The sequence below is a fragment of the Hirundo rustica genome, chromosome 3 (assembly GCF_015227805.2).
Source record: "Hirundo rustica isolate bHirRus1 chromosome 3, bHirRus1.pri.v3, whole genome shotgun sequence".
NCBI lineage: Eukaryota > Metazoa > Chordata > Aves > Passeriformes > Hirundinidae > Hirundo > Hirundo rustica.
Window position 1 is genome coordinate 3,523,234 of NC_053452.1, and position 72,089 is coordinate 3,595,322.

At 40.5% G+C, this 72,089-nt stretch overlaps 1 protein-coding gene and 1 long non-coding RNA gene across 4 annotated transcripts; one reads left to right on the forward strand and one right to left on the reverse strand.

The window, feature by feature from the left end:
* Positions 1-8,828: 8,828 nt before the first annotated feature.
* Positions 8,829-29,639, reverse strand: LOC120750639 (uncharacterized). Its single transcript, XR_005700083.1, has 4 exons — positions 29,394-29,639; positions 11,154-11,318; positions 10,299-10,445; positions 8,829-9,337 (listed from the first exon to the last, which is right to left on the reverse strand). It is a non-coding gene; the product is annotated as an uncharacterized LOC120750639 (long non-coding RNA).
* A 33,138-nt stretch (positions 29,640-62,777) lies between these two features.
* ETAA1 (ETAA1 activator of ATR kinase) lies at positions 62,778-71,963 on the forward strand. 3 transcript variants are annotated; one of them, XM_040060140.2, is made up of 7 exons: positions 62,778-62,961; positions 64,475-64,612; positions 64,866-64,942; positions 66,464-66,582; positions 66,876-68,688; positions 68,908-69,019; positions 70,774-71,963. In XM_040060140.2, exons 1-7 carry the CDS (start codon positions 62,778-62,780, stop codon positions 70,887-70,889), a joined length of 2,559 nt encoding a protein of 852 aa, XP_039916074.1. In that variant the 3' UTR covers positions 70,890-71,963. The 3 variants fall into 3 exon arrangements, with proteins under 3 accessions (XP_039916074.1, XP_039916072.1, XP_039916073.1); XM_040060138.2 differs by having other exon boundaries at positions 66,876-69,019; XM_040060139.2 differs by lacking the exon at positions 62,778-62,961 and adding an exon at positions 63,089-63,336 and having other exon boundaries at positions 66,876-69,019.
* The last annotated feature ends 126 nt before the right edge of the window (positions 71,964-72,089 follow it).

A 72,089-nucleotide genomic window follows, 5' to 3' on the forward strand; every position in this document is an offset into this window, starting at 1 on the left:
GAGCACACATTATAAACAACCTGGGAACTCAGAGGCTAAAGGCAGGGATTCTCTGAAGTCCTGTAAGAGGGACGGTTATGGAAGAGGGAGAGGAAAGAGCACGTCTATTCCTAGTAGGTCACTACAGTTTGAAATTCTGTTTTGCTTTACAGACTTCTATATAGATTGTATCACAATAACTTACTAAATCCTACAAATTAGTTAAGAGATGCATAAATTATTCTGAGTTTCCAGTGTGGTAGCCTTTAACAAATCAAGTTCTCCAAGGCTGTCACGTCAGTGGTCTGGTTTGCTAAGTCTTAATGAATGCAGCACTGTTTTCCAAATGCCTTCAAAGAGCACAATTTACCTATCTTCTTCCTGTGGATACTGTGCATTGCCTCAAGAAACAGAATTTCACAGGGAGGAAGTGCCAGGTGCCACGTCAGCAAAACCACAAAAGGAAAATGAGGATAGAGGGAATTAAAAAAAAAAAAAAAAAAAAGGTAATCATATTGAGACAAAAAGGGAAGACAGTAAAGTACCAGGACAAAAGCAGGATGAATAATTGATGAGCTGGTGGTTTACAGGAGAGTTTCATTAATATTATCCTGCAGGTTCATTAAGCACTGTCCCAGTCTTGTCTTCAAAGGTTCCTCCTGAGTTTTGATTAGGTGCTGCAAGTCTTTTGCTTAGACATCAGAACTTCTGGACTTTGGTGGTGACAACAATTTCCTCAGATTCAGTCCATTCAGCCAAGCACCTTTTGGAACTGCTTTTTATTCCCCTCCCACTAATCACAGGTCCCTAACCATGACAGCAAGTCTTAGTAAATAATATATCAAGATAAATGATAATTGTTCTGTTTTAAGTGTCTCCTAATGAGCATCATAAATTAAAAATTAATATTGCAAAGACTGTATGAATAGCATCAATGCCATAAACGGAGCAGCAGGGATCAAGAATGTAAATGAAAGGGAAATGCGCCCTTATCCACCCCCTATATGAAAAAACTCTGGAGCCAGAAGACTGTTAGGCATTACAAAACTAATAAATGGCTTTAATGAAGTTCTGTAACAGGCAATTCCTTCTTAACCTTCCCTTCACCTTCCAATATTTGGCTCTTCTGGATTGTGACATTTCTTTTTGTTGTCCTTTTTTTTTTTTTTTTTTTTTCCCTTTAAACCATCTCTCAAGAATTGTTTGCTTCTTGTTGGGTGCAAGAATAATCTCAAATTAAAGCATACTGCTACAGCAAAACCCAGAGAATAGGCTGGTTAACAGATTGCTGATCCTGATGATCATGCAGAAAGACTAAGGCGATTTGGTAGAAGCCATTCTGTTGTGTGACGTTGCTATTACCATTGTGCCTTCTATTCAGAGAGTGCATTCAAGTGGTGTCTTTTTCTGGGTGACTGAATAAGGTAAGCTCAGCTCTACACCCTTGTACCTCCAAGTTTCAGGCAGAAAGAAAGGAATTTTTTACCCTTCCTTCCTCCAGAGTCTCAGTTTATTCAATTTAGATGTAGCAGAAGTATTTGCACAAGCAGTGTTTGCCTCCTTTTCTAATGGCTGGACTAATCTGTAGCTGAATCCCACCACCATCAGTTCTGTAAATACTGAAACTGATCCTTTTGAAGCAAATGTCTTTGAATACTGTATTTGTGTCATCATGGCCCTAATTGTTCCTAGACAGTAAATCAGGTCAGACTTTGAAAAACAAAAAACACACTAAGTCAGTAAGCTATGAATGACACAAGGTACAAGTTCGTAAAGGAATCTGACACTAGAGAGGATTAGAACACTTTTATAATTGATTTTTTTTTTAAGACATCTGGCAAGTCTTCTAGTCCTTGTCCATAACCAACAACCAGGCGTGCACAGAAAATAAGACGGAATCGTTCAGCACAGATTGAACCACTAAAAATGTCATTTCACCACCCATTCTATAATTTCAGTCCTCTCTCCTTTATTCTTGCTGGCCTTTTTTTGTCCCCTCATTTAGCAGCTCTGAGGTAACACAAAGCAACCCCCAGTGTGTTAACCTGCTCCCCTAAATTATACCAGACATGGGAATGGTGAGTTTAAAGAAAGAGAACATAAGTTATACATTACGAAGTAGAACAATGACTGAGAAGAGGCTAATTTTCTGTCTCCATCACTTTTAAGCCTAAAGCAGTGAAGGTGCTCGTCACTACTCTGTAATTAAGGCTGAAGTCTGCATTTCAAAAAGGTTCAACTTCTTCCCACGATGCACCCTGTACACAGAATACGCCCTTTAAAGCACAGAATTGCTTTGGAGAATTCATAAATATTTCACTTCAGGCTCACTTTTATGACAAAATGAAGAAGCCCTTGCTATTGTATTGCTCCTGTTGAAATAAGTACCAAAATATCTCAGATTTGAAATGCTGCAGCAAAATCTCAGCATAACAGAAATATTTTTTTTCCTAGAGCAAATGATTCTCCTGCTTTCTCTTGGACACCATCAGACAAGACTGAGACTCCTCTTACACAAGACTTCAATGATATCAGAGATAAATAAACTACTTCTTTACTGCTAAAAGTTGTTTTTTTCTTAAGTCTTGTGAGACATTTATGCTCCCCTAGCATTAGGACCTCCATGGTGGAAGTCTTCACTTCTTCCATCACTACACCTCAACACCTCAGAATTCCCTGCCTGGGTTTGTTGCCATGGCAGAAGCACAAGCAAAGCAATTAAAAGCAGAGAGTCATTACAAGTTGGACACTAATGTATCTTTGAAATCCAATTTCACCTCCTTTGGGACAACAAACAGTAAAATCCATTAACCATAACTGTATGGTTATCTCAGGGCACCACGAGAGGGAAGAATTAGTGCTATTCCAAATTTCAGGAAGCCTGGATTTATTCTAAACGTGATTTTATGTCTAAGATGCTTGGATTGATAATTTTCATCTTTACTTAAAACATTACTTTAATGTCACCAACCTTTAGATTACTAAAACAGCCCAACCACAGTGAGTTTTGTTTTAATCAGCTGGTGATATCACTGCAACTACACTTCATTTATTTGTGCCAAATCTACACCCACTGAGGATCTAGACACGTCTGATTGCTCCCTTGACTTTTAAGTTCATGCAGACTGGGAGCATTACACCCAAGCGCAATTCCTCTTCTCCCACCAACAATTGGTTTTGCGCTGGCACCCCCAGGTTTGATCCGTGCTGGAGACACCTGCTCTCAGGGCAGTGAACTGGGACCAGCGTTTCATAAAGGGCCACCGAGCAGCTGTCACAGGATAGCAGCTCCCAGGCAGTACTGACCTGTGACAAATCTGAGCTCCTGACCCAGAGGTGAAGGGCTCTCTATCCAATTACCAATCTCCCGAGTGAAACACTGCTGTTTTGCCTTGAAAACACGGATAAATATACACAAAAGAATAAACAAGAATTAAGTAACGCGAAAGTTGCATCGCTGTTAATATTTCGCTCTGCACCAAATCTTGGAAATCAGATAAAATCGTTGCCACCAGCAGACTTTCTGGACTCTGAGCCCATGTAAAAAGCCTATTAAGAGAGACAGACTGAAGCAATATTCCCCCCTTCTTTCCCCTTACATCCCTAATAGAAAACAAGAACATCCACACAAGCTTTCCATAAAGCAAGAAAAGAAAGTGGTCGATTTCATCTTCTCCCCTATGAATTCATCTATGTAAATAACATCTTTTCTGCAAATGGCTAACTTGTAAGCATAAAAATACTCTTATTCTGTGAAGTAAATAATTTCCTCTGCCTGCAAATTCAGGGAAGAAAAGGCCACTTCACAATTGAGAGCCTGATAAAATGAGCTATAATGCTACTCAGTTAGGGCTCAGGGAAGAACACACTTTTCTTTGGTTCCATGTCACTCACATTATTCTTGACAGTGTCAGTAAGCAGCAGCAGAAGGGCACAATCTTCCTTTATTTTTAGCAATACTAAAGCTGCAAGAGGATTCTTCTATTCTTCTCTTCCAAATGCATGTAATAAGACATCTACCTTATGCAGCAATAATAGAAAAAGCTGCCTTAATGATTTCATCTCAATAATTTACCGCAATTACCCCATAATTATATCAATGCCTCTTTTTAATTGTAATAATACAAGCTTTAACTAAGGCACCTTTTAACAAAGGTAAGGAAAAAAGTTATTTGAAACGAGTCACTGAAAGTTCACTTTCTCTTTCAGGCTTCAAATCATGCCTCGTGCAACCCTCTGGGTCCAGGTAGCTGTGGACTGCAAAGCTCCAGGCTGAGTGGCAGCTTGCCATCCATCTGCCCATCTTGCCAGCATCTTTCCTCTGTCCCACCCAAGAGAACAGGAGTTTGGTGGAAAACATGCTGACGGGAGAGCAAACGAACAAAAACGCTGCGCAAGTCCTAATTTCAAGCAGCGGCTTTGCACTTTTTTTTTTTTCTTTCCTGAAACCCCAAACAAAACACAGTCTTTTGCCACCACCTCCAACAATTTCTACCACAGGCTGCCCCTGCTTGTAACAATGGGTGCGTGACACTGGCCAAATGGAATAATTTTTGTGCACCTGGCGGAGGTTTTCCAGAGCTGTTGCACTACAGCCCATGAATGCTCTCACCTTCCCATGCACGGAGAGCCCTGAAGGCAGCACGGAGAAGGAGGAGAGCCCCAGGGGTTAGCACAAGGTTGGGAGCTCTGTTCCAAGCCTGAATCTGTCCTTGCCTTGCTGTGAGGCTGCAGGCAAGGCGTTTTTCAGCTTCCTCTTTACTGAGAAAGCATAAGGGCACGAGTACCCTTCTCAAGCCACATTTTTGAATTATACGTTTATAAAAGCTGAATAATGCTATCCCATGGGGGGAAAAAAAAGAAAAAAAGAAAAAATAAATTAAAAAAAAGGTACTCTCACACTGGAGAACTTCCTTGTGGCAGCTCTTACATAACAGAAGAAAAAGGGACAGAAAAACTCTCTTCTATGACTTTTGTGCACCCCAATGTGCTCTGCATTCGTCTCATCAACATGCAGGCAGACAAAAGGAGCAATAATGCTCTGAAGTCTCAAGAGAGGGATTTTTTTTTTTTTTTCTTACCAACCTTGAGGATGAGTAGCAGACTCTCTTAATATTTGTATACCTTAACTTGGAAAATATCACAAGCTTGTGCATTAAAAGCTTTTGAGACAGATACTGAAAGACTTTTGTCTGTAGACAAAACTAGATTCTCTGCTATTGCCAATTTTAAAATTTTGATAATAGAATTTAGCCTTGTGGTATCTCATTCCTCCCAGAGGGATGGTAATCTTGCTTTGAAGAAATTTATCTTCCTTTAATTCCTTTATCTCCCTTCCTCCTAAATCTTGACAATTTATCAATTCCCAAAAATCAAGCATCCTATCCTTTATCTCCAGCCTGTAAAGACTGTGGCTTGGATTTTTCCTAGCTAAAGAAAGGTGGGATGCCATGTAAGCAACACTTATTGACTATATAAAGAGGAGGAGATAGTAGAAAACTAGTCTTGACAGGACTCCTAACTTCTAAGCACCTAAAGCTTCATATGCAGTATTCAGACCTTTTCCTACACACTATAAGTCCATGCCAGCAGCCAAAAAAGTGAGTTTTAGAAAGCCCAATTCACCAAAAATCAATGTGAGCTGGATCAGTCCCTCAAAAGCCAGAGGATTTGGTTTATTTTTAAGGAAATACATTGGTGACAATCAATAGGGTAGGAATGATGAGGAAGGAGCAGGAAGGGAGTGTCTTTCAGCCTACCTACTCTATAAATCGAGCATCTTTTCCCCCCAGATAAATATACAAATGAATGGCCATCTTAAAACCGATTTGAGTCAGTCCAGACAGAATATTTTTTAAGAAAGTTGTTAGTGAATGGAAACAGGTGGCTATAATTTGAGTTAAGCTGCAACCTTAACCGTAGTGTTTGCTATCATGAACACTATAACAACAGATGCAGAGTTGCACCTTGGGATGAATTCATTATGGCCTGAGAAACATAATCATGCCATTCAGACCATATTTTGTCCATATGCTCATGTGGTTTACACCCCTGGTTTATTGGCATTGTACTTGGTTATATAGCAGGAGACTCCCAGGATCATAATTTGCACTTACTGTTACAGTTCAGGAAAATCCCTTTGCAGCATGGGTTTCCCATTAAGGCACAGTCTCCCTTTCAGAGCAGGGAAGGAAGTCCTGGGTCACAGTCTTTGTGAACGTTGCCAAAACTTAACATCACTTTGGAAGTACAAGAGGTGTCGCACACCTCAAAGAAACAGAAGAGAAAAACTCCTGAAGAGTACAGGGACTACTGTTCAGGACATTTTTACAGTTATAAAAATGTAGATTATACTGCTATCTTATCCTGTAATTTATGGGATGAATATTGTAATTCATTGAATATCATGACTTATCTTTTATTCATATAGTTACTATTTCATTACCAGAGAGGGAGGTTTGTCAAAGGTTAATTATTTTAAATAGCTCAGGCAAATTTATTTTGATTTGTACAATTTTTTGAATAATCAAAGGACTATATATTCATACTGCCTTACGAGGATTCATTTAAAAAAAAAAAATTCCTTGATGATAAAGTCAGATTAAACAAATGCTTTTGGACGGACCAAACCCAGATCCTTCCAACTCCAAACATAAAAAGCTAATAAAAATTAGCAATGTTTTTTCTCCCCTTTCAGTTTTACTGTAAAAAAAAAAAAATCCTTAGCAGTCTTACACTGCTGAATTATCCTTCCCTCCAGCAATCTATTTACAAGTAAAGAGCATTTTGCCACAATCTCAAGACCTCTGTCTCCAGGGAAAGGACTATTCATTTTAATTGCTTCCAAAGCACCTATCACAACAGACTCTTGATCTATGCTTCAGCCATGATAAAAAATAAGTAGGACCATAATACTGAAGCACTGATTGCTCAGAAGTTGCCTACTGCTCTGTACTTCTTGGCTCCTAGAGATGCTCCTTTGTAGTCAACTCAGGCAGCCATTCAGCTTCCTGCACCTAAGGTAAAAGTAGAGATTTTCCAAAAGAGATTTTTGAAAATGATCAGCAGATCCACTCGGACAGGAAGTGCTCTGAACGCACAGAGCTAAATCCCAACATTGTGCTGCAGAAATATCTGCCTTTCTGCTGGCCCACAAGAGAAGCCTGATGGCAGCTGGAAAAATATGTCCAGTACGAGGCTGTGACATGGACTAATATCGTCAGGCTGACATTACACCCTTAAAGTCTTTTAAACACAAAACTTATCTTTTCTCCTTTTAAGATAAACGTCACTTTGCCTATTTCTGTGTCTGTTTCCCTATAAGCAAAGTGGGGAAATTGATACTTAACCTGTAGGAGGGCTGGAAGTTTAAATCCATGCACAATCAAATGCTGTGAAAGCCTTAACAGAAAGTGCAAAGCAGGTGTTCAGCACTTAGTGAAAAAATAATTACTATTGTACTGAGCTTCTGATGAGCCTACTGGAGTTTAACAGCAGGGAGGAGGTTCTCAAGGTTTGAGGAATCTTCATCCTGAGCATTTTCTGCACTTTATGTCGGTACCTACCTAGTAAACGGCAAATGCTGATGTTGGAACATAAATGCTCCTTGGGCGGGTGCAGTGTCATAGCAAGGGAGGCACAGCTGCTGCGTCAGCACACCTGCGTCTTGCAAGTCCAAACTAAACTTCAGGCCAGGAGAAAAGGATGAAGTTCAGTATGGATCAGACTTCTGGAGAGGGCTTCACTTCCAGCTGCTGTGATAACCAGGAGACAACAGCGAGTAGCCCGTATGGGTACATGCTGGAATTCTGCAGACTGAGAATTTGGGGTTTTAGCATGTAGCAATACATGTGAGTCAGGATGGAGGATTTGGGGTTTTGTCTAAGTCCTTCCTCTTCGCCTTCTTCATGGGTTTAGGTGGCTTTCTGTAACAGGTTGATGGAGTCCGCATTGCGGACTTCAACTAGTTAGTTATTGGGTTTAAAATAAAAATAATTTAGGTGGCATTTCCTAATTGGATGCATTGTCCTTTAAAAGACCTGGTAGAGATAGAGAGGTACTCCATTTTACCTCATTTCTCTAACTTGCTACTTAGAGCTCACAGCTCATAAGTCTGTAAATAAATAGGAAATAACAAACATCCCAGTCCAAACTCAAAACCTACATTTCCCGTGTATTAATCCCAACCTTGGCAAGGAAGTAAAGAAGCCAGAACCTTAACAGCTACAGACAGATTCAGGCCCTGTGCTGCTGCAGGGTGCTGCTGGCTGAGAAGCCAGCAAAGCACTGAGGCACTCCTGCCAGCCAATCCATCCTCCTGCCATGCCAGGCTGTACCTGGGCATGGAGAGGGGTGGTTTGGGGCAACCAGGAAGAAAACAGACCCTGCCACCCACCCTGCCTTTAACACAGCTGCTCTGCACCCCCAGAGATCTTTACCTCCCCCATCTGCGAGGCTCCCGCGAGGGAAGCACAGAAGTCTTGGCCACACAGCACCGTCAGGACTTCAAAGACGGCTTGCACTGGCTCCTTCCCAACTGGCCACCACCTCTCCCATGACAGGCAAGGCTGCATTCAAATTCTGCCCTCAGACTGTGTTTTGCCTTGTGGGCCCTCTGCCAGCACCTGCTGTGACTTTAGCCAGGGAAGACAGCAGTCTAAAAACAATAATCTACCTTGAGTTACCTTGAAAATAAAGCAACGTCCTATTGTTCTGCAGTCCCCCAACCCTTCGTGTTTTCATAAACTCTTGGACAATATTGGGGGTGGGGGGAGAAACAAAAAACTCTGGGGAAACAGCTGATTAGATTCTGGCAAGGAGGACCAAACATCTGCTTCAAACAAAAGACATCTGCATATTTCACATTTATTTTTCATAATTTACAGAAGCAACCTGCCAAAATTTAGCAAGGGAGAATAAACTAGCACATAATTAGCTGAAGTTTGCTTGCTTTAGAAGTTATTAGCATGAAGCCCAGTAGCTCACCTGGGAGGACATCAAGGAATGTAGATAACTACAGTTTGATTTTGCAAATTCAATTTTCGATCTGCTGTGCCAGGCCAAAAACCGACGTTGCCGTGCCAATTAAGGCAAGCCAGCAAATGTCCTGATGTCCCCATGTCATACAGCTGTCTCAAAGGCATTGATAACACTGTTTATTAAATAAGGATCGATTAGACAGATGTTTTTTGCTCCAGTTTGCAGGGTACAGAAGGCTGCAGGTCGAAGAGCAGAACAACACCAGGGTTTTTCTGTAAAATCGGGAGGTGCGCTGTGTACTGCGTGTATGGATGGTAAAACAAGTTCTGGGGAAGTAGGCATGTGAATTTTTCAAGGCAGCCAATGAGTCTTCTTTAAACTATAGAAAAAATAAAAAAAAACCCCAGGAATATATATGCCCTCAGTGAGCTACACTTCCTCAATTGAATTTTGCCATTTATTGGGTCATTCGATAGTTAATACATTTCCAATTTTAACAGAGTTAAGAGGAATAGCATGGAATCCTGAGGTTTTGAAATTCTGCCTTGAAATCAATAGGTGCTTCGCTAAGTATACTTACTAACTTAGTATTTGGCCTGTAAGGGCAATAAACAGAAACAGGCAGAACTTCAGAGTGAAAATCCTGCTTTTGCTACAAATGGGAGTGAAAAACTCCTGTTAGCTCTGACACAGGCAGGGTTATACTCCAGAGTTGAAACAGGAATAAAAGAAATAGGAAAAGGCTCTCTTGCAAACCCCAAATTAAACCCAGGTTCACAAAGCATCTGCAAATCTTCTGGACAAACCAAATGGAGGTTTGCCCTTCTTTCTCCAAGGAAGGATTTATTATTTCAGACAGAAACCATGTGAAACTCACTCACTTGGACTGAACTCTGCTCCACATTTCAGATTTATTTGAACCTGAATCTCAGGGCAAAACTCGGGGAGTGAAGATTTAACTGCCAAAAAAATTCTGTCAACCCCGAAGGAGCACAAATTGCCAGATACAGTACAGCTCTAAAAGAATTTCAAGCCCCTTAATGCAAGCTTTATGGCTTGCACCTTTTTCATTGCAAGATGAATCCAAGAGCCACTTTCAACACCGTGAACTTTGTAGGAGAGAGGGGGGAATATATGAGAGCGTGAACTCACACCAGTCAAATCCGGGAGGGTTCAGATCCAAGATTTTGCATCTGAATGCTGAAGGATTCGGGCAAGAATGGTCACAGAAAGATTGGAGTAGGAAGATCTTTGTACCACGTTGAAAAATTCTCACCTAAGTGCACTCTGAATTGTGCCCATACCCATCTTAAGACACTTTTTCCCCCATGAGGACTTACAATACCATCATGTCCTTTACAGGTGAGGAAAACTGAGGCTTGTAGTAGCAACATGAACATCCCAGACACAAAATCATCTCTTGGCAGAGGCAAGCACAGGCCAGAGATCCCACTGTAGTGCCAACAGCGACTGCAACATTATTTTGCCTTTCAAAATATGAATATAAAAATAAACAAACCAAGAATGTGACAAAGTAACTAAGTGACTAAAAGCCTGTGGTAGCACACACTTAGAGCAGAATACTCCTAATTAGAGACACATAAAGTAAATATTCACTCATTTTAAACAGGTTTTATTTGAAGAAATTCCTAATCTTGTTTGTCTGAGAGATTTGAGGTCAGCGCTGTTGTTCTGGGTTTATTAAAATAGGATTACTACAAAACTGAACAGCTTCTTCCAAAGCTACTCTATTTAATCGTACAATTTGAAGTAAAAGTATAATTCCAAAAATATAATTCCAAAATAGGATTACTACAAAACTGAACTGCTTCTTGTAAAGCTATTCTATTTAATCGTACATTTTGAAGTAAAAATATAATTCGAAAGAGTTAGAAGCAGCTCACTAAGGATATCAAACTGGTACATGAAATCTTAAGACTTTTCATTTTGCAGTGAAAACACTGGAATATTGATCTTCCAGCCAGTCTGTTATCAAGCTGGTGTTTACATATTTCAAATTCCCAAAAAGTTTCACTTTTTATCCAGACTTAGCCATTCTGAACAAGTCCCATCTAACTTGAAATGGCAACCAAACCATGGGTGCCATGGCACTTTGATAGAAAGGATCTCTTCCTTCAAACTTGATTTATATACTTACTGTATTTAAAATGTTCTTAGCCACTTCATTTACTCACATTTAAACACTTCCAGTTTGGTCAACACAGCTGACCCATTTCCACTGCCTTGCTTGGAACAGCCACAAGACGAGCTCCTGTTGCTTGCTCAAACTGCTAACCCTGCCTTGCTGCCAGTTCCTTACAGCCACGGCATCTCTGACAGAATCATAACCTGCAGAAACACTGAAAGTCAGAAATAATGTTTGTTTTCACTGCTCTGGACATAGTGCAAGAGAAGCCAGAAACAGATAAGGACAGCAGCAAGCAGACAATATTAAGCAGTGATAAATACTCATTTTCATAGAATGGATCTGCTGCAATACCAATTGTGCCTGCAGTAACTTGCAAATAGTGAAACTGTGTTCCTGTGTGGGTCCTTTTCTTAGCATGATGTTGGATCTCGCACATGTGATTTTGTTCTCCCACTTTGTTGTTACTCATTTTGTTAATTCCTTTTAATTTAATAATAAATTAAAAGGATTAAATGTCTAATGTTATTTAATGTTTAATTCCCATGCATTAATTTATCATACGTATATATATATTTATAATGGTTTAATTAAACATGTATTAATGTAGTTTAACGATCAAAATTCTCCTGTGGATTAAGTAGAAAAAGAGGCATTGAACATAAATTTGTACAGTAAATAAACAAAACACAGACAGCCTTGTAAAGCAGAAAGAAAAACAAAGTCTTCATGGCCAATCTGTTTCATGAATGTTACAAATGGGGAACATTTGCTATTTTAAAAACATTAATCATATACTCTCTCCATTTATTTACTTATCTATGTTCTTCATGTAAATCTTTCTTGAAAACGCATAAACTCTTCAGAATTACAAACAAAAAGTAAAGTCACATCTGGTGTTTCACCTGTCCACACTGTAATTACTAACTCTGCTGAAAGCCAAAGAATTAAATGTTTTCATTTCTTTCTGCACCTTTTAGGTGGGAGGAATCTACTTCATATTTTGGTACAGAGGTATGCGAGTTTCCACTGCATGAGGTAAGCTGCAAACCTGACACTATTCCTGCTCTGACCTCATGGGTGTTTGCCACAAGTTTCCTCACATTTACAAGAGACAATTGAGACAACTGACATTTACAAGACAAGACACAAGAGCAGATACACTACATGGCTGGGTACCAAAACAAATAAATGGTTAATGAATCCACATTCCAACACAGCCTGGCATAAGCTTTTGACGACATAGACCCTCAATCTTGTGCCACTGCTCCGTGTTGGGTCTTGGAAGACGAAAGATGCGAAGTCAGAGAAGAGCTACCATTGTTTAGCACAACACAATTAGGAACTCAGTAGGATCTGCTATGTCCTGACTATATGCCTTGTACTTCCCCTCTTCTGGAAGCTGATTTTAGTTTACTTTGTCATTTGAGATACCCTGCACAGACCAGCAGTCTGATGCTTTTCATTAGTTTAACAAAGAAATGGTTGAGTAATTCTTTTTTTTTAAATTATTTTTAACACCTTTACGAGACTGAACAGGGCCTGACACAAGCAGAGATCCTTTGATGGTTCCCAGAAATCACTTCTTGTCATCTTATCACTCTCTACAGCTACGTGACAAGAGGCTGGAGTGAGATAGGTGCTGGTCTCTTGTCCCAAGTAACGAGAAATAGAAGAGGAAATGGCCTCAAGTTGTGCCACGGGAGGTTTAGAATGATAGAGTGGTTTGGATTGGAATGGACCTCAAAGATCTTCTCATACTAACCCCCTGGCCACAGACAGGGACACCTTCCACAAGACAGAGCTGCTTCAAGCCCTCTCCAACCTGGATTTGGACTTCCAGGGATGGGGCAGCCACAGCTTCTCTGGGCACCCTGTGCCAATGCCTCAGCACCCTCTGGGTAAAGAGCTTCTTCCCAACATCTGATCGCTCCACTTTTAATTTAGAATGGTATTAGAAAAAAAAAATCCTCCCCAATAGGGTTCTCAGCTTGGGAATATTCTTCCCAGAAAAGTGCTTGAGTCATCATCCCTGGAAGTATTTAAAAGACTTATGCATGTGGCACTTAGAGACATGGTTTAGTGGTGAATTGTTAATGGTTGGGCTCAATCTTAGTGGCCAGTCTCAATCTTAATGGTCTTTTGCAACCCAAACATGGTTTGACTGTCTAAGAACTGTGAGAGGAAACAGGTACTAGTGACGGAACCTGATGCCATACCACAGATCTGTCAGTGATGCCACACCTCTGCTCTTCTAAAAGTTTCTTTTTACTCACCATTTGAAAGCAAAGAAGCCATTATTAAATTTAAAAAAAAAAAAAAAAAGTTTCCCGTTGTGAGGGAAAACATTTTTTTATGAGCAATTAATGTTCTCTGACTCCACAAGAAAGCCCCACACAAGTCCAACACTGTTTATTTTGTTCCTTCCCTGGAATAAAGATCAAAGCAAAGGACAGGTTTCAACTCTTGCAGGAAGAAAATGAAGTAATGCATAGCTGCAAAAAAAGCTCAGAGTGCCCTTTCTGGCTCTCATCAGTGCCACAAAGACAGGTGAAGAGCAGTGGGCATCCTGCAGGCCCTCTCACTCCAGGCAGCAGCAAAAGGACACAGACGAGTGCAGCTGATGACTGGATTGCTTTCCGGAGATTATCTACAAAGGCAGGTGTGGCTGAGCCAAACACACTGAAAAGCTTCACATGATCCATCTTTGAGGTCTTGTATTCTGGGCAGGGTTTGAGAGTCCATAGGTTATGCATGAGACCTCATTTTATAAACCAACATGTACTAAGCTTGGGTGCTAAGCATATAATGACACTCTGAATTGCAATACATTTCATCTTCTCCTGGGCTTCTTTGGTCACACAGAGCCTGGGAATATACTTACATACCTTCAAATGCCTTATGCAAGGCCCACTAATTTCCCCTGAAGCATCTCATCATCTTGCAAACCAACAATTTTTCTTTTTATTTCTCCACTGCATCCCCAGGACCATTAGTAGGCTAAGGATATGATGAATGCTCCCCCAAAAGACGTTTTTGTTTTTGGCAAACACACATTTCCAGAGTTAGCACTGGTCATTTTGGAGCAGGGTTCTAGGCTGTCTTGCCAGCAAGCAACAATTGGAAGATTGAAGAAGCAAAAGCAGGCAGGTTGCAGTTTTCCAAACTTTCTTCTTCCAACAAGTGCATTTAAGATCTAAAAGGGGGTGGAGGGGAGAATCTATTGGTGATAACAAAACCCACACTGATCAGCTCTTGTGCTAGGCTTTGCATTTCCTCTCTGACAGCACTGGGCTGGATCGCCAAGATTACTAAAAAGGGCAGGCAGCTCTGGTTTGCAGGTAGCAGCTGCCTCCATTGAGAGGCAATCCCCTCAACACCACTCCAGCTGAAACTGGAAACTTCAATTTGAACTTCAAATTCAACTTGAATTTCAACTTCAGTTTGAAAAGAAGATGCAGGTACTGTGCTATGTTCTTTGGAAAATGCAGTGACCCAGGCTCAGATCCTCTGAAATCCAGTTCCCTGCGACCAGAGGATTTGAGCATTAAATGCATCTCCATCTCGCTCTGTAAAAACAGCCTCTCCAGGAGCAAAAGGCTTTCTCATGTGCCAATCTGGTTCTGGTAAGGGTGTCATCTGGTCATAAATATTCCTTGGAGATTTGCTATGCAGTCGCCGATCTGAAGCAAATCTGTTTGGACTACAGAATTTTCAGCACAATATCACAAGCTGCTGTTGCAGTATGCACAGAGCTAAAGCAAAGAGGATTTTTTTTTTTTTTTCTTCCCCATCAAAGATCTCCTTTGGTCAAACCTGAACAAAAAACATCACATATTGATACTTAACATAACAAACTTAAATGAACACCAACCGAAGAGGAGAACAATGGCTATGCCAGATGACACACTGATATAGTCATCATATTCATCAACACTAACAGCAGCCGGTCAGTTCCTCCTCTTTGCTGAATTAGCCATGAAGAATTGCTTTAATGACAACAAGAATGTGTTAAAAGCACAGGTCTCAGTGGCAGTTCAGAATGGGAAACTCAGAAGTCCACATCTGAGGAGTAGGCAATTAAAAGAAGAAGCAAAACAAAGCAAAACTTGCTAGGAAGGACTAAAAAGAGATGAAAAACTCCAAAAAATGCAACACAGTGTGGTAGTGAGGGGAAAAAAAAGTAGATTAAATACTAAAAAGCAGGAACAAGTTTGACAATAAAAATGCTCTGCATAATTCAGGCTTGTAGAAGAGTATGTGAACAGAAGTGATGACAAAAGCTACAAAATTCAACATGATCACTTGAAGGGTGGGAGGTTTTGCAAGCAAAAGAGAGTCTCAAAACATTAGAAATAAACATTGAAATTTTATACATTGAGTTACAAGCTTGTTTATAGGCTTCACGTGGTCTCGGGTCTTTGTAATCCTAAGAAATCAGACAGCTGCATTGTACACATGGTATTTTCAAGTGACAGTGACATTTCCAAAGGAGAAATCTGTTCAACAATTTGGTATTTGGGTCTCTGCTTTGAGACAAAAGCATCCATATCAATCCCAGTTGGAAGAAAAAGAGAAAAAAAAAAAAAAATCAGATCTAAGTCTTCAAGAACAAAACCATTAAAAAAGGAAAGGCCTTTTTAAAATTACCTCACATTGATGGATTTATCTTTATAAATTATTGTAGGCAGGTGCCTATATAAAGTAAATTCAGGTCATACAAGAAGAAAAAGGCTGATTCTCCATTTTTTCTCCAAGCATCAAACAAGGTACAGCCAAAAATAAAAGAAGAGATGAATAGCTTCAATTAATCAAAAAGGTGAAATTTCCATGTTTGAAGGGCTTTTTCACATCTTTATCAGTCTGGTCTCAACCTTCATGCAAGTTCCCAAATAAAAGTACCACACCATCACCCCAGGAAGTGTGGGGTCTCAGGGGACAAAGAGGGAGAGGCTACAGAGCAGCAGAAAAGGTCAGACACTCCTGATCTTGGGTTTTCCCTGATGCCTTTTCTCCACATGGCTTCTGCCATACTGTAAAGCCTGGGCCAAAAACACATCCCCTGTGCAAAGGGTCTAATGCAGCATGGTCTGGCAAAAACTCCTCTAAAAGTCAACCCCCAAACACCCACGTGTATTTGCACTCCCTTTCCCTGCACACCCCAAAATTAAGAAAGTCAGGGTCTGATCCAAAACCCACTGAGAGGGCTCATCACCTGCAACAGGCTCCAGACCAACCTGGAAAAACAAAATGCTTTTCTTCAGACTGAGAAGCATATTGATGGTTTTTTTCCACAGTTTTTTCAAGCCTCATTAAAGCCACAGGTGTGAGGAAAACTGTAGCTACACAGGAACAAAAAACATGAAAGACTACTTCACCTATGGACATGGGATGGGAGGTTTTGTTTGCTTTTTTAACCTAAATATTTATTTTGGAAGCACTAGAAATACGGAGAAAGACAAAAGAAAAAAGGATTACCTCATTTCTGCCATGATCTCATTTTTTATCATAGCCACTTAGTTTCTCCGATGCCTGGGGGCACTCAGAAGACTGAAATATTTTAGTGAAGAATAGTTAGAGGAGAAAAAGCAAATTACAAAGGAAATATCTGCATAGCTCATGCTACTTCTTCCAAATCCCATTTCGTGTTTGGGCCTTCAAATCAGGCTGCCCTTCACTGGCAACAGAAGTCCCTGCATGAGGTCCAAGCAGAAGTCCATCAAACCTGCCTTTGAAGCACTTCATTTTGCTCTGCAGCAATTCTTTCAGCCTTAAGTCACTGACTTACCCCCAAGATGGTAAAAATACCTTCCTGCAACCTGTGATGACCCTCTCTGCTTTTACATGAAGCTGGTCCAGCTCCAAAAAATCTGGCATATGGCTGAAGTGCTCTGAGAGAACTCGTGGTGGCGAGGTTTAGCTTTTTCCAAAGCCGCAGAGGGAATTTCTCCGGGAAAACCGCACTGCTAAAGGGGTCATGGTCATTGTGGGGGCCACTCATGGTGAACATTGCTACACCTTGCTTTCCTTGGACTTCTCTGAACACTTTTGTCAGACACACAGCCTCCTCCTGACCCACACCCAGTGGTTCTTTTTGTGATTTCCGGTGAGCAAACCTCCCACACGCTCTTCACTAAGATTATCCTGTGTGTTACACCTGAGGAGCTTTACTCTTAGGAACCACTGCCAGACACTCTGCTGTGTGGCACTGAAGAATTTCAGAAATCAAGGTAGAGAACTTAAAAAAAATGTGGTTATTTCCCTTGCAGGTGATGGAAATAATTCTGTGGCCTGGTTTAATTTCACGTCAGACACACAAATTCGGTGATAAAAGAAGCCAAACCAAATTTTCTAAGAGCACTCATCAGAAGTCCCTCAGAGTTCATACAAAGACTGTCTTCAATAAGCTCTGTACCAGACTACAGATAAACACAGAACTTGCAAAAATAGAGACAAACTTCAGTGTAGTCCAGCCTTGTAAGACAAACTTACAAACCCCTGTATTTTCCACTATTTATTCCTTTGATTCTTTCAGGACTATACAGTTCTCTTAGGGAAGAACATCTCCATACATACAATTTTCTCCGTATTGTGGACACTCTGAGCTTCACCAACCAGTTCTTCAATCACCTAAAACTCTCCTCTGTACCACACAGAAAAGGAAACAGAGGTTAAATCTTTTACACAGCAAGCTGCCAGAAGAGAAAGCAGAAAAGGATATTTACTGAAATATGGTTAGACTGAAACTATTAAAACTTTTGTGAGTCTTTGTCCTCCTTTATGCAATAGTCCAGGTCCCTTAGACTGTTACAATAACATGACCTTTAAATTTAAGAGGGGTAGAACCAACATTTACTAAAATAAAATTGTGCAAATCTCCAAGTTTTAATAATTTTCTGTAAGACTTATCTGGACTCAAGAGTCATATTTAGAATTACTCTCTCAAAGCTTTACATTTGTGATCTGCTGTAGATATTTAAGCACATTTGCACTATTAGCCTGAGTGCTCAAGACTGAAAAGGGAAGAAAAGTTTTAAGATGATGATATGCTCGACATTTTATTTCTTCACCAATATTAACTTGGTGCTCTAAGTTAATTTCATTTTTTTGTACGGTGACTAGGCAGAAGGCAGAGCTGTTTACACATAGGTCTGTGAAGTCTTTTTGTACCTCTCCCGTCACACAGACTCGAACAGCATTGCAGTGTAGTATTTGGGGTAAGTACATTGTAGTGCTCCAGGGCCAGATTCACACTGTTACTTTGTTTGGCACCTTAATACTTTTGCAGAGATGGCCCAAAGTAGTTAACAACAGAGAAAAATTCATTGCTCAGCACTGATGATAAAACAGCATGACAGAATTTCCCCCTCCTAACAGAAGGAACTCCTGCAGTCCAACAAGATTTTTTTAGACTATTTTCATCTATAAACAGGTATTTTTCTCATTCCAGAAATCACTTCCCTGCATCTGATTTGTAATGGTCTCTCATAGCCCTGAGTACCTATCTGGGGGTGAATATACTACAAACTCATTCATGACAAACATAAACACCTCTTTTTCTTACATTGGATAAAGGAAGGTCTAAGTTCATGAGCGTTTTTGATCTCACTGAAACCGGTCGGGTTTTGTCATTTCCGAGGGAGAGCTCTTCAGCAGAGGTTCTGATCGCAACTTTTCCCCACTCCCACCTTCCCCAAAGGAAATGTTCATCTACTGGCATGCCATAAACACCCTTTTGCATTTGTAACAAAAATGTAAATGATTCAAGGCAATAGCAGAATCTCTTGTGTTCTGGCAAAACCATTGATTTTCTTCAGAGAGAGAGTTTTGGCTCAGGTTTAGAACACAGTACATTCTTTGGCACAAGGGATTTGCAACATCTTTGGGAAATTTCAGACCTGGGATACCTGCCTAGAATGGCCCAAGAAACATTTACCTTACCAATAAAAACAGAGGCCCACTTTAACTATTCCCCCTAAGGGGCAGGTATTCATCTAATCACATCTGGAATCTTTTCCAACTAGGTTCCTGTGGCTAATGTTGCTCTGTCATGATCTGATGGTTTAATCCTAGTTATTAAACTGCTTATTCTAGTTGATAATAAAAAAAATGTGGAAAAATGCCTGCCTGTCAGTGCCCCAGTCTCAGAGCAAACACTGCGAAGTGGGCCCCCTGCTTTCTCTAAGCAAACAGGGAACACCATTTGGAATTTGGAGTCACAAAGAAAAGCTGACAGATCTAATGAAAATATTGGCAAATTTACGAGGGTGGGGTTTTTTTTAATCCCTAGACAACAAAAAACCCAAAAACACAACAACAAACCCCCGCCTTCGCAAATCTAGTTTTTCCTTACTATGCACAAAGAACTTCTTTTCAGTGGTCTCAGCAGACAAAATATAACACATACATAATGCATACATAATGTCTGAGCCAGCTGTGATATACTTTCACTCAAAATGTTTTTAACAATAAACGATTTGTTAACAGATGCATCAAGTTCTTCGTGATTTTACAGGAAAAAAAGCAAAACCGCAATTCCAAATCTTCATTTCCCAATGCTTCATTAAAACCAAATATTTTTAGATCCAAACGATAAAGCTTTGCCAGCAGCCTCTGCTGACTAATAGGCCATTTTCTGTTGAAAACACAATATTGATGTGAAAATTGCCAACTAGCTTTTTTCAGAATTATATTTATATAGCTATAAATAAAACAGACATACCAGATAGACAACACACCACATGTGAAAACAAACTGAACTCAGCAAAGCAAGAGGTTTCCATTTCCATCAGCACAGACCTAAACCTTGTCCACACATTCCACAGTATGGGACTGGATGGATTTGTCAAAATCCAGCAGCACAGCCCAGAAGTAGCCCATAGTACAATTCATTCCCTGCCAAGCTGTATGAATGTGCGCTAATTTGATCACAAAAGACAATAACCTCTAAAAAAAAAAAATCACTGACTTCAAATGAAGTCTGAACTGTTAAATACGAAGTTCAGACTTCTGATTTCTGGCCCCATGCAAAATTCTTATTTCAGACTTCAAGGCCGAGATAATTTCATCACTCAGTGTCCCATCCCCAACATGTTTTGCCTCACAGTTTATTCATCCAATTTATTCATCACAAATAGGCATGGAAAAACACTGTGGCACTGCTGCTTGGAGGCTCCACTCCAGACACTTGGACAATAGCTCAGGTCTCAGTTCCCTCATCGTGCCAACCACCTCAGATTTGAGATGCAGAAACTAACAAGTGAGAACAGCTCTATGAAAAAACATGCAAGTTTCCATCCAAAATAAGATATTTCCTGGTCAGAGAAGATGATGCTAATTTTCCACCTGTTCCACTATTATTTATTGTTAATGGAGGGAGACGCCAGATTAGAACAGAAGCTCTATTCTTTGTGCTGCAGAGGTTTAATTTCTAAATGTCAAGATAAAAAGTGCATCTTAGAGTTAATTTTACTGAAGGACTTCAGTTTTATTAACTTTTGAGAAGTACTGCTGGATCATAAAGGACAACATCTACTGTCAGGATGACTATATGAGTTTATCTTTCGATAGACAAGACTTTTCCTTCCTCTCAGACAAACAGCACATCTAATTGTATGTCTGTCCTGGGGTGACTTTATGGTGGTGACTTGTACCCCCATTTATCTGCTTAGCCCAGAAATAAGTTCTGCACCTTTCAGACTGGTTCTGAGAGCGAAGGGGGAAGAAGAAGGGGGAAGTGTGTTTGCAGAAACTGCGCTCACTGCCTGCATTCTGCTCCCAGACTGTGCTGTCTACAGCACGGACAGACAGCGGGACAGAGATCTCCTTTGCTTTTAGTTAGTTTTTAGCTAGCTGTGGCAGAGGAGAACCCCGGACTGTGGCTTTTCTTCTTCTTGGAACTGATCAGCCCTGCTCTGGACTGAAAATCCAGAACAACACCAAGAGCTCACACCAGTGGCCCACCAGGGATGTGGCATTTTCCAGGGATGTGGCATTTTCCAGCGCAGGAGGGGCTGATGAGAGACTGAGCAAGCCCAGCTACACGCTACAAGGACTTGCTGAATTTTCCATCTCTTTAGAACAGTGAGACATTCCACTGCTTAACAATATTCATTTTTCCATATTTGTGAGTACTTTTCTTGTTGAATAAACAGTTTTTCCCACTTTTCTAGAAAGAGATTTACCTTCCGAACCTGTAAAGGGATGGGCCGCTTGAATTTGGTTTCTAGGAAAGACCACTTCAGAAGTTTCCTCCCAAAATTTGCCCTAAACTAGGACAATGTCCCCCACTGAAAGACATCTCAGAGGTCAGGATTCTGCTGCTACATAAAGGCAATTACAGATCTTTGACTCTTTCAGTAACTCAAGTGCAATTCCACAGGAGGGAATCACTATTCCTATCTCAGGAGCATTCCTGGCTGATACTTTTGGCCCCTATCAGCCAGCACAGTTAGAAGCCTCTGCAGTGTGAGAAGCCCAACACTACCTGTCACTGCTGCTGCCATTAAAAGTACTGAGGAAAGTCACAGCTACAAGGGGATTTGGCAACTTTTCCACTCAGTTAAAGGATTGAGGGTGTTATCAAGGATCATGGTTACAGCTGAGTGCTCCCACTTTACAGGGCAAGCCTCTTTCTGCCACCACTTCTGGTCCCCACCTCCATCCCAGTCAAAGGGCTCAGGTTTCCTTGGCTCAAATAGTTTCACTGGGATACTTTCCTGCCATTTTAGCACAAGCACCCAAGCTGAAGCAAGAGAAACAGCAGGAACACGGGGCCAGGAAGTATCAGCAGGCTATTAGATCACCTCATCCATCTTGTGGTACCTCATCTGTAACTGCCTAAATTAGAAATACAGTCTCTTTAGTCCCATACATAATCAAGAGAGAAAGATTCAGACAGAGTGTGATTCAAAATGTCTAGGGTTAGTCCTTTCACAGAAGGTTTCAAATGGAAGCTTTCGCCTTCCCCAGCAGAATCCTGCAGAGATCAACCTCAAAAATTAAGAGTGTAGATCAAGGCAGAATGATTAGTCCCTAAAGAAAACAATCCTTGAGTCGAATCATCCACTGCTACCAAGATTTACCTAAAACAGGAAAAATTAAGTCAATGCCTAAAAATATACATCAGGAAACCTTAGGGCAGGGATGACAAAAGCATCCATAAGCTGCACACAGGGTAGTGACATCCTGGCAGCCATCTGGCAGGAGAGGACTCCAGTCCCTCAGACCTGCTAATACCTATTTCCAGCAGCATTTACTCACAGAGGCAGCCGCTGCTCATTTGGCTCCTGAGGCTTCATGGATTGCCTCACCTCTGACGGGGCCAGAAAGCAAGAATTTGAATTCTAAGTGCCTTTTTGAGTAACACATCAGATTACCTGCTGCTGTGATAACAGACAAACGGAAAAGGTATAGGTTAGTCTGAGACGCACCCAGATGCCAGGGCTCTGCATTTCAGGTAGATCAGTTCTCTTACTTTTTCTATATCAGTGAACAGGAAAGAATGAATCATTGGACCACCTCTGAAGGATGTGGTACTGTATTTGAGAAACTCTATGCAGTGGTTGAAATTAAAGTTTTATGTGTTTTTTTTATTTTCCCTGTGCTCATCTCGGCAATGTGTGTTAAGGTCACAACGGAACGGCCAGGTCTGATCCAACATCCAAAAGTCCTTGACCTTGGTCCAAGCCTCAGCCGTTTGAGCCAATGGCGAGGCTCCTGCTGGGGCCAATGATCCGTGATCATAATCCCTCTTTTTTTTGGCAATCATCATCCAAGAGCACTGCTTCAATCAGAAGAGGACCAAATGCTGCCACGCCATCCAAGCCATGTCTTGAGACATGGTATACATTGCCAATAATTATGTTTTATTTACTTTTCTAGTGAGAAACACAAAGAGTCAGGGTGTGGTGGCCGTGGTTTACTGGCAAGTTTGATGCGAGCTTCTTATGAGCTGCTAAGCTTTTGCTGAGTAATGCTGACATGACGCAAAATGACTGACTATAAAAACCTTTAGACTATACATATGAGTGTTTCAAAACCAATGGCAGCTATTTGACAGATGCTCAGAGGTTCAGAATTTCAGAAGTAGACCTAAAAAAGGCAGATTAATGAGCAGATGATGGTGATGTAGAAAAGTTGCACAATAAATGAAACTTAGCAGATGGCTCTGCGACTATAAAAATCTCCAGATTCCTAGATTAGATAGACAGAAAGGACACTTCCTTTATTTTCTTGAGTTTTTTCTGCCTTTTCCTCATGACTTTGGCAGTATTGCCGCTATCTCCTTTTTAAACAGTGCAACTTTCCAAATTTATTTTCCCTTCTGCTTTAAGCATAATAGATCTCATCAGACAAACTTTCTACTCCATCACCACGAAGGAAAACATTAGGGCGCACATTCGGAGCTGCATATGCACGGCCCCGCGTTTCCTAGGAAACGAGCGGCTGCCCGTCTCTGCGCCAATATAAATTGATGCATCAGTTTCAGCTTCCCACAAACATTAGTGTCTTGACTCGGGACGGAATGCCAAACACCCCCAGCACACCATCAGCTGGGATTGTCATCATTCTGCCTCTGCTGCTCGCCGGCAGCGGAGAAGCCGGCGAGCCCGCCGTAGAGCTGTTGCAGACACACGGCCGAGGCAGCGGCGGTGCCGACCCCGGGACAGGCAATCAGAGGCACCACCGGTGCTTCCCTGCTCATGTGCATCTCTGGGTGCCCAAGTGCAGCCATCTGGGGAGGAAGGAAATCTGTGCCTCCCACCGCAGCACCTTCTGTTGGTCTGCGCGGAGACGGACAGGAGTCACAGCCCAGGAGTTTTTAGCCTTGGATTATCTTCACATGACCAGCTCCAAGTTTAAAGACAGTCATTCTGACATAAACTAAATCTCCCTCGGGTATTTCCACATTCCCACAAAAGAGACTGGATTTCTCTTCTTTCATTACCTCCAGGAGGTTCCTCCCTTCAACTTTATTTACTTTCATGATTTTATGGGATTTTTTTTTTTCTTTAAACCGTTTTCCTAAACTGACCCTGATGTATTTCTAAACAACATTTTACTTCTGATAATTCCAGTATTGATTTAACACTGTGTTCCTGGAACCCGCCTCTTAATAGCAGAGTTACTGCAATATTAAGCTAAATGCTTGTGACAATTTGACCCTCAGTGCCAATACCACAGTAAATAGAACTCTGGCTGATTCCACAAAAAGGCCTATTAAGGAATATATGCACACATTTCAAGCGTTCTGCCATTTCAATCTCTCAATAGCACATATATTAGGAACTCAGCTATCAAAATCTAAATTTTCTGAAAACTCCCTGTCGTCTGAAAGATGGTCATGTCCCCTGACATCTATTAATTGCACTGGAAATTTCCTCATTATTCAAAATGTCGATTATATGAACTTATTCAATGTCTCCCCTGACATTTGGATAACCAGGGTTGTATTGCATATGGGCCATTCATGAAAATCTTTGAAGACAACTGACTACCCTCACGAGTAAAGGTTTGCAAGATCAAGCCATATAGCATGTATGAACAACATTCATCAAAAATAACGTCAAAATAATTTCTTGTATATGATCAAATGTTAGCATCAATAAATGGACATCATGGTAATAAGGCCTGAGTGTATAGGTCTCTGCTAATATAGCATTATTAGTACTTGATATTGATCAGCCAGCCAGCCTGAAACCTCTTAAATAACTTAACTGCTTTTTCTTTAGAGAATGGTAGCCTAAGTTTCACAAAAGGCTACTTTGCAGAAATGTCATAGTTCAAAATTTGCCACTACTTCTTCCCTTTAACTCTTTTGCATGAATTGCTTCTCTTCGTCATTGTGAAGACTTCAAAAACTGGATAAAGGCAAGCTCACTAAAGAAAATCAGGAGAAAATAACCAATATGCACTTCCAGAACAAAAATGAAACACACTTTGGAAGCTCAATAGATGAATGCAATTTTGCTGCCAAGTGAAGTAAGTTACGTGACCTCTTTTGTCACAGGATACCCAGTTCTGTGAATAAAATGGAAAAAATGTTTGCATGCAGTGGAAGCAAAAGGAATAAAACTTCTCAACTACTCATGCCAACAACATTGCTTCTTTAACAAGTGTTTGTGTGTGCTGGGATAGGTGCTTAATTCTGCTGCAGCCTGGACCTAAGCCAGCCTCTGTACAAATCTTACTCATGGCAACCTACTGGATGGGGTTCAACAGCACAACTTCCTTCTTGTCATTTCTTCTAACACTTCAAGAAATTTCACTTTTTTTTTTTTTTTTACTTTGTGCACTGATGATTATATCCCCTGCCCTCACAGCTGAGGAAGACTATAAATAATATTTTGCATAAACTTTACCATTTTGTGTGCATCCAAAGAAATATACTATTATTATACAGACTACCAATTTCTTCCTTCTTCATGTGGGCAAAAGAATAAAGTCTTGAACCCAAAAATGGTTTCTCCTACTAATAATTCCTACAGTACAAGCAGCATTGCAGAGCTATAAGACCTAGACAGCCTTCAGTGTGGAACAGTCCCTCAAGTTTAGTTTCCTAGCTTCATTCGTTCCTCAGCTATGCAGCACAAGTACTGCAGTTTGAGTTTATGGAGAAAAGAAGATGCTTTTACCTGTGTCCCCCAGGTGGTTTAGGTTTGGATCTATTGCCTTGGGTCTCACTCCTCATTTTGGCTCAACAGAAATCTCCCAGAGTAGTTAACAACTGGATTCAGGGGATCATAAATAAAGCTTGAGAGCACCTTATGTTTATGCTGAATATTGTACATGGATCTACAGTATGGTGTCAGGCACACAAATAAATGCCAAGACTAGCATTCTTTGCTGGAAACACATAAATGAATGTTAGGGACAGGTTTTGGGGTTTTTTTCTCTCTCTTGCATGTGTGCTGCACTTCAGGCTTGGTTAAAAAAAATTAACAGGCCCGTACAGCTAAACAGAAGCATTATATGACCTAAAATAGCATTCTGTAGGATGCAGAGAAGAAAGCATTGTTGGGGTTAATCTTGAGAAAACAGTATATTAGAAGTCCTTGAATGCTGTTATTCTCCTTCTGTTCCAAACCCATAAAATTTGCGAGAGACATCTTTTCAACTTAATAATGTTATTTGCTAAATGCACATTACTGGTGATGCCCATCTAGGGAAAAGTCCAAACCACAGCACTCCAACATGATAACTTATTCCAACAGCAAAGAAAAAAAAAAAAAAAAACAAAACCAAAACCAAACCAAACCAAACAAAACAAAAAACAACCTCACTATGTTCTCTAAGCATTATACACTTTGCTTTAGGGCATGAGCCATGCATTCAGTTCCTCCCCACCAGGAGTTACAGCAGCTATACTCCAGAGAATTTACTGGGTGGTATTCTGCCCTCTGCTATGGCTATCCAAATACCGTGCTGGAGGGGTTTGAGGCTAGGGGCAAGAAATCAAAATTCAAAACCCAAATACCCACCTCACTGAGCAGGGAGGGATTCAGAGCCTGCAGTCCTACACCTCTCACCCCTAAGGTGCCTCCTTTTACTCTTGTAACGGGAGGAATCACACTGAGACTGCTCATCTATCAACACACAATATGTGAACATTCTCCATTCACTCCTCCAGCGTGTCTTGATCACAGATTATGCACAGATACAGGAGAACTCATCCTCAAAACCACCCCAGTGGAGACAAGTTGCATTCCTGGGGAGTATCTCCCCACCAGAAAGAAACTCCTGCAGTATTACTAGGTGCCACCTTGCACTAACAAAACATCTCAATAGTTTCCCCACCCCACCCCAAGCCTCACTTAAAGTGATTTTATAACACACAGAACCACCTGTGTTTTCCATATAATTGGGTGTCAGGCACTGCTTTGTTTTCTAACCAGGTGTCATGCAGGAAACAAGAATCCTTATTTCCTCTATACCCATTTCTATTTAAAAATAAACAAGACTAAAAAGCAGCAAAAAAACATAGCAAGACTTTGCAGGTCAGATAGAAACATCCAATTACTGCAGTCTGTATTAGTACCTCCTCAAAGTTCAAAGAGGGAGCTTTACACAACCGTTCCAACTTCAACCCCTGTTAATCATTACCTCACTTAGCAGCCAGAGGAAGCATCAGCGATGTGTTCAGCAGCCTAATTTCTCACGCATCTGACACTGGTACATTTAAATGCCACTTGTCAGCATCTGAAAGAAGGCAACACTTGCTTTGCACACTAGTAACAGGTGACTAATTCAGGCTACAATGCAGATGAAGTATTTGCACAGCCAGTAGTGGGGCCAGATGGGTCTGACTATATCAAATATATATCAAGGCACAGGTCGAGCTTGCTTAGGACACAGTGACCAACATCCTGCATTAAACCCACTCCCTATTTTGCAGCATCAGAGTTTTCAGCCCGTGCGCTTACCCAAGATCAGATGAACTCATAACTGCTAGAAAGACAATTAATAAATGAGATAAGATCTTCCTTTGGGAAGAACATTAGATTGCTCCATTAAGGTTATTGCAGCTGTATAACGTTAATAAAGGCGTGTCACTTTGCTAATGGGACCATCACTTCCAGAAGATTCCTTCACTCTCATGTAAACTTTATATGAATGCAGCTAATTTGAGTTCATTTACTAGATCATACTGTGCCAGACGTCTCACTGTAAAGCCTCTTTTGCATATTTTGTATTTGGCCATACCCCTAATTGCATTTCCATTTCTGTCCACATTCTCAGCACTTCCTTCTTAAATTAATCTATCCCTTTATATTTTAAAATTCCTTAAACCAGTCTTTTTCTGAATTAATTTCTCCAGGAAGGAGAACTTCACTTCATCAAATTTTCAGACAGACTTTATTCCCACAATCCCCCAGTTCTTCCCTCCCTCTCTCTATGCAATTTAGGTCACTTGGATACAGGCATCTCCAAGTCATGGGTGCAAAACCAGGGTATCACACATAAGTGACCTACAAAGAGGTCTGGTGGGGATTGAGCAGAAAATGTAAATCCTAAGGGATTTAAAGAAACATCATATAATGAACATCATTCTTTCTTCCCTCTCCAAAGTGATCACATAAAAGAATCCAAAGTGCACATCTTCTTGGCTGCATGCAAAGTAGTTGTTTTATTAATTTATGACAACACAACAGCGAGATTGTAAATAACATCTAGAAGTAACATGCAGTCAAAGAGAAAAGGATCTCCCTCCCCTACAGAAAGGCAAAAGGGAGCTTCAAATGTATTGAAGGAGCCAGAGTTATAACCAACACATTTTTCAGGTCCAGAGGTTTGTAATTCACCCCAGAAACATTCACCTCCCATAAATTTCAGGTTTACAGGAAGATCTCACAGGAACCTGGAGCAAAATAAGATTAATTTCATGGAAATCTGCTGACAGATAATGGAGCTGTAGTCCTGCCTCCTGGGCACATTCCTTAGGCACCAGGGCAAGTTACTGAGCATTGCTCCTCACTTCTCTGCTTAGATTTGACACTTAATGTGTATTTTTGTGGAAATTAACAGCTCCACACAATCCCCCTCCTTTAAGCCTCCTATACACACATACATAAATATCTGCTTCTAAAACAACTGGTATGAACCCTACACTACCGTTTCTTCAGGAAAGAGGGGTTCAACTAAAGTATCTTCCACCAAACTAAGGTTTGAGCTGAAGGTAAACACTGGGAAATCTGCACACATGTGTTTAGTATCCCTACGTGGACAGTTTTGGTTTGAAAGCAAAAAGATTCTTTTACATCACTGCATAAAACACGGGGGTCAGAGCAGCGGGAGATTCAGAAATTACTGGGCATCAGGACTGAAATCAAAGGGAGAACTGAGTTTGGGGAAAAAAAAAAAAAAAATCATAATAATAATTCATATGCATCCCATGAAGGAGTCTTTAGCATTTCTAAAGTTGTCACTTCAAAGAACCCTGTAGTTCTTACTGGAGCTACTTCCTACAAAATTCTGATCAAAAACTATATGACCAACTGTTAGTCATGCACAACAAAATCACTTTGAGACTATAAAAAAAAAAATATATATATATCCCACAAGAATTTAATTTAAGCTAACAGGATACAGGATGTAGAAAGGACCCCTGAGTCACTGAGTTTAGCCCACAGCTACCACACCTTGAATTCAAAACTCAGGGAAGACAACACCCATCTCCAACAAGCAGGCTGGTGACACTCTTTTGAACTTTTTCTCTCAAGGGGTATCCTTCAACTGCCAACAAATACTTGGGAAACCACAAGGGAGCAGAGTTCCATCACACACTCACCTCTTGAAGGTGCTCTTTCCTCAGCTCCACAGAGGATTTTAGTTGACCTCAAAGCAGCATATGAACACCAGCCCCTGGCCAGACAAGATTTCAGGCCCAGTATTCCTTCTCAGGTCTTGTAACTTAACCTGAAGCCCGAATGGCTCCTGCAGCTCCACCCTCCAGAGGAACCCACAGGTGAGCCCTGAGAGCTCTCCTGCACAGCTGAAAAGGCTCTTCTGGGATTTAGTGTGGGGATCCCTCAAACATGGCTCTCTACAACTTTCCTCTAGTGTTATGAAGCACATGACGTGTTCACTTTGAGATGAAAAGTGTTGCTCTCCTCCCTCTTACATGCTTTCCTCACCAGCTGCTTTCAGATTGCCAGTTTAGACCTGGAAGTTTTCAAGTGCTTGATTAGAAGAACCCAATCCAGGATTGATTTTTGCTCTGCACTAATTTCCTAGGTCTAAACTATATTTATATTGTGAGCTGGATTCCTTTGGCTCAGCCTTAGCCACCAGCAGCCTGAGGTGCTTCCTTCCTAAATCTCGAAAGTCGGTGATGAGGAGCAGACACCTGCAGACCATGGCTGAACAAACCTGCTGGCATAGCTGCCCCAGGGAGGGAGGGTCTCTCCTATGGAGAGGAGAAGTTGCTGAGAGCAAAGAGATTCCTGGCTTAAGCCCCCTCAGCTAAGTGCTTAATTTCAACGTAAGGTAAAGACAGCCCATTTCCACAAGACACTTACTAGGAAGTTGAACCTTCTTCCAAAAAAATGATGCTCAACGAACTTCTAGCTGTGATGTCCATTACAAAGCAGAACTGTCACCAGAAAAACAAGCCCTATTCCTTTATACTCTGCCAAATGAAAGTTCAGAAAATTTGTTTCCCCCCCTAAACAAGGATGTTTTCTCACTCGGTAGCTATCACACCCTATGGCTCTCTGATACAGATATTTTTTTCTCACTGCACTCAGGGCTCAGTGGGGTAAAAGCCTGTACAACTTTACAAAGTAACTGCAGCACACAAAATAACTTAAATAATTTCTTTCCTGTATTCTACCCCATACATGAACAATCAGGTTTTCTTTAACAATGATCGCTTTTGCCACAACCCTAGGGGCGGGAACCTAAACCATATGTACATAAAAAAGGTAACCTCAAGTTTCCTCTTCACAGCTCTGATGTGGAACACCACAGGCACATTTAGTCAATTGTCCTTCAAATGTCTTCTGTACATGTGGCTTTTTTCCCCTTTATGCTTGAGAAGATCTCAGAGACTCAGCTTCGGGGAATGTAGTCGAGTTAGACTCCTGTTCATTTCTGTTAGCTGAATTTATGTTGTAGGCTTCTGTTGGGAAGTGTCATATTGTTGCATGATCTTAGTGGCAAGGAAGCCGAATTTCTTTGGACGGCTGTCACTCAAAACACTTGGCACTAAATCCAGAGAACTAGGTAAATTGAAATGTTAAATATGAAAGGAGTGGTGGTGAAGTTTCCTGTTTGCCACACTGTTTCCTCCAGCAAGAAGTTCTGCATTGACAGCGTACGCTGGGCACAAATAAATCCCCACCAGAGGAGTTAGCCCAAAGATGAGAGAACTTCACCGTGTGCCACTTCATACACAGAACCCTGAAGGTTTTGCTCCTCAAGCTGAAAGTACAGCATCTCAAAAGACTCCGCTTCTCTGGGAGATTTACCAAGAGAAAACACACTATAAAAGCCCGTTGCTGAGGTGAGTAGGTGTTAGTCCAAGCCTTGTAAGTTAAAAGTAACATCTCATAATCTCTGCTAAATGTAATGGGTAGTCAAAGAAACGAAGCTAACCCGGGCGTAATGATTAATCTTAGTGTGAGTCATGACCCTGGCAGCTGCATCCTGAACCAGCTGCAATCTATATAATGCATTCCCAGGAAGACCAGACAACAAGGAGCTGTATTAGCACACAGTGCAGATGGTATTAATACATGTACCAGCAGCCTCAAACCCAGCCAAAAAGAGCAAAGGTCTTCATTTACTAATATTCTTAAAAGGATGGCAATTTGTCTAAGATATTTATTATGCTTATCATAATCAAAGAGCTTGATTTCTAGAATTAATCCTTTTATTGCTAACAAAAAAATATTACCATGAAAAAAGGTTGCTAGAGTGGATGAAGTCTCTGAGCAATGCATAGGATTAGCCATCAGCAATGCAATTTTTCCATCCTCCTCCCCCTACAGAGTGTCAGGGTCATGTAAAGTCAAAACACTGAATATAGGACAATATCAGTGGAAAGCAAAGCAAGCTTAGCTGGCCACAATGGAAACACAACGGAGGCCAAGGTAAACCCATCCAAACAGCATGATTAGGCTAAAACAACAACAGGAGACTTGTGAAATCAACAGGGAGTATTTGCGACTTAACCCAGTTCTGTATTCATGAGATTCATTCTGGAGATCTGAACAGGTTATAGCAAGAAGGGAAACCAGGGCAGACAGATTAGGACAGTTTGCAGGATCCTTTATGGGAGCTCTACAGGTCTGAAAGAATTTCACAGGTGGATTGTCGTTCAGGAAAGGCAATGCCCCTTCCAAAGCAGGGAACAAAAGTGTTTATCTAAATTGGAGCTATCTGGACTGACAAGCCTCATGTCTCCAGGCAAGCACGGGAGATATGGAACCAGTTTCTTCAGCCTGGGAATGATCTTTCTCCTGGAGAGCTCTGATGTCATTCAGCTCCTGACTTCTTCAATCTGTCACACACTTTGAACAGAGCTGCTGCTTTAGGCTTTCACTGTCTACACCAGTTTTTTTCCTTCCCTTCAAAGCTGTCAGTTCAAAAGGAAAAGAGTCTGGCAATAAACTGGACTTTTCAAAGCTTGTCCTCTATTTTTGGTCATGCTCTGAACAGTCTTTAAACAGCCACTGTTTATTGAGAAGAGGAAGCTTTAGCCATGTGGTAAATTTTGCAGCGCTCAGTACCCGGACTTTGTGCTGCAGGAATGGTGACAAAGCTGACAGGATCAGGCATGCAAAGGCCTTAAGAACTTCAGGGGCAAAATGGCCAAAGAATTAGAATCAGTATTAGAGCATTTTGATATTCAGCCTGTTTGTTGGTACAGAGCAGAGCAGCAGTCTAACACGCCACTACATGCCTGTAAACCGAGTAGGAGAGCAGGTTTAATTTTAGGTCTAATGATTGCTGACAAGTTCCTTTTTATCACATCTTTTGCTTCACTTTAAAACACAGTTTGAAAGGAGCTTGACATACAGTTTCAAACCAAAACCCAGCTCTGGATTCCTCATCTGTTCTATCATTTCCTCCTAAGCTGCCTGTCGCTGCAGCTGCTGAATGCCGGCCACCCTCACACTGAGGAGTTCAGGTCTCCTTCTGACCTGCACTGCCATCCAGAATCTCTATGGAAAGTAAGACCAGCTGGGAATGGTGCCATAAAATTTCATTTGCTGAAGAGGCTCTTTTCTAAATTAAACTAGTTAGAACTAAGCTGATTCATAAAAGCATGCTGCATTTTTTAAAACTCCACTTCTAAGCTATTCTCCCAAACATACACCTATTGATTAAGGCCTGTCCTAACACACAGTAGTGCTGCAATGAGAGCAGTTGTCAATACAGGGTACCTAGAGCATCCAAATTAAATGAAAGATCTTCAACAGTCATCAAATACAGTGACTGGAGATATTGGTGTAGTAGAAATTACATCAGAAAACCAGTGAAATGTTTTTATTCCTGCAAGCTGGGTTTGGCCCAGCTGAGGACAGTGCTTTTCCTGGATTAGGCTGCACAGGTAATGACCCTGCTGCTCCTGGGAGGGGAAAAAAAAACCAAAAAAACAACAAACAATAGTCAGTAACCTTGAAAAGAAGAGATAAAATTAGTTCTTCACAGAAAATTTTCCCTATGTTATTCTAGGCAACCTTTGGGAGTCTTTCCATCCTTGGCCCACTGTAAAACAAATTTTACATTTTACATAAACCAGCATTATTTTATCCTCTATATGTTCCAGGGCACTTGCAGGAGGAATAGCATGAATTCTTCTAGTAATCTGTCCTGGGTGACAAGCATTTGATGTGTCCCCCAGGAATGGATGTCCCAGCAACTTCTGGACCCAGATGTAGGGCCCAGAGCAAAAGGGGAGGCGTATGGAAAAGTGTCTACGGTCTGAGTTATACTAGTTAAAATTTTCCCCATTCCCATAGTTTCTGGGGAGTAGATAGGGTCGGAGGCTCGCCAAGCTACTGCCTGCCATCCCACAGAAAGCTCTTCTTTGGCAAACCTGACACCCTCCACACAGCAAATAGTCATAACTAGACAGGTTCCTCCTCCCAAGCCTCTTGCAGGTTTTAATGACTCACAGAGAGACCCGATCTCGGTTCTGGGCTCCACCAGAACAGAAACTACAAAGGTGGCTCCTTGAAAAAGACGGCTCAAATGAAGGCACAGTCTAAACCAGCGCACACCTAAACGAGCTCAGTGTTGTTCATTTGTAGTAGGCTCACCCCCCCGCCCCCATAACAGCAGATTATTATTCACCTACAGTAACATCTGTTCCTTTGCCACAGTCTCACCGGTGTCAGAGCTGTGCTGGAGCAACTCCTACATCCCCTTCCAGGAAAATCTCCAGTGAGGCACAGTATTATAATGCCCTGACCACTGAGAGTTGTATACACCAGATGGATACTACCAACCGGAGCACTTTAAGCACATACACCCTACAAATTAAAGCAATCAGTCAGCCTCAAAGAGGAGTAAGAAATGTAAACAGGATTTTTTTTTTTTCCTGCCAAAAATTCAGCTTCACAATAAAAGCTGCCATGCTGCACTTTCAAAAGGCAAAAATTGCTTCGTTTTGTTGAGATCATTAATTCTTATTTTCTGACTTTCTTTTTATTTTATAGCATGGTAAATTACAAACATTGATATTGTCTATTTTAAAATACCAGAGGCCTAACTTTATTTTATTGAAACAAACTCATTGTCAGATTCTTGACCGAATTTTTGTCTGAATTCATTTTTCACTTGGAACTGTCTCTTCCCCACCCTGAAGTTGCAGAATCTGCCAAAGAAAAGCAATGGTGCTTCCTGAGCTCCTTTGTGCAGAGTGTATACAGACGCTGCTCTAACCTGTATAACTTGAATTGCTCTCTTCAGCATTTAGCAGGGGTTAAAACACCCTTGGTAAGCTGAGGTGTTGAGAGTCCTCTGAGAATTCCTCCCCATTCCTGAGAGATGGTGTATTGTCTGCCTGGAAGCCCTCAGTCACAGACATGTTCTCTGTCAGGGAATCTCTGTCAATCTGGAAGGGCTGAGAGAAGCAAAGGCACAATTAATGTAGTCCTTAACCCAGGGGCTGGCCAGGAAAATGAGCTCTATAACAGCTAGAACCTTCCACAAAGAAGAGAAATATACCTGCCTGGCTGCAGTTCAAGGTCCTGCCTGATATAATTCAAGGTGGTGCAAGTGGTTTTGTGGCAACCACAGCAATGCGTGCCAAATTTGTTTCACCATTATTTCACTCTCCCATCAGATCAGGGTGCCAAAGGTGACATGCCAGCAGTTTACTCAGTTTGCCCCTCAGTTTCTTCCTTCCTGGCTTTTAGCATCTCATCTGACAGCAAGCTGCCAGAGTTTTAAACAATCTCAGCAGCACTCACAAACCATATCCTTTTTTGTTGTTCATTTTACAAAATTAAAAACATTAAACATTAATGTCTCTTGAGTTTCCTCTCCCCCTCAACCCTCCCACCTCCTGAAGTAAAATATGTTTTTGGGATTCCACATCAGAAGGAAACAATACTCTGTTGTGCCCAATACTTTGTGGGTGTGGGTGTTTTCAGGAACCACATCTGAGAAGAAATCCCAGAGGTTATTGTAATCATCCCTTTCACTCCTGGGTACTCAAGCACAGGATTGCCTGCAATCAATTTGCTCTTGCATCCTAGTATTAAACTCCCTGTGTATAAAAGTATCACCAGCACTTTCTACATTAATCTACGTGGCAATGTTCTAAAGAGCTTTTTATTATGCTGCAAAGAAATTATAATGCAGAGCAAAAGCCACTTAAAGCCTACTTGAGCATTACCACCAAAACCAAAAGTTGGGTCTGATCCTTCAACCAGGGAAATGGAGGAGTCTTGACTGCACTCGCTGACTTTTCAGGGAAAATTCAGGTACATGTCTCTGTAGCTGACCTTAATCTTATAACAAGGAGGATTACAAATTTACTAAAAACATGACAGGAAATTACAACACATTAAATACAGAACATATGAACAGAGACCCTGGTTACTTTCAAGTTCAATGGGGTTTTTTTTGTTTCTTTGTTTTTTTTTTTTTTTTTTGTTTTGTTTTGTTTTGTTTGTTTGGGTTTTTTTCTTTGTTTAGTTTTTTAGGGTTTTCTAGGTGGGTTTTGGCTTTTTTGTTTGTTTGTTTGTTTTGTGGTGGTTTTTTGGGTTTTTTGTTTGTTTTTTATTTGTTTTTGTTATGGTTTGGTTTTTTGTTTTGGTTTTGGTTTTGTGCTTGTTTGTTTGTTTAATATCAAATATTTGAATCAACAAAGATCCTAGCATCAAAAGCTGGTCTACAAGTAGCCCTGCAAGAGGGCTTAATCCTTGAGTTCTTTGCTCTGGAATATTTCAGCTGAAGCTACACCAGTATTTGCTAATAGTATCAAATGTTGGTATTAAATAGGGGGGAGGGATGAGATGAGGGATTAATACAAAAAACTTGAGACTATTTTTTCACCTGTAAATTGACTTTAAGGAACACACACCAGCTTCTGTCCAGCCTTCTCACTCCAGAAAATTTCTCAGGCATTCTGAGCTAGTCTGTTAAGGGGAAGACCACAGGCAATAATCTTACATGTGGCCTTTGAGGATTTTCACTCTGGTTAACTTTTCTATAAAGGATATGTGAAGCAGGACATGATGCCTCACTATGTTTTTAACAATTTTTTTCAAAAAAGTTGGGAATGAAGAAGTTCAGTTCCAAAATAAATAAATAAATAAATAAACAAACAAACAAACAAACAAACAAACAAATTTTCAATTTGATTGCTAAGATGTGCCAAATGAGAGGAAAAAAGTCCTGTGGCATTGTTTCCCCTTCCTGGCTGGAAATGCACACAGACATTTCCACATCATACATTAACTTCTTACCAGCTCGAAGTGCCTTTCCTGTGGGTACTCAGGCACCAATTATAAAATTCACTTTTGATGGACATCCTGAAATAAAGCACTGTAGTTGTTCAACCCCAAAATCACACAAACCTGCCTAAAACAGAATCTTCTCAGTATTTGAGTGATTATACACAGAAGTACCTCAAACCAATGAAAATGTACATTCTCTCTGCCCACTACAACTTGTGGTAACTTGTGCAGGCTGGATTTGATCCAAATATCTTGCAGGGGGATTCCTTAGCTCTGCACTAATCCTTCACATCAACTCTAATCCCCTCAGTAAACTGTTTGCATTTTGCAAGTTTTCATCATAAAAGACAAGGAATTTTAGGTTAGATATCAGACAAAACACAACAATGCAGGAAAGGAATAAATAAACCAAAGCTATTCAGGGTCTGACAGCACTGGATAAGTAAGAAATATCACCCACAGGGCAAAAATAAGAACAAGAACGGACACGGGACTACACGTTGCAGGTTTTGTAAAATGCAATACAGGTTTGGGAGAGCCATAAAAGCAAGCCACACAGTAAGCAAATGCAGCTGTAACTGGAGTTTTAGGAGAGTGATGAATTCCAAGAGGAGAAAAATAAGCAAATCTAACCAGAAAACTGAAAAAAACACGAGGAGAAGGAGAGGAGAGGAGAGGAGAGGAAGTAGAGGAGAGTGAAGATTGGATATGCAGTAGTATGCTAGGAGTAGAGTCTCTGCTCTTATCTTCTCTTCTCTTCTCTTCTCTTCCTCTCTTCTCTTCTCTTCTCTCCTCTCCCCTCTTCTCTCTCTTCTCTCTCTCTTCTCTTCTCTTCTCTTCTCTTCTCTTCCTTTCTCTTCTCTTCTCTTCTCTTCTCCTTCTCTTCCCTCCTCCCTCACACCCCAGGATACTTGTAGACTTCAAAGAAAAACAAATCTTTTTCCTGACAGCCTTTCAGTGTAGCCATTTTGGTATAATAACAATCTTTATAATGAAAATTGTATTGACAGTGATCATAGAAGAGTGAAGATCTTTAAACAGGTCATTTTCCAAGGTATTGTAAGATAATTTATGCATAGTTTTAGGCTAAATCTCAAACAGCTATCCACAAATCCCTATCACAATGATGTTTATTAACTGCTGCATCAAAAGCAAATCTGAATTTGTGAACTCAAAAAGAACGTGAATGAGAGAAAAAAAAAAAGAAAAAAAAAGTAGCAGAAATTAAACTCTCAATTCTGCAACAGAGTTTTTCACTTCAGTTTCAATTTAGACTGTGTTAACCTAATGAAAAGTGCAGAAAGGAGATCATCACATCTCAAGTGTTTATGTTTATGCACCTGCGGCTTAGAAAAGTCATGAATACAACAGGGATTCTCCTCTTACACTTTTTACTGTCATCATTTGTGCATTTGCAAGTACAGACCCTTCAAAACTCCAACAGCAATGACAGTGCTTCCAGCTGCACAGGATCTTCTGAAGGTCATCAGGACAAACAAAAAAAAGTCAGCCGGGGGTTTTACTTTAACAGCCACACCAGCTCCTGACATTTGGGCCCAGCTCTGTGTGCTCCTAAGCTCTGGTTTAGGGCTCACAGAGTCAAGCCCTTAAGTGTGGTATCAACAAAAAATAAGCAGAGGCTCCAGGACAGAGAATAACAACTTGAAAGGCCCCTCACACAAATCCCCCATTTCTGGAGGTACCTGGACTCCATCAGTTGCACATCACAAGGTCTGTGAGCATGCAGCACTTTAGACCAAGCCACTGCTTGGTCTGCTTAGACAAATTCCTCCTGGGAGCATGGGGAAAAGGGATCAGCATCCAAGGACCTCTCCTTCCCCTTTGGGTTTTGGAGTCAATTCTGTGCTCTCTGCCCATGATCTTTGACATCCAGCACCACAACTGCGCTGGGAGAAGCAGAAAGCACCCGTATATTTCCTCACTTTTCTCCTCTCTCTGGTGAAGGAGCAGATGGCACAATGGCAGCATATTCCCCTGTGAGCTGGGAGATGGAAGTTAACTTGTTTGACACTGAATTATCCCCCAGACATCCCAATCCCAACTGGGACACCCTCCAACATTTTAAACCAGTACCACTTGTGCTGTTCACCCATAGTGAGGCTACCAAGATCTGTCTCAAGCTGGTGGAAGCATCTTCTGAGTAAAGTCCATGAATTCTGGAAAACACTTAAGAGTTCTGACCGTATCTTATCCTCCTGCCAGCTCCTTTGATAGCATGATGCTTCTGAGACTCCCTTCAGGTGCTGTAAGACCTCCAGCATGAGGTTCTGTTTGGGGAGGCACCTTTTCCTTCCATTGGAGCTGCCTCTACCCTGACCCCTGCCTTCACAGCCCTGACGAACACAGAATTCAGTCCAAGAACAAGGGCAGCATCATTTCTTCCCTTTTTCCTTCCTCTCCTACACATTCCTAACTGAAATACAAAGGGTCAAGGCTGCCTACTGTATGCAGGATACGTCTGGTGTTTTAAAACAGCAAAATAAGGGCCTGATGCTCTGCAACGACAAAAAAAAATAGTGTTTCATGAGAGACACCACACCACAGGATGCACACAGTGCCATGGCATGCCCATCTATCTGGAGATATTCCCTTCAGAGTTTGGTGTCAGAAGGGAGTGGCTGAAATGGATTCCATACTGAATAATGTCAGGCTTACGGCGTTTCTTGAACACGGGATTCTCAAAGTGTGGGTTTGTAAATCTCTACTTTGGAAACGGAGCGATTTTCAAATAGAGCCCCAGAACCCCAGAGAGCTGTCTTTAGGAGGCTTCAATCTTTCTAGAGCACCTATCTTGTGTGTCTATAATGGCTCCAGTTTAACAAGGCTCCATAGCATTTCAAGAGAGAAAAAAAACCCTCTTTTATTAAGCCTGTAAACTAAAGTGACCATAGTGATAGAATGTGCTGCTGTGGGTACCCTGTAAATCCCCTGAAAAAAAAGGCAAAAAAACCCAAAAAAAAAAAAAAAAAACCCCAAAAGAAGAATCTCCATGATGAAATGAAATGAAATATTTTTTAAACACGTAGCCAATGTCCCAGGTGGTATGAAGAAGCCCTGTGGTATGCTGAAAGGCTTGATCTTTCTAAGCATTATGAATGCTGATTTAAATGATTGGGTGAAAGCTGAGGAAGTTATGGCTGAAATTTTGGCTAAAGATGACAGGTCTGGGTTTCAAGTTGCACAAAGCAGTCTGAGGGATTAAGCCAACAAAACCCACTCAAAGATATTCAGTTTCAAAAAGGGTAATCTTCGTATCAGTGATTCACACTCAGACAATGGTGAGGATTCCTCATTACTCTGACTTTGCCATATTAATCTTACTTTACAAATACATGCAGTGATTTATATCATGTTTAATTAACTGATTGAGGGCTCCTGTGGTAAAATGGCATCACATTAAGCTCTGTCCTTATGGCAAATGCGAATCACATCTTTAGCCTTGCAAGAACAAAATATCATGGGATTCACTGATGACAGGATGTAGGAATCGAAATAAGGTCCCTCCTGTTGTTTGAGAATCCAGTAAGGGTGGCTGCCATATGCTCATCATTTCCAAGGGAAAAAAATGACAGGATAGAAGAAAGAACTGCTCTAGTTCATCCAATATGTTCAAATCTCAGATGAAAATGATTGTACAGCAGTTCTGTACTGAGGCCAAGTTTTACATGAAAGTGCATAGCAAACTTTCAGAAAGCTTATAATGAGAGATCTTTCTAATGTGATTTTTTCCCCTTGTATTTAAATAAACTGCTGCGTGAAATTACTCCTTTTTTAAAGGAAAAAAAACCCAAAACATACAGAAAAAAAGAACTAAATAAAGAAACTCTTCTCTGCCAGCAACATAAGATGACACAAAATTAACTTAGCTTTTGCTATGAAGAGTTATTCCCCTCAAGCACTCACAACCTGTTTTTGAAGATAAAAACTACAACTGTTATCGTCTGATAAAATTAGATGTTGTATATACTTTGCTACTAACATTACCAAGATTAAAAGCCTTGTTTACATTATTACACAGTTTCTTAAAATTCAGAAAGCGTTTTACTTTTAAAAGCTGCCTTATTAAGAGATTGTGGTTTTATACTTGCAAGGAACCTTACACCCAGTAGATTCCCTAGCAATTGACAAGTCATTTTACATGAGTCACAGTTTGCTCCCAGGAATTCAGTGGACTTTTTTGCAATTTGTTTCTATGGCAAAGAGGATAACGGTGGGATGGGAGAAGCAAGTTTTGCATTTTGCAAAGCCATTAGGAGATTTCAGAGACATTCCCATTCCTAGTCGGGACCAGGACTTTTTCAATTTTATACACAAGAATGAGAGATGAGCAGAGAGTATTTAAAAAGTGGGAAAAGCACAGAGTGCTGTCTGCTTTGCCATTTTCTCCCATTTTGCCTCAAGCCTTAGCCTGGTCCGACACATCAGGGACACACCAGATCTCAAGATCTGCTCACTAGCAGGGTTCCACTTGGCATAAACTGTTAAATGCACAGCAAGCAAACAACTCAAAAGCCTTGTCTGGGGCGCTCTAAATCTCACGTTCAAGTCCCCAGGCCTGAACCTTGATTTTCCACATTCCAGGTGAGTGCCCTGACCGATCACGGCGCTACCTGATACTCCAACTTTGCCATCTCCTTCTGGTCTCGACCAGAAATTCCATCCGACGGCTGACAAATCTCTTCTGATGAAAGTTTCTTTGAAATTGATACCTGCCTGCAAAAAAAAAAAAAAAAAAAAAAAAAAAAAAAAAAAAAAAAAAAAAAAAAAAAGAAAAAAAAAAAGTTTCAGTTTCCTCAAACCAGCCTTTTCAATCAAAGAAAAATTCCCAATCCCTTCTAACCATTTTGCTGATGGTTAAAATTGAGCCACTTGTATATCTGGGCAGGGCTGGTGAGTTTGGCAATGCAGCCCAAAGTTATTTTTGCCTACAAACACCTGGGCAAACCATTTTTCCAAGCACCAAATCTGCCGGAGAGGTGACTTTGTAACGTCGTGCTCCTGTGCCCCTTGCTCTTCCTTTATCAGGAGTCCCTAAGCTTTCCTGCTGCTAGAAACATTAGCATGGTTTTGTGATTAGAACAATTATGTACACTTTAGAGACAGTCACTCATCCTGCCCCTGCTCAGGTCTCTTAGAACTGAGTGAAAATGGTAATTTTTTTTCCCCCTTGCGATACATATAAATTCCAAATCCTGTCGTGTGTCTTCTCAAAATTTCACCGTGAAGAAACACCCTTCTCCCTTCCCTCTGCCCCCACTACAGCAACTGATATCTTTAGAAGTTCTGAAATTATTTTCCAAACATTCACTGACAAGATATCAAAACCAGCCTGGTTTGTGCTTACTTAGTAGGAGAACTGCTATAACAATAACTGAAAATAAGTGTCTATTATTTCATACCTTCTGTTAATAATTTTCAAGCTTACGGGGATTTTGACGCCTGTGCCATTAGCCCACGATAATTTGTGTTAATTTCTGAAGTTCTGAAATGCATTTCTAAACTGAAAACATCTTTTCAAAGGTATTTCTAGGTAAAGGAATTCAACATAATCCATAATGATTTCTTGCCAGAAAAAAAGAATGTCTAAATATTCTAATAATTCTGATCCAATGCCAGGAGAAATTCAAAACTGATTGCACATGGAAGAGCATTTTGGTGCTGAACAAACTGATTTTAAGACAAAGATATCTCCTGAGATTATTTTCACATTCTATGCAAAATTAGCTACGTGTAAAACATAACTTTCATTTTACTGTTTTAACAGGCCTTTTAAAAGTTTCGCATATATAGATATAGATACAAATATTGATAGAGACATATGTAACATAAAATATCCTGAGCAAGGATGATTAACTATTTTTGGCTAATTTTTTGCCTGAAATTTGCTATTAAGTACTTTGAGGGTTAAACTGCATTACCCTTCAAAAATAGTTCACATTTGAATTTTTTAATATTTAGAGTAGATCTTTAAGCTATGTAAAAGTACCTTGAAATATGTGCAGGTCAAAGTAAAGCTTCATTTTAAATATTTCAAATTGTTATAGTTACTGCGTTGAGATAATATGACATTTACAGTAATTGCTGAAATTCCAATTACTTTCAGTAAAAGCCGCTTCTTTTGCAAGCTGTTAAAAAATATAAAGGTGCATTGGATAGTGCATTGCTGGAGACAGAGTCTGCAAGTAAAGGCAATTAAATGTGAGTTTGATGATACACAATGTACTGGACTAACATTAAAAAGACTTTTCCATGTTTGACTGTTTACCAGTTTTGTCTTTAAATAATAGTCTTCTTTTGGCATGTAATGTATATCTGCTTGCACTAAACATAATTTATGAATATTTTAACACATGTGTACTCAGTGGGGTGTATTATCATACTGATATAAATAGAATTAATGAGCAGTCAACCTGCCACATGTCATGACATATGACAGGGCAGCCAGAGCATGGGAATAATTCTTTCTGTTTCATATTAGAGCTTCTTTTCCCAGTTGAATTTTTGTTCCCAGATGCCAATGGACCTAATTTTCTAAGGACCATTTACAAAAATAGTAAGAAATTACAAACCTGGACTAATTTATCTTGGGTCACTTCAAAGAATGATTATTTTCATGCCATTTCAAGTGCATAAATAAGCAGGTTCAAGGAAGTGGCTTTTTTTTCCAGTTAATTTTTAGGTTTTTCACAATGAGAGGTTAGAAATCTGCCTGAACTTCCTTTCTTGACAAGCAAACATTCTATTTGTTGTTGATTTTGAATTTGTTTCAATGTCATGCCATCAGTTTCTTCTGTTAAGGGTCTCGAATATAATGACTGTCCCAATACAAAGATGACATGTACCAGGTAAACAGTTATTTTGCAGAAAGAAATACGGGTGCAGGTAGGTAATATCCTTTTAGCCAATTATTCATTCCAATTTCAAAGGCTAGGTATCTCATGAATGTAACTACTAACTTTTTTTGATAAAGATACAAAGTTGACCCAACACGCAGAATACCAGGCTAGGCCAGATCCCCTGACTGGCTCTTTATGTGAAAGAAAAAATATTGAAATGTAATATCAATTCTGTTTACAAACAGCTGCTCAGCCAGTTAAAAGCTAAGGTTCATAACAAAATTAACAAGTTAGTATCAGTCAGACTGATCAGCTAACATCTAATTAAAGATCGCTGACTTGAAAAGTTTTCTTTTCACCAAAGGATGCAAATGTCCTTTGATGTCACGGTGCTGGGCTGCTGAAAACAGGGAGGAAGGTACATGCCCTATTCTTCCTCCTTTCTGATTTTAAATCACTTTTTTAAAAAATTATTTTACTGCCCATGAATCTTTGAAGTCCTGACTCATTTTCCAACAGGAACAAGAAGGTCTCCTAAAGATGGATCTAGTTCAGGGATGAAGACTTGAAAGCCGTAAAAGAGACTTATATTGGACTCATAATTATATTAAGGGACAAGGGGACACTCTGAGTTTTTGTGTCCAACGCTTTTCCCGGCAGGGCAGCGCGTCCCTTGGGAACACAGCTCTGTCACTCTCAAAGAAAAGGGGCACCATCTAGTGCTTTTTTGGAGGAAAAGCTGCTAATACCAGTAGGGATGTAGTGGGGAGGGGAGGGAGGAACACACGAGGGGGAGGGAGAAGAAATGACACTCCATTTTTTTTCAAAAGACAAAGAAAACCTGTTGGCCTGTTTCATCTTCCATTTTGAGGCACAGCAGTATTTAGCTTCAGGCTGTAAGTAAAAATTGTCAGCTTTCACAAGGTGGAAGGACGGATTCCTAACAGCTAAAATAATATATACAATTTCAAATGGAGAGGGGGGTTGGTATACAGATATTATTTTGCTTAATAAGTATTTCTTCTGTCTATTACTACACTTAAATATTTCCCTATCAGTCCTTTTCATTATATATTCTCTCTTTTATTAATCTAAAGATAAACCTTTTTAAGTAATTTTCACTTCATTGAAGACTAGACTGTGCTGTAAAGTTCCTGGAAATGTTCTTGCAAATAATCTTTCCAGAGTTCACCCAACATAACAAAGAGATTCTATGAAAAATGATTTGTAGCACAAAATCGTTCACAGTGCAATGAGATCAAGTTAACCACTGATACTGCTAGAAAAAGGCTTGGGAAGTTTTATCTGATTGGCAAAATATGTTCGTATCTGAGTCCAGAGAAAGAGTGCCCTTTGATAAAATTTCACAGTACTAAAGTCTCATTATCTGGATGATTTTTGAAACCTCTTTGAAAACAACAGGAGGAGGGACGAGGAAATTTCTGCTGCTGTAGTTTAGGGAATAGATGACTTTCGAAGAATTGTGAAATAGTAGCTCAATGTTGTTTAATTTATTGAGACTATGAAATGACAGAAATCATGTTAGTCAAACTAATAAGTGCCCAGTGAAAATAACCAATGTTTCAAAAGTACATCTGCTCCTTGGGACCCCCAGGCTGGAAAAGTTTGTTGTGAACTACGGAAGCTTCTGCCTTCAGACACCCAGAACAATCCCAGCTCTACACAGGGTCAGGGCTCTGGACATGCTGAAAAATTGAATGCGCAGATACTCCAAAAAAACACAGTTAAAATCAGCGCTTGTTTTTAACTTCTGGGCATAATCTTGGATTCCCTGAGTGCTTCAATCTCTTACTCAAATGTGTTGTAGCAACAAGAGAATGCCAGACCAGAGCATAAGACTAAATAAACAAGAAATATTTCTACTAGGATAGTGCTGAGCAAAGCAAATATGTGGCTTGGTGAGTAATTCTCAGAGGGAAGCCTATCCCAGGAAACAAAAACAAAAATATATTTTACGTTGCTAAAGGGGTTTTCTTGGGATGTTGATCATGCCTGTTAAAGAGACTTCTCGCACAGGAAAAAAAAAAAAAAAAAAAAAAAAAACCCAAAAATGCAGGTGTAGAATTAAGAGAGTTGACTAAGAGCAGGTAAGTTGGGAGCAAATATCAGTAAAAATGTCAGATTCCCAAATCCTACAATGGGCTAGGAACCACATGCAGCTCCTGACAATCACTCAGGAGTGCTCTGGTCTAATGATCTGACCACAGGCTGGGGAACCACACCTGGGGGACACTTGCTCTGCAGCAGATTTCAGCATTCAGGGCTTGCTGCATGGTTATTCTGAGCATCCTTGTTCTCTAGTTAAATTATGAGCTGGGAGCTTCTGCTCTTTGCATCATGGACTCAAGTCGCTTCGTTTTAGGCACCTGTATTTTCAAATGGCACGATTTAACCTCTCTGTGCCTCAGTTTCCACGGCTGTAAAACTTGATAGCTACGCTTACCTTGCATGGGTGTCAGGAAGATTATTTCGGGTCTCCAGAGAACTTTGAAAAGGAGAAGCAAACCGAACTGAATTTATGTATTATTTGTCATTTTTTTTATCCCATAAAAAGGAATTCAGATGCAGCCCAGACTGTGAACTATAACAAAATGTTCACCTGAGTCTTCCTTATGGCTCTAATGACAAAAGAACTGGTGAATTCAGCATGGCTTTGCAGGAAGAAAGCAGCTCCCCCACCTACTGACCTGGCAACACTCAGGGTAAGTAAACAGTTTATGTCCTAAATAACCACAGTATTTACTAACTTATTATTCTATATGTTTCCACTTTCTTTTTTAATTGAGTGCTGTTCACTGTGTATTTCTGATGGTTAAAAACCCCAATCTTAAGCAGAAGAATCCCTGAGAGGGAACTTACTCTACTGGGAACAAAAAAAGTTGCCAATAAAAATCCCTCTTCGGGGTTTTCCTCTGTACAGAATAAACCTCATTAGATTCCAGGCTGACTCAATCTCTCCTTGGCAGGTTTCAGATCTTCTAGAATTGATTAAATGAGCCCATTAGAAAAGTCTACACCAGTTTATCTCTAAACCTGAAGAATAATTGGACTTTACCTGATACGTCCCCATTAAAATCATCCACTTGCCTCATGTTAGGTACCTTTGCAAACTCTTAATATGTCTCCAAGTATTTTGTCTGAAGCTTCCCATCCCTTGCTCGATGTGTGCTGTTTGTCTCTGCTCTTCCCAGTGTCACTTCCCTGACTCTACATTTCAGTGAAACCCTCTGGTAATGACAGCACTGGAGTGATAGTGTACTTTCCTGATTTCCCATTAATAGTAGCTCTTGATCCAGCAATGAGTGCCAGCTCAGTGGCAGAAGGATGCTTTAATATTTTCTAGAGGTAAAAGGGCCGGTTCAATTTACAGCCGTGGCTAACTCAGCAGTTTTGCTCTGTCTTGGCACAGAAACGGATGCTTTAGTTAAAACAAAGCCAAAAGGAAAAAAACAAAACAAAACAAAACAAAAACAACAACAACAACAAAATGTCCTGCCCCCGCCCCCAAAAAACCCCCAACCTTATTTTGCTCAGTTTCATGCCAAATAAAATACAATTGATTTTTTTCCTCCCTGAGGAAACTTGTAAAAACTGCAAAATGCAAGGAGTTAGAATAACTGAGGTAAAGGAGGGAAAAGAGAAAGGGTTAAAGAGCAGCATCAAAAAAGGAAAACAATTTGTTTTTCTATTATAATAAGACACACATAATCACAGGCTATCCAGCAATACATGTACCCTTGCTGAAGAGCTGCTGCTATTCCACATTAACCTTTGGTAGCGAGAAGTGTATTTCCCCTACTGTTTTTCACAATAAATTACGTTATATCTGGCATCCAAAGCTCTAGGAAGTGTTCAGCCAGCTGGAAGCACCAGATTGGCCCAACATCCCCAACGTTCAGATTATAAATAAAGGGTACCTCATACTGCTCGTGTAACAAAAACAAGAAATGCAAAGGAAGGGCAACTTCCCCCCTGCCCACAGAAGCAAAAAGCGTTGGTTGGGGAATGAAGAACAGGAATTCCAGAGGGCAGGGTTCCTGCAGAGAGTTGCAGCCCCCAGCACTTCAACCTTCAGACAAACGCAGGACTTCACCGTTCGCATGTTTGCTGAGGATTTGCACCTAAAAAAAAAAAAAAAAAGCCAAGGGGAAGTGTATCTGGCTCTGCTCTTCCCAGATGGTATAACCACACAAACACAGGCTCGCACAGACACATATCTTCCCGCTCTTTAGGCAGCATTGTCTGTTCTCTTCCAGCCGTGAAAATAATTAGCTCAACCACAACCTCGGTTTCAGAGGATGTGGTCAAACGTGGCACGCTGCATGTTTCTCCCACGCCCCCAAATCAAGGGATATTATGGCTATGAGTACGTAACAGCGTTGTGATAAAGCTGAAGGGAAACCCTGCCTGTTATGGACTGGAAGGTGAAGATATCAAATAGGAAGAGAACGAAAGACTGTCCCAAGACACAAACTCCAATATCTGAGAAAGGTTATAAGTGGGCATTTTGGGTCCAACTGTTCTCAAGGAAATCACTTCATTAGCTTCAGTGGGAACACAACTGAACAAGTGCTGAGAGCTGCTAAACCAGCTCTACAGATGGAAAAATTAACCTCATCTATTTATTCTAAGGGCTAGACCATGGTGGTCTCTGGTGAGGATGTAATGGGAAGTCAGATACAAGGAGCTGTTCTCCTCTCCACTCCTTTTTGGTAGGGGCTGGCCACAGCTGCAGCGCCTGTGCTCTCCTGAGGGCAAGAATTAGCCCCAAATTGGTATATTCCATCTTCATTACTCCAGCTATTATATAAACATGGCTATATGCTTGCTTACTTAAGCTGAAAAATGGAAAAGAAGAATTAAAATTAGGGTTAATAGAGCCAGACAGAGTATTCCCCATTTACTTTGCCCTCACCATGGCTGCTTCAACCCTTCTGCCTTGAGTGGATGCTTCCCCCACACAAAAGAAATGTTTTTCTCTTTTCTTCTCTCCTCCCTTCCCTTATTTTTTTTTTTTCCCTTGGTGCCCTCTTCTCTCCCACTGTTACTGCTGCTGTGGCTGTCTAACTTTGTCTGTCTAATGTGCAGCTTGAGATTTTTTGATAGACACTAAGACAGGAGCTATCCCTCCCATATCTATAACACCATGGGTAACAGCTCTGCAGAATTGTACTAATATTTCTTTGGAAATTTCCTTGATCTTGTGATGAATTTCATGACTGGAAGGATCTTGAAACTGGGAAAAGGAATGGCCGTAAATATGTCTGTCGTTGTCTGTCCATCTCTCTCTCCCTAAAGCTGGTCTGTGCCTTATTCTGAAAATTCCCATTTAATTCCCCTTTAAGCAACTGAGATGCCGCCTGAAGAGCCTCTGGTCTATTGGGATTTGAAGGCCTGAAAGGGTTGCTGTGGTGAAACACATGCCACAGAATAAACCAGGTGCCCTGATTTATTTCAGGACCGTGTAAGTATTTGGGCTCCTCAGTGGGGCAGAGGGGAGGCTAGGCTGAGTGCAAGAATCACAAGTTTGGTACTGCCTGCACATCCCAGGTTTAGACAACTCTTCCATACTTTTAGTGGCTGATGTTTCCCACTCAAAAAGCAGCTTGTTCAAATCCAGTTGTCCCCCAATAGACTGTTTGGAGTTTTGTAAAGAAATGGTACTCCATCCCAAAGAAAAATCCCAGATGTACCATTTTTCTCTAACACTCGTTGTACCAGCATGAGAATTTTCAAAGAAAGACTTGGAGAAAAGAGGCAGATCCACATTGCATTCCTGATTTTGTTTCCCACTGTTGGGGACAACTTACTGCACAGCTTGTTTAAGGATTCTGGATAGTGTATTCCCAGCAGACATTTCCTGTACTAAGATGTTACCAAAAGGGAGTATTCAAAACGCTACTTATCTGCACATAATCACTCTATCACGCCATGTATCCTTTATTTTAATTCCTACTCGCTTGCTAATTACACACCACACTGAAGGTCTCACAACTGCTCCCCTTTCAGCAGCTTTGTTTGCAAAGTGTCTGGCAATAATCTCCCAGCAGTGTATTATCATGCCCTTTTCATCACACTATTTAATCAATAGGGTAATGACCTCATATAAGCCAGTTCCAGGACCTAGCCATGCCATGCTAAATAAATGAAACAAACAAAACTTCGGGCTACGTGCCTCCTGTTTTAAAAACCTGGATGCGAACTGTTACAGCATTAAAAATTTTTATAATATAAAGAAATGACAAATTCCTCACATCTCTTGCCAGGAAAAAAAAAAAAATACATATATGTATATATATAAAAACGAAAACCATTCTACAGCACTGTGGGGAAATGGCTGGTTTCTTTAAACTGACATAATTGCAAAACATGTGTGTTCTTGGTCAAGTGTTCACAGGAAGATTTATACTGATAACACTGGAAACAACCCTTTTCCCCCATTACATCACATCATCACTTACAGGACCGAATGGTGACCATCACAGCTAATGGGATGAAATCACATGCAGCCCACTTCCAAAGCAGAGGTTGGAACCAGCGTTCTTTTCAAAAGGATTTCTGTTGTAGTGAGCAGAAGGAAAGCAGCTTCTCTCCATTTCCTGAGCTGTAAACTCACAGAGTGTGGCTCACTTTGATTTGTATCCCGTGTCTGGATTATACTCTGCCTAATAAAGTGCATGTGAGATGTGCTTAGTAATGTGTGAACTCTGGAGCACATGTAGCATCACTCTGGTGAGGCAATTCTCTTGTCCAGAGGAATGGGGTAATAAATTGGGTCTGTCTGCTCTTTTTAACCACCACTTTTCCTAATACTAGTAGGAATTTAATTTCTGAAGTAATTTTTTTTTTTACATCAAATTTTCTTGTAACTGGTCAACAGAGAGAGGAGCACAACTGACTATCTGGCACATGGAGTGACTGTGTATCCCTTCTATTCTTTGGGAAATCAGGGCAAAATATCTACAAAGGAACAGAAATTTCACCCCACAAAACCTCCGATAAAATGGCTAGGAGAAAAAATAAACTTTTTTCATGACCTTAGCACAGCTGGAGTAGTTCAGGGACATCTGAAAAGAGGATAAGTATGCACTAGAAGAAGTATAAACCACATAATTTTGTGTTACCGTGGTAGTATCACCATACACTGCTTTCACATGAATGGAGATCCCTCCAACCCAAATAGCGTGAAAGAAAAAAGGTAGATTTTAATCCGTTTCATCCCAGATATTAACCGAAACAAACCAATATAACTTGAGACAAATCTTTACTGGAAATTTTTCGCTGCGCCAATGCCGCTTAGGCTCTTTTGGCACCTTCCTTTTAGGTGTGTTATGAAAATGACAACGTGCCAGTCATCCAAGCTGTCGGCATCCGCTAAAATCTGTTCTGAGGCAGAGTAATTTACACTTGGATGAACACCTCCCAAGAAGTAATCACATAAATACCTTCACAATTAAATGCAACTCACTGCTGGTTAGGTGACTCCTGTAATGAGCCTAAGTGTGATCTGTCCCAATGATCTCAAACGGTTTCAGTGCAAATGCTCTTTTAAGGTGATGTAGGAGATGTCGGAGTGGTAACTATGTAGTGCTGTGAAGCACTCGCTGTGTTGCAAGATATTAGTTCTGGAGTACAAAACTGCATTTTGGAAAATATTCTCTCAAAATGTCCTATGTCAGACTAGTCTGGAAAAGTAGGAATTTTATTTTTATATCTATATATATATATATAGATATATAGATATATATATATATATCTCCTCAGACCCTTAATGAACTGAAATTCTCCAACTGGCCCATTTGTTAGTCTGGCCCCTGCAAAACGATTACTTTCATAATGCAGAGGAAGAAATAGTGGACAGTAGCAAAAAAATGAAGGAAGTTATAAGACTAAGAAAGAGAAGAAAGAAAATTCCAGACACCTCCAACAATGAGTGGTTTCACTTGACATTAACTGGATCCCTGATACTTTTCAGAGGGCTCAGAATTAGGCAGTGTGAAATATCCTTGCCAGGTAACACCACCTTGCTCTCCCATGAAAATCTGCCCTTGGATTACCCAGAAAAAAAAAAAAAAAAAGGACATATCATTGGACTATTTCTCTAATCCATCTTTACAGAAAATAAATTATTCCTCTAATTGTTGACAGTTACTATTTGTTAAGTTACTAATTGTTGGCAGTCTACTATTTGTAAAGTACAACAAATCCTGATGCATCCTGTGAAAGGATCCACTTCTACAATGGCAACACATCCCTCCAACAGATGAACAGGAGTGGCTGGAATTAAATATACAACCCTCTGTCCTTTGAGATGCTACTCAAAATCTGGCAGAAGGACCAGGTGGACAGGACAGCAGTGACTTGCCTTCACAGCTCATCACTTTGGTACCAGGTAGATCAGCATTTTGGTATTTCAATTGCCACCAATAGTTTCCAAGATAACACTGACTCGAATGAACGCTCTCGCAAGAGTATCTCTTGTCTGTCAGGTAGTTTTGAGTTTTGGAGAGTCTCCATATCAGGAAAACACCATTGCGTACATTTTCTCCTCTTGCTTTTGCTCCGCAAGCATTCTTTTAATTTGAAGGCAAAATTCCTTATTCCAGAGCATTCTGCTTATGCAACAGTATTAAATGAAAAGGATCAGTTGGTTTCCGTCTCTTACCATGCAAGTAGTACAAGGTCACAGCTTTCCTTTCAGCCATGCAAGCCTCTCTGCAGTCAGAGGGCAACAGAGCACCTTGGTCTGTTTGTTTTCCTCCAGAAATCTCTATTCTACAAAGAAAAAGAAATGAGGAAGATGAAAAAAAAAAAAAAAATCAAAAATGTGGTAACATTTCTTCAGATACTAAAGAAAAAAAAAAGTTTAAAACCATGCATGTTCGGAAAGAGAAACACACAATCTGATATATATATGAAATGTTTCCCTTTAAGCCCTAATAAAAAAAAGAAGAAAAAAAAGTAAAAACAAACAAACCAAAGTAAAAAACAAAAACACCAAAAAACCCCAAACCATTACCTCCACTGTGCAGGCTGCAGGACTTAACCTTTTGGACAAGCTGCATTGAAAGAACATCTTATCAGAAATGGCTCTAAGTCATCCTGAGACCTCCTGATGTCTGATCAAGGACTGAAGGAGGACCTCAGAGAAAAGTCCATCTGATATAGATGGGGCGGAAGCAAATTAAAAAAAAAATCTAAGACATCAGAGCCTCAGATTTTTCACAGTTTGGATGTGTGTCAATATTAAAGTACAAAAAAGTAGGGATTTGATAAAAGGATCTGATAAAAAAGCAAAAGAGGCATATAAGTGATAACTAACCTGATAGAGAACTAAAAGGGATAATCAGATTAAAGCTGATCCACATGGGTTTCTGGAAAGCAGATTTGTCAAGCTAAATTGATACCATTTTCTGATGTGATTACAAATGAGACTGCTAAAGGCAACCATCTTGATAGATGCCTGTGAGAGGACTGGCTTTGCATCACTCCACAGTTTGACTGAAAAGCTAAAAAGCGTAAGAGATGGGATCCATCCACAGTAATTATAGCTGTCTAAAAGTTTGGCAGCTTGTCTTAACTTCTCTATGTTCCCATTATTGTCTATGAAAAGAAAAAGACACTGTCAAAAAGTGATTTATGGTTCTTCAGATAAGTCCGCTACATCTTTCTGCAAAGGTCTCCATCTCTCTCTCTCTGTTGACTTTTAGGAGCTCAGAAAACTAGCAATCATTAGAAACTAATTTTTGGATGGTTAAAATGAGGTAGAGTGAATCAGAATGGCATCCTAAACAACTTAAAAACGATGTAGCAGATAAATCTAACCCATCATTATGTGGCTGGGGAGCAAGACACTAGCATTGGAATTGGCTTTTGCCTCCTAGACTATTTTTCCCTTTTGTTTTTTAAAAAATCACATTTTCGCAATATGGGAAGATGACCAGAAAATGGACAATAATGGAGAAGACAGTCGGATTAGGTGAGCATGACCAGACATTATATGCTTCAGTACACCTAACAGGAAGGCCACGGATCAGGGAATTAATATAATGACGCAGATTTAATGAGGGAAGACTCAACTCAGGAAAAAAGAGATCCCAAAGAGGAGGCAAGTTTTTGGAAGGAACACAGGCCATGACAAGTAACCAGATTACTATGAATTTTTAGAGTACTGCTAGAAAACTGCTAAGAGTACTGAATTTTTCGGGTAACAAAGAGCTACTATGCTCATCAGATGCATGAACAATAATAAATGGGGGTAGGGAGGTTGCGTTATCTTATTTTGCATCAGTGAAATTGACTAGTAGTTTCATCTTGTTCCTGATGTTGTTTTAAGAAAGACTATGAAAAATTCCATAGATTACGAGAAAGCCAGGGGAGCAATTATGGTCTTAGAAAACATATCATACTACAAGAGACTCAAGGCACTCAATCAATTAACTTATCAAAGCAAAAGTTAAAGAATGATTTGATCACAGGCTACAAGTGCCTCCCACAGGGAACAAAAAATTGATAATAGAGGGCTCTTCAATCTAGCAGGCAAAGAAAGAACAAGATCGAAGGGCTAGAAGTTATAGCAAGACTAATTCAGTCTAAAAATAAGGCGCATGTCTAAAAAATTTAGGGAATAACTTGAAATAACTTGCCAAGAACTATGATTTATTGTCTGTCACCAGAAATAGTTTTAATCAACACCTGGCCTTATTAGAACTTCATACTTCTATCTCTAAGGTTATTAATATATTCATTTTAAGAATCTCACAACATTACTATCGAGAAAAAGAGTAAATGTTGTACATTGGGAAGCGTGGGCTGCAGTTCATAAACAGCCAAGAGATTTAATTTCCATTTGACCACCAACTCACAGACCTTCTACCATGAAGCTTCCCAAACTGAAACACCTTCTTACTACTCCACAACTGTACAAACTTTTTTGATTAATGAGTTTTAACTCAAAGTGGATTGTGCTAAAATTAGGAAGCAGGAAGAAATCATAATTTGCAATTATCCCTTGCAGAAATACCTCAGTACAATACTTTTGAGTCATTTTAGGCATACCATTGTTTTCCAAATGCAAGCGTAAAACACAAATCACAATATGGTAAAGATGTCTCAGTAGGCAATTAAAAATTAATCAGCTAATTAGATCAAATGAACAAGAAAATAAGGCTCAGGAAGACATCCATTCTAATTAACATAATATTAAGTTACAAAAGACTTTTTCAGGCAAAAAAATAGTCATCTTTATTTCAAATACCAAACCAATCAATAAAAGGAAACAGTTAGTTCTTACCTTGTTATCCCCATGACCAAAGCCAAAAGGAAATGACAGTGAGTCAACTGCCTGTGCAACTGTATTAATTTCTTATTATTTCTAATCTTGTTAACTATTCGAATCCACATTTTAACCAGCTCGTATTGAATTTATGGGGATTCTACCTATATTGTGCTTGTTCTATACTTGTTGTGTCTCGTAACAATATTCTAGGTGCTTAAAAACAAAACTAATGGAATCCAAAGTCTCACCTAAGTTTCTCCTCAGCTAGGTGACTCCTAACTCAAGCACAGGGCTTTGCCATGGAGACAGAAGATGTTTAAAGTAAGAAAAAAAAACCAAAAAAACCCCACCAAACCTGAGGGATTCTAAAGTCTGTGTTGGGGATGATAAGATATACTCTCAAGAAAGGAAATAGCATTATAGGACACCTTATTGAATAAACCTCACTGGTTAAGCGGAAATGCTCGGGCAATCAGACAAGGAACGGGGCATGGCTGAACCTAATTAGATAGATTGAATAGATTAAAAATACCTGCTATTATAGGACAGTTCCTAAAATATTTTTTCACATGTCATATTACTCCAGCAAGGACCAACCACCCCAACCTTCCAGCTGGAGTCACGGGACACATGCCACAGACTCCTGGGCACGCCAGACAATTTGGCAGCTGAGAGACGACCATGACTCCCTGCCCTCCAGTGCAGCAGCCATGTGGATGGTTCCCTGCACTACCCCCAAGCAGAGCAGCCCTTCACAGATCTGTAACGTGTTATCCAGATTCACAATGCCCAGTGGCACCTTTGCCAAGCAAACACAGCTTCCCTTTCCATCTTGTGAGACGACCTGGTTTGGGAACAATCCTTGAACTGCTCAAGAGCTGCGTGGGGTGCAGTGTTACAGGCCAGGCAGGACACAACTGCATTATTTACTTTTTGGGGGGGGGCAAAAAGAAATCTAGAAACACTATGCAGTGGTTTAGAAGCAGGCTTTGCAAACCAATTCCACAATGAATGTATTTCACTTTGATCACCCCTTCTAGCCCGTAACAAAATTGAGGCAGTATTTTGTTTTGCAGAAATTAGTACCTTCAAGACCTGCAGTGGAGTTATTATTTCTGCTAGGGATTGCACTTCCTTTCTGATCCATGGCTGTAAAATCCAGAGGGACAGAACAGCACAGAAAATTACTGCAAAGATGTAGTGTGACATAGGAAGAGTCAGAGGCATTATGTGTGAACAACACGACAAAAGGAAAAGCCATCTGGAAATAAATGAAAAAATTAATAATCAAAAGGGTGTCTAATTCTTATCTGGCCACTTGTTTGCTCACTCTATGAATTCAGGCCACCAAGCCAAGGCATATAAAGCTGGAAGGGACACTGAGCCCAGAACTCAATCCTGCTTTAAGGAAGGTGCCATTCCTCAAGGAATGCTTGATGAAGCAATCATTCCAGAGAAAGAAATTCTTCCGCCAGAAAACAAGTGAGGCGTCAGAAACATAAATTTTTCTCTTGCTTCATTCCTGAAACCAGGGCTCTAAAATCCCAAGTCAAACCTCCACATCCAGTCCAAGCTTGGTGTTGTCACCGAAACAACTAATAATGGCAGTTAGGGCACCTCTGGGACCATGAGGAACTGATCACGGGCTTCAAATCACTATACAGTGATTACAAAACTGCTGTTGGGAGAGGGTAACTTCTAATCACTCCAACATTAAAAGCAGCAGCAGTTTATGTTGCATAATAAGGGTCACACACACACACACACACACACGGAATAAGGAGACTTCACTGTTAAGCATTTCCATGTAAACTGTGGCTTATATTAAATGGAATATAGGCTCAATGGATAACATCTAGAATTTATAAAATGAAAGACTCAAAAAAGGTGCTTTGGTAGCAGAAATTGTTTTTTCAATCTCAATCTATGAACCCCTGACACAAAAATAGTCTGTCCAGAAATTGCTGAGTATATTGGAGAAACACAGAGAATGACTATGTTTGGAGAATTTTATTCTAGTTTGATCATTGATTTTTTAGTATGCTATTTAGGCTAAACATTCTCCTGGAACAGATGTATCATCAAAAGCTAAACCTGCTTTAAATATATAAGCAGTGAACATTTTCTTCTCCAGAATTTGTGATTAAAAAGCTCTCCTTTCTGACCATCCACTGCTTTGTGTTTGGTAGCTGACAAAATACTTCACTAATTTACACTGTAGCATGGGAGAGTTTTAGCAAGTCAAGGTCTGAAACACAGCACAATCACTCATGAAAAAAATCATCTACATGATATATAGCAGATCAACCTTTGTCAGGCTTTCCAATCAAGCTGGAAACTTATTCTTTCTTGTTCTTCAAAGAATCCTCTAACTTGTTTTCCTATAAGGGATTAAAAAAAATCCAGAAAAAAAGAGAACAGAACAGAAAACCTATGTCTCACTACTTGATAGCCTGGAGCTGTAATACGGCAGGATCAACAGACTTAAGCAAAACAAAAGAAAACAAAATCTTGCCATGATTTCTATGATCGGTTTTTGATCCTTGTTCATATCTTCTTTTCATATATTAACGGTAAGGTAGCAGATGGTGCATCTCAGCTGGGAGAGCACATCCTCCATGCCACAGCGAACAATAATAGTACGGACACGAGTGAAACACAGCGAGGAGCTCTGAAAACTCCTTGGCACGAGGGGAGATGCAGCAAGTAACTGAGTGGGTGGGTGATGTCTGCCTCAAGACTCCTCCTGCTCATTCCTCAGTGCCAGCCTCACTGATGTGGGCCCAGGTGATCATCCCTGCTCCAGAAGAAGCGGCTGAACTGTCTCCAGGCAGGGGTGCACTGAAGCTGACTGGCCCAGCTAAGGTGTAGGGCATAAGTCTCCACTGTCTTGCACAACCCTGACTCCTCTCCTGAGTGCAGCTCACACCGATCACTGGACAATGGCTGTGGAATTAAGCCTACATTACAATAAATACCTGGAAGGCCCTCCCAGTGGCTATCTCCAGTTTTCTGCCAGGGGTCTGAACCTCCAGAGCTCCCTACAGACCTCTACAACATGTAGTCTCCTCATTGCCTGACCTAATTTTTCTAAATGGCTCAGCCATTTTGGCTGACAATTTCCTCTAAATGCCCAGACACCAAGCAATGGAAAATTTTCTTTAAATTCCAGTTAATGAGCAATGGAAAATGTCACTGCAATGAAGTTTTTCAGACACTTAAGTGCTCTGCTGGATCAGGTCTTTGTGAGCTACATTTTAGTCCCACATTTGATGAGATTTTCTGAGTGTGATAAATAAATTAAGATTAAGCTCTATTATAAGAAGAGAAGGGGGGAAAAAAAAAAAGAAAAAAGAAAGAGATATATGTAAAATATTTTTAATGCTTCTATGGTTCTCGGATGGCATGGCAGAGAGAAAGAGGGAAAGAGAATGCAAAAGCATAAACTAGGCTTGTATAAATTACTCTGACATTTAATAACTCTCTACTAAAAATTCCCAAGCAAGGCTACTTCAGATTTTTTTAAGGTCATGTATCATTTACTGTCTAGGTCAATTTATGCATCAGCAAAAATTGCTGCAAACCTTTCTGGACAGCACTTTAAAATTAAAGGTATATGTAACTGTTTTGGCCATATTTTTTTCCTCACCACCTTCTGCTCCACGAGCACTTCACCTTGGAAAATTAAAGTAATATTCTGTAATAAGTGAAGTCAGGATGATATTTCAAGGCAAGCCAAGGACAAGCTTTATAACTGTACTATCAAAATGCTATTAATAAAAGCAAAAATACACACAGAATGCCTGTGTTCCCCTATGGATGGAAAGAATTATTGTCCATTAAGTTAACATTTCAGATATTCTCTCAGTTTTTCCTGAGGTCCCAAAACCAGCAACAAAACAGAAATCTGTTCTTGTTGACTCATATAATCTGCTACCACATAGTGTTCCATTTTAGTAAACATTTCAAGGGTTTTTTTTTAAGAGAATATGTGGATAAACAGCATTTCCAGGATGAGAAAAGGTAGAAAATATTATACTTTCACAGTTACATTTTATAAATTTGTCTTAGTTTATTTTTGTTCAGGCCCACATGGCCCAAAATGTATTTATAAATGCATCTCACATTATGCATCTAAATTCTCTCCTCTGTTTATGTAGTTCCCCTCTCTGCTCTGCCCAATGACTCTATAGTTTTTCCCAAGACAATCCATGTTAAAATATGGAAGCACAAAGTATTATCTCCTATGAAAGCAAACACACCAGCTGAGGCAGTGCAGCAGAGAAACACCCAAGCTGGCTCTGAAAGGGCAAAGCTGGCTCTATGGAAGATATCAGGTTCTCCGAGTTACATCCTTCCATTTGCGGTGGTTAAAAAGAAATTAATTTCAAAATGAAAATGTAGTTTGGCAACAAAAAAAGCCCAAGATAGCTAACTTTGAAAATATCACAGAGCATTTAAAAACATATCAGGGAAAAAAAAAAAAAAAAAAAAAAAAAAAAAAAAAAAAAAAAAAAAAAAAAACCACAACGGTATTTGTCAAATTAATTTTATTATTTATAATAACCTCCTTGCTTTCATAAATCTTGATATTTTCATTGAAATCACTGTTATTGATTTTGCCTTCTCCCCAGTCCTAACAAGAATGAAAGATGAACTATAACACAGTCACTTCCCTTCCTTTGTTATACTGATGTGATACATTAGATATTTTGGAAAAGGCACTAATGAAACATACTCTGTCCAAGATAAAAATCCTCACTTTAAAGCTCTGTGTTCAAAGGACTTGAAAAATGAGCCTTTTTCAGTCTTATTTTCAGTGAATTCATTACACCAGTGGGAAATTCTTAGCAAACTTCTCAAATCTGCACATTTATTTAATTTCATTTTAGATTTTGTCTCATAAAATGAAGTGAAAAGTTCTCAGGCAGTTTATGCTACTATTAAAAACCAAACTAACTTTATTATTCATTCGATCTCCTCCATTATTTATCCCTTTTTGTTTGAAAGTAGGACTCACAACTGCAGCACCAGGAGTTTGCTGCAAGTCCCTGGAACACAGCCTCACCACCACAATTAGCCACTGATCCAGCTGCTCATACCACACCGAGGGAATGCAAACTCCCTCCTCCTTGAGGCTACAGCTCCACAGAGAAACCCTCCAACATCACAGGCTTCTAACGCTACATTCCTTAACTTAATAAACTCTATCAGCTCAGAGCTGAGTTCTTGAGCTGCAGTGACACACACACACTCTTAGTCGTTAGGAAAGTGGGATTTCTTTCCTGCTATGAACCTGTTTAGCTTACCTGTACATGCAGATTTTATTTTGGTTTTTCCCAGTTTTTTGGAAGAAAACTTCACGCAGGCTTAAATTGATGAGACAAGATCCTCCCATGCAGAACAAAATATCTATTAAATATGTTTCCATTTTTTTTCCCCAAAATGTTTTTACTGCATGAGTAAAACCTCACAAATGCATGAAAGACCTGTGGCAAATATTCACATCTCATGAATGGGGTTAGTGAACAATGAGCTCGGAGAAAGGAAGAAATCAAAGAAGCCACAGCAAAATTTGCAGCGCTCAGAGAATATGACAGATGTTACTTAATTTTAATTAGTGATGACAGTATTTCAGATTATGCTTGTTAACAGAAAGACACACAAAGGCAGATCACTGTACAGTACCCAGCTGCTAAGAGGTCACTGGAAAGTGGTAGGAGACATCAAGATTTGTCAGTACTTTCTAGTAAATGTGTCAATTTCAGTGTTTTGCGTTCTCTCAAGGTGTATCTACTGTTACCATAAAAAGTTTCTTCAGTGTCTATTTCAACTGTAAACAAGCAGCAGGCACATTACACAGTGCTACTGCATGGAGTCCAGGTAAGCCATTTTTAGTTACTGTATTGCAAACCAGCAATCAAAAACGTCATGCACAGCTTGGCCACGCTTTGTGCTGATGTACACATCTACCCATTTTGGTATGATAACAAGGCAGCACCAATGTTCAGAGGTCTGTGATGGATTTTGAAGCCTGGTTCATGACCCACTTTTTCAGTCCTCTTTATATTTTAAAGTCCGCTTTATATTTTGCAGTTATAAACATGTTAACTACTCAAATGTCACAATTTTCTGTGTATGCTACAAATTTGCCATATATATAATACAGTTTCTCTGCTTAATACATAGTACCTATTTTTTTATTTCATTGTTTAAAAAGTCCTCTATTGGCTTTAATTACTCTCATGAGAATGGAGAAGCGAAAAAACATGTTGTTCGCCTGAGGCCTCAGGTGAAAAGAAAAGGTTTCACGGCTCAGGGAATCAATCTTCAGTGTCTTCAAAACTTCTTACTCCTGATCCAAGCCTGCAACCCACTGCTTACGTGTTGCAAATTAACTATGATCCCAAAGTACTCCAAATCAATTAAACAAAAAACAGGCAAAAGACAAGTACAGAGTAGTTCACTCCTTGGCCCTATATGGTCAATAAATCTGTTTGTACATCTATTTTTAGAGGCTCAGGGAGGAAATATCCACCTTGTTATAAAACATATACATACGTACACACTTATATTGCTTAAAATAATGATGTAATATCACTGTCCCTCCAGAACCCCATGTTAATTTTTTTTTACCAAATTTTGCTTCTGTAAGCTTCTCTTCACCAGCACCAACTGCCTCACTGGGATAAAATGGTTTGTGCCTGCTGCGTTTCACAGAATCACACACTCAATTAGATCAGAAAACTCCTCTGAGATCATTGAGTCCAACCTATGACCAGCATGTCAACTAGACCAACTACAGCACTAAGTGCCACAACCAGACTTTCCTTAAACATCTACAGGGACTGTGATTCCCTGGGCAGCGCATTCTAATGTAGAATCACTCTTCCTGTGAAGAAATTCCTCCTGATGTCCAACCTAAACCTCCCTTGGTGCAGCTTCATGCAGTTTCCTCTCATCTTGCTGCTGGTTGTCTGGGAGAAGAGACCAACCCCCACTTGGCTACAATCTCTTTTCAGGGAGTTGTAGAGAGTAAGAAGGTCACCCCTGAGCATCCTCTTCTCCAGGATGAACACCCCCAGCTTCATCAGCTGCTCCTTGTAAGAATTCTTTCCTAGACCCTTCACCACTTTCATTGCCCTACTCTGGACTCTCTCCAGCACCTCTACATCCTCCCTGGACTGGGGAGTCCAGAACTGGACACAGCAGTCGAGGTGCAGGGGAAGAATCACTTCCCTGGTCCTTCTTGGCCAGCTGGGCACACGCTGGCTCATGTTCAGCTGCTGGTGACCACCACCCCGAGGTCCTTCTGCTGGAGCCAATTCCCAGCTACTCATCCCCCATCTCGTATCACTGAGCGGGGCTGTTCTGGCCAAAGTACAGAACACCCCATTTGGCCTTGTTAAACTCCGTGGTGTTGGCTCATCAACCCAATCTGTCTGAGATCCCTCTGCAGAGCCCCCCTGGCAGAACAACATTCCCCGCCACCTAGGTGTCATCCCAGAATCTGCTAATGGTGGATTCGAGGCGCCTGAGGCCAGGCTGACGGCAACAGCCCTCAGGAGGGCACAACCTGCCCCTCTGCCCACGGCAGAAAGAGAGAGGAAAGAGAGAAAGAAAAAGAGAAAGAGAGAGAGAAAATAGAAAGAAAATGGAAAGGATGGGAAAGGAAGGAAAAGTAAGGAACAGGAAGGAAAAGGAGGAGAAAGGAAGGAATAGGAAGGAAAGGAGGAAAAAGGAGGAAAAAAGGAAGAAAAAGGAAGAAAAAGGAAGAAAAAGGAAGAAAAAGGAAGGAAAAGGAAGGAAAAGGAAGGAAAAGGAAGGCAGTTTTTCTTTCCCGCAGCTGCGGGGCCAGCAGCGTTTCCCCGCCCCGCCGGCGGCGGGCAGCAGGACCCGGCGCCCCTCACGGCCGGCGGGGCGGGGCGGGGCCGCAGTTCTCCGCCGCGTCCGCCTGCCCGCCCGCCCCCGCGGCGCGGGGCCAATGGCCGCTCGAGGCGGCGCGGCGCCGGCCAATCGGCGGCCGTCCCGCGAGGCGCCCGGCAAAATGGCGGCGCTGCCGGTGGCGGGAGGGATGCGGTGCCGCCGCAGCGGCCGCCATGCCCGGTAGCCGGCGGAGGGGGCTGTCCCTCAGGCCCCCCGCCCTGAGGAGGCGCAGCGGCGGCGGCGAGGAGCAGCTCACTCGGCGGCGGGCGGAGCTCCCCGCGGAGGAGGGGGCGGTGGAAAGCGGCGCGGGCCGAGGCCTGCCCGCCGGGGAGGCGGCGTGCTCGCCCCGCGCTGCAGGTACGGCGGGAGCGGCCCCTCGGGGCCCCGGCCCTGCCCGCCACCTCTCGAACCGCGGGGAACCGCGGGGGAGGCGCGGCCGAGCCGTGAGGAGGGGTTGGCGCGGTGGAAATCTCCGCTGGCCCGGCTCGCGTGCCCCGGGAAGGGGCTGTTATCTCAAAAGCATGTTGAGCCGGCGTGCCCCGCGGGCCGAGCAGGCCGGCGGTGCCTTCCTTCCTAAGAAGAGCATTGCCAGCAGGTCAGGGCAGGTGTGCCTGCCCCCTCTGTTCAGCCCTGGTGAGGCCGCATTGGGAATACTGTGACCCGTTATGGGCTCCTCAGGACGAGAGAGACATGGAGCTCCTGGAACAGGTCCATCAGAGAGCCGCAAAGTTGGTTAGTGGTTTGGAGAATGTCTCTTATAAAGGAAGGCAGAGGGTTTTGGACCTGTTTAGCCTTTAGAAAACAGAGGGCACATCATCAGTGTGTGTAAATATCTAAAAGGAGGGTGCAAAGAGGATGGATGAACCAGTGGTGCCAAGCAGTAGCCCAAGAAATCGACCAGAAACTGATGCACAGGAAGTTCCACCTGAACATGAGGAAGAACATTTTTACTGTGCAGTGACGGCACTGGAGCGGGTTGCCCAGAGAGTGTGTGGAGTTTCCCTCACTGGAGATATTCCAGAACCATCTGGGCACAATCCTGTGGCATATGCTGTGGGATGACCCTGCCTAAGCAGGAAAGTTGGACAAGGTGACCCACTGTGGTCCCTTCCAACCTGACCCATTCTGTGATTCCCACAGCAAATACTGAGAACTAACCAAGGAGAGAATAAAACCTGGTCATGCTAGACACTTCAGGGCAAAACATCTAAAATGTTCCTCCCATAGTAATAGCATCTTCTAAATGATTTCTGTAGGCTTTCACATCTGCAGCATCATTTCTAAAGGACAAGGGTGACTAGCTGAGCTTCACATAGGGTGTTTAGTTCACTTACCAGTCGAAGGCAGCTGCAAGCAGGTTTTGAACAGCTGTATTCCTGCTTTTAATAGTCCTGGCTGGAAAGGCCTAGGGAAGGAAATACAGACAAAAGTAGGTTATTGCCCAGACTAGTTTGGAGACCCACTAAAGATAGTTCAGCTCAGAGTCTGCATGAAAGACACAAAGCAAACAAGAATACAAAATATTCTCTCATAGAGGTATACATAATTTTCCTCTTAATATAAGGTTATGTCAATATTCTCTCAAGTGTAAGAATTGATGTCCTTATAATCAGATGCTGGGTGTAAAGCTGTCAGCCTCCTAGAATGTTCTGTTGTCTCTGTGGTGATACAGCTGGCAAAGCTGAGAGTTCTGTTCTGTATTTAATGTCCAGTTATGAACAGTATTCCTTTTGTGAGTAAAGCAATCCTGGTGAGTGTGGTTTTTATTTGTGGTGTTCCTAAAGCATCCACTTTTGCCTTGACCTGTTCTAAGTGAATTTTGCCTTTAATTTGTTGCTTTTAAATAAAGATCCTCTTTCTTTTTACGCAGAGCCATGTTTACATAAGACACCAAAGAGATCGTTGAGTAGGAAATCCCGAATACCTACTTTCAGCTCTCCTATTAATGATGCTGAGACACAGCAGGAAATCTTTTGGGATTCTCATTCACCAATTGCACACAAACTAGGTAATACCAAAATCCAGACTTAAGAACACCTATTTGAGGCACGCAGTGGGAGTGTAGTAAAAGTTACAAAAGATCTCTTGGAAATCTTTCTCTTATAATGGTTGTTTGATTTTACTTTCATTAAAAAAAATTCTTCAGTGTACTGCTGAATCAAGCTCTGATCTTCGCAGGTTTATTTGAATTATTTGAGATGTACTGCACTTCAAAAACTGAATAGATTCCAAAATTTGAAGGAGTTTGTTTGTTTTCGTAGGCAGTGGAAAAACCAAGCAGTCTACCAGGACATGCGCAGTAGAAATCTCAGAAATTGTCAATCGCATTGCTCCTCAGGTAATTGTAACTTTCTAAAACAATGCCCTGTGTGTGCAGTAATCAAAGAGAACACTGCTTCAGCCCTAGCCTTGGTTCTAGTTACAGTGGTGTCATGGTAAGGGTTGAGCACGTAGAAAATGAGTTTCCAGAACTGGATTGAATTAAAATAGTAAGTATAGCATTGACTGATTGTTGTGTGAGTCACAGATGCTGTAAAAAAGGACATGTGAAGAAACTTGCAGCAGCTCCGTTTTAGAAAGGTTTACTTTCACAACACAAGTTACTGCCCTTGGTCTTAGGAATACTGTTTATTTGTCCTTAATTACTCATCTGTTAAAAGGTAACAGTTTATTCACACACTGTCTTTACTTGGCAGTTGTTTTTAAGCATTTTGAGCAGTCTTGACTGACGGCTGATTTACGAGAACAAGACCCAGATGAGAGATATTTTGCAATAATGTAAACATAGGAACCTTGCTTCAATACTCTTATTTTCCTCTTTACCCCGGTGTATCTTCCCTTTCCCTCTTGCTGTGAACCTGATGTCCACAGCCCAGAAAGTCAAAAGAAAACTTGTTGCATTTTAAGTGCAAGAAGAAAACTTGTAATTCCTAAAACAGATCTGTAGCGTTTAGCTTGCAAAACATGCCTGCTTTTTTGACAGGGCTATTTGAAATATATTTACTGTTTAGCATATTTGTGAGAAATTACACTAAAAGAATTGGAAAATCATTGATATGGGATGCCACTGCCTACCTTTTAAATAGTTACAGTTCTGCCAAAAATGTAATCTGCTGTTTATGTTATTTTTTTTAAACAAAAATAAATTTCAAAAACCCCCTTAAATTTACAAAGAATAAGAGGACCTATTTAAAACTCACCTAGTAGTTAATAAAGTTCAAATTATTTTTGCTGGCTTACACACAGTAATTTCCCACATCCTATTGCTCTGCCCCTCTAAACAATTCAACACTATTTTATCTTTTCATTAAATGAAAGTATCTCTTTCATTTCACAATTCAAATTCAAGCCTGAACTTTGAAGCTCTGAAAAAAATTTCATTTCATTTCTAAATGTCACTTAATTCTGTTTAAAGACTCCTTTTTTAAGTTACTTGTAGTGGAAGTAGTCAGACTTTTTTTTTTTTTTTTCTGTAAGCATACGGAATGTAATTTACTTTAAGGTCTCTAATCTGTTTGTGCTGCTGGCCTCTCAGCCAGCTCTTTAGTAGTGTACTGAAGTAAACTAGATCACAGCTTGTAACATGAATATGTGCAAACCTGAAGCAGACTACTAGATTTGCATGCCAGAGTATAATGCAGTTATTTTAATTGAAGTTCCTGCTTTAAATTGATATAATTAAAGTGTTACAACTATCAGTGACAGTGTTGCAGTAATCTCACTTAGCTTGTTTTTGCTCTTATCTGTGGCTTTCAACAGTTTATTTAGTTTAGCAACTTTTAGCTCGTGTAAGATGTGTGTCTAGTCCAGTCTTTATCTGAAATCAAATTTCTAAGCATTCTAAACCTTAATTATTCAGGATGAAAAAGCAGCCTGTAATGAAGACTCCCTTTTAGGAACATGGATTGGTGAGGATGCTATTCCCTGTACACCTCTAGCAGTTAAAGGGCGAGCTAGGACAAAGTTAAGCTGTACAAGGTAAGTTACTATTTCTTCTTGCCCATCCTAGCTGGGTTTTCATGAAAAAGGCTGTATGGTCTTCTGTGTATAGTGAACCATATAAGTGTCCATTAGCACACAGAATGCTTTTAACTGTGAGCTTGCTGTGTCTTCTTGCAGGGGGTGGATGTTGACTGGAAGCAGTGGGATTTAGTCATACCTTTGTAGTTGTTAAATTAGAGAATGAACAGCTCATAGGGTCACGTAGCTGAACTTGGCTAAGCTTTCTCAGTAGCTCTGACTTTATTTTCTGTGTTTTCTTTTTAATCCAGAGATCTTAAAATAAAAAATCCTGAAGAGGAGCTCATGAAATTGGCTAAGGAGTTTGATAAAAATCTAGTAGAGTTAGATGCTGTTCAGGAAGAGGAGAAGCTTGGTCACAACTTGATCCAGATCACCTCAGAGCCTTCAAGTAATTCTAAAGATGAAATAAAAACGAAGAACCAGGAATCACTCCTTGGTGAAGGTTCTGAAACAGATACTGTTGCGTCCCTGGAACCAGTTGGACAAAGCACTGGCATCCCTGTGGCAGAGCCCTGTCAGTCCAGCAGTCAAAAGTCTGTAGACCTTGAGGCTGAAGTAGCCCTTCATGCTCTTTTTGACTCCTCTACCCAGAAGTGCAGTGGACAGTTGAGCCAAGGACTGTCAGATATTTCTTTAAATAATAGTTTTCATAAAATTAAAAGTACCTTGGTGGAGGAGAACCTTCCTGAGAAAGCTGAAGCCACTCAGCATGGTAATTCAGAGTCATATCTAAAAGATACTCTGTTTGCAGTAGGAAGCGTGGTCCAGACTGTACCAAAACCTGATGCTGACACCCTGACAAAAAGAAATCCTCCTTACCTGAAGACACAATTGGTGGCCTCTGCTAAGCTTGCTGGAGTAGTTAATGATGACTTTGATGACTGGGATCAGGATCTTTTGGCAGATGACTCTTTTGTGATGCAAATAACCCAAAATCCTGAATTGATAAGTACTGAAGAACCACCACAAATTCCTGCAAATCCATTTGTGCACGATTTCAGTGATGCTAGCAGAGCAAAGCAAAGAAGTAGTAGCAATTCAGTAACTCTTTTGGGGACTGTAAACAAATCTAACAGTTTGCAATATTCACCTTTGAACCATTCTAATAAAAACTCACAAAATGTTGTAAAATTACTGTCTTTACAAAAGCCATGTAAGACAGAAAACTCAAAGACGGAGACCAAGGCCTTGCATGGCAAATGTGATGTTAAGACAGATAAAATTGAATCTGTTTGGAAGAGTACCCAAAATAGTGATTTGAACCCTATTTCTGTTTCAGTGCAATCTGAAATGAAGCATGGAAATGAATTCACTAAGCCTAAAAGCGATGCTCTTCCTTTTTTTCCTTCAAGATCTAACCCTCATAGACAACCAGCAGGAAAACCTGGGAGTAACACTCATACTGTTTCCTGTCAGTCATCCAGTGTTTCTACCAACATGAAACCTAATGATCTAACCAAAGTGGTTAACCAAGCTAATACAGGTCCCTCAAATCAAGTTGAAATACCAAAGAAATATCCTCTGTCATTTGATGACTGGAATGAACCGAAATTCTCTGATGAGGTATTAGGTATGTTTTGTGGATCTGATGGTCTTTGGGATGCAAACTGTGAGGATGATGAATTGTTATATCAGGTGTGTGATGATATAGAAAAGCAAACTCAGACCCAGGATGTTAAACAAGGAAGTGAAAAAACTAAAACTTTTCAAGGAGCCGGCGTTAATTCCAGATCAAATACTGATAACATCTTGCCAGCATCTAAACAAGGACTACCTGATCTCCTCTTGGTACAAAAAACAAGTGCAAAACAGGAGGTCCTCTCACTAAATGATTCCTGTAGGAATTCATCAAAGACAGTGCGTGGGCTGGCCACAACAGGTCATGTAGTGAGCTGTAAGAACATCTCAAATCCTCAGACTCTGGTCTCGGGTCCTTCTGTGGAATGTAAAAGCACACTGCCTAAAAACTGTCACCAAGATGCTTCTGAAGATACTGCAAAGACTGTTTCAGGGAAATGGTACAGGTCAAATTCTGTGCCAGCAAGAGAGCCAGGTTCTGAAGTAAGTCCTGTTAATGGAGTAAATATTTTTAGTAGAAAAGCACTTGACAGCTCACATTTCTTGTCTAATGTGGGAAAGATTCAAAGTAGCAGCTCTGGTAACAAAACTTCACTTGTGCCTTCAAAGTTTAAGTTCCGAAAGATTAACAATTCTCAGGGTGGTCTTTGTGTAGGGTCTGAAAATCCAGGGAATCATTCTGGCATTGGAATTACTCTGCAGGGTTTGGAAGGAAGCAAGAATCAGGTGAATGTGACTTTGCACAGCAAGCTCGACAATAAGAAATCACCTTTCAAGAGGCACCTTTCAGAGTCTTTTGCACAGGCAACATCAGGTATTTGTCTTTACTGTGTCGCTGTTAGACTGTTACTGTTTGTTTCCTTTCTTTAGTCACAATGTCAGAGACATTTGTACTGTATTGCAACTTAAAATAGGCTTCAATATTCATCCATTCAGTTAGGGTGTTAGTAGATGTTCTAAGGAGAACCTAGAGGTTATTTTCTCAAAAAAAAAATTGTCCTGATGCATATCTCGAATTCCTGTAGTTCGAGACACCTGTTTCCACTTCACTTCTCTACATACCTCACACCCTCTCTCCACAGACATTCAGGTTCCCTTGGATCAAGTATAGGCTGATGCAGAACTCAGCATACTATTTTCTTCATCTGTCACTTAAAAATACTGTTATTTTGATGCACAGTTAAACTCTAGTTAAAGATGGGACAGGGGAAGAAGACACCAGGTGATACAGAATGCCAGTTTCTTTATATTACTGTACACCTGGAATTTGGAACCTCAGATCATATGACACTTTTCTGAGCTCAGCCTGTGCTGTTGTTTGCTCTGTGACTGAAATTGCCAGTGAAATATTCTTGTGTTATCACACAAGATGCCCTTTCATCCAGAGGAGAGGTCAGTTGCTTCTTCTTTGCCAAGCGACCAGCAGTAATATTCCATGCTCAGTGTTACTTACTGGGGAAATTTAGAACCAGCCAAGTGCCAGTCAGTATTATTTTTGGCAAAGCTTTAATCAATATTCATTCTGATAAAACATGCCTTTAAGAGTGCCCTGTATTAACCTCCGTTTTCAAGAGGCACTGTTGCAAAAGCAACAAAACAATTAATTATTGAAGAAGGAGTATTTTATCTGTTTCTTCCCCAGTGGAGAAGCATATAAATGGAAAGTAGCAATTTTGGATTATAAGGAGGAAGGAAGGGGAGAGATAATTAATTATTCTGTGGAATGTTCTAGAGAGCAAAGGAACAAAAGAGAATAGATTTTCTTTACGGATTAACCATAACTTTCTTAATTTTAAATTTTGAGGGAAAGGACATTAACCAGAAAAAGGATATTAAGTGGTCCTTTCAAAAATTACTATTTAATTTTTCATAGATGCTTTTTTGTGAGAAGCATATACACGTTTTTTTCTATCCATTCAGTTTGAATACTTATTAAAAATACATTGTATAAACACGGTAAAATTATTGATACGTGCAGGGAGTGTTCCTGTTGGTTCCTGTGAGGTCAGGATTTTATAGTATGGGAATTTATAGTTCTGCAACACACCGTATAAAATGCTATGCTCAGCTATCATGTTCTTGTCTCCTTTGCCAATTTTTATTGCTACTTTTGACCTTTTTTCAACCTCTCCTGTTTTATTTGTGTGACACCTGTACTGTATCCGACCCCTGTGTCCATACCATCTCCATGTCCATAGTTCTGCCCGACTCACTAAATTGTAGAGCCCTTTTCACTATGATAGCCTTAATTTTCCTAACCCTTTGCCATCTCCTGTGTTGACTCCTGATGTCATGAGGTTCACTTGAAGGGCACCCAGGTAAAATCTCCTGGAAGGAAATGTGCACATCCCAGTGTTTTGGGGATTGTAATAATCAGCAGCACTACAAAGGTCATGCATCTTGCCCCTTGGGGACAGGATAGATGAGCCATTTTTAACTTGGGTGCCCGGTGTGTCAGAATAGTGTGCTCCTGCCATAGATCTTCCACCACTGAAAATAGCTAAGCTAAAATACATATTGAACAAACCTGAAGCTCCTAATACATTTTTTTTTTAAATTTATTTACAGCGTCTGTGGTGGAACAAAAAAATAGAAAATGTTCTCAAGAGGAGATTGAAAGAAAAAAACAAGAAGCTCTTGCACGAAGAAAATCCAGAACACAGGCATTCTTTAAAGATGCTTGAATTTGGAGTGTGTTTTTTCTGTGGAGTAAGCTCGTTGGGAGGGAAATACTGTAATGCTAGAAGACACTTTTTAAACTCTATTCACAGCTACTGATGGCAAGCTTTTTCTGTCTTCCAATATAAAAACATCTGGACCTGAACCATGACTAATACTCTGGAGGTGCTTAGTTTTAATTAAAAACAATCAGTTATAAATGTGTAGTCCCAAACTACATTCAGCTAGATGGAGATTCTGTTGAGTTGAAATGATGAAAATCATGAAAGTGTCGGTATATATGCGTAATGAAGGTGTCAGAAACAGACTAAGAAGACTCTCAAGTACACACAGACTAAGAAATACTAATGCTTGCTCTCAGGTAGAAAAAAGTTTTAAAATTTTGGGTTAAATAAAGTACAATCTAGGAAACATCCAGCATCAGAAAACTAATGGAAATGAACAGACTCTGGAAAGGGTGCTCAGTTTGTTACCTGAGGTAAGAGTGAAGGAAGGAAGAATTTAATGTAAAGAGTTTCATTATGTGAAAAAGTGTCCTGCAGAGGACGTGTTAAATTCTTTTAAATTCCTTTCAGGAAGAACTGGAAATACCCTGAGGAAATTGGGCCACCTTTTTCTAAATGCGCATCACCAAGCTAATTAGAAAAGGTAGACTAATGCCATTTTAGCAAACCATGAGCAATATGTAATACACCAGGTGAAATCTCAACAGTTATGCATCAGTTTAGCCTGATGGGTTGTACATATTTCCAAGCTAAAGGCTGTTAAATTATAAAAATGCTGTGTCACATCAGCTTTAACAGGCTGAGAGAATTTTTATCTGATAGATGGGTGCAGAGCTCAGACTGCAAAAAACTGCCTCTGGGAAAGCTGCAAGATATTTTTCAGCTGAGAAATGCTTACATGTAAACATGTGACACTGTGAAAAGTTACTGTAATTTTTCTTTGTAAATAAATAACTTGGAAGTGTTCTTCCAAAGGTTGGAGGAAGCTTTTGATTTCTGTTGTATGCTGTTTTTGTAACTCTTGAAAATGTAAGTATTGTATATTTGTAAGTCATCATTAAACTTTTTTTCAGATTTTTCTAGTCTGTTTTTTTTAAAATACTATACTACAGAAACTGGTAAAAGGGAATTAAAAGGGGATTCCATACGGACTTCACCTGAAGCCCTCACTTGATAATTTCCCTAATTACTCGATGCCTC

Excerpts from the sequence above, each read along its gene's own strand:
- ETAA1 (XM_040060138.2), top strand. The coding sequence starts at position 62,778 with ATGCCCGGTAGCCGGCGGAGGGGGCTGTCCCTCAGGCCCCCCGCCCTG. Across the intron at positions 62,962-64,474 it reads GTGCTCGCCCCGCGCTGCAG|AGCCATGTTTACATAAGACA; the intron begins GTACGGCGGGAG and ends CTTTTTACGCAG. Across the intron at positions 64,613-64,865 it reads ACCAATTGCACACAAACTAG|GCAGTGGAAAAACCAAGCAG; the intron begins GTAATACCAAAA and ends TTGTTTTCGTAG.